At 42.6% G+C, this 60,948-nt stretch overlaps 2 protein-coding genes and 1 pseudogene across 3 annotated transcripts; 2 read left to right on the top strand and 1 right to left on the bottom strand.

Annotated features, from left to right (window-relative positions):
* The first annotated feature begins 4,124 nt into the window (after nt 1–4,124).
* On the top strand, nt 4,125–30,194 carry LOC306926798 (intestinal-type alkaline phosphatase-like). The gene is made up of 13 exons (XM_079506233.1): nt 4,125–4,261; nt 4,410–4,533; nt 9,400–9,534; nt 11,339–11,455; nt 14,950–15,065; nt 15,623–15,797; nt 19,092–19,264; nt 19,572–19,694; nt 20,869–20,938; nt 21,454–21,588; nt 22,157–22,348; nt 29,265–29,372; nt 29,821–30,194. Exons 3-13 carry the CDS (start codon nt 9,453–9,455, stop codon nt 30,105–30,107), a joined length of 1,578 nt encoding a protein of 525 aa, XP_079362359.1. The 5' UTR covers nt 4,125–4,261; nt 4,410–4,533; nt 9,400–9,452; the 3' UTR covers nt 30,108–30,194.
* A 2,357-nt stretch (nt 30,195–32,551) lies between these two features.
* LOC306926590 (uncharacterized protein) lies at nt 32,552–35,666 on the bottom strand. Its single transcript, XM_079505940.1, has 3 exons — nt 35,121–35,666; nt 34,379–34,750; nt 32,552–33,871 (listed from the first exon to the last, which is right to left on the bottom strand). The coding sequence occupies exons 1-3, from the start codon at nt 35,376–35,378 to the stop codon at nt 32,657–32,659; spliced, it is 1,845 nt and encodes a 614-aa protein (XP_079362066.1). The 5' UTR covers nt 35,379–35,666; the 3' UTR covers nt 32,552–32,656.
* A 6,139-nt stretch (nt 35,667–41,805) lies between these two features.
* LOC306926277 (dynein light chain Tctex-type protein 2B-like) lies at nt 41,806–44,161 on the top strand (annotated as a pseudogene). Its single transcript, XR_013792524.1, has 5 exons — nt 41,806–41,864; nt 42,374–42,523; nt 42,689–42,758; nt 43,364–43,427; nt 44,058–44,161. The product of XR_013792524.1 is annotated as a dynein light chain Tctex-type protein 2B-like (transcript).
* Nucleotides 44,162–60,948: the final 16,787 nt, after the last annotated feature.

Genomic DNA, 60,948 nt, shown 5'->3' with positions numbered 1-60,948 from the left:
GGCATGGCTCCAGCTCACAGCTTGGCACACCTGTTACCAGTTCCCTCATCTACCTCACCTGCCCGGCATCAGCTCATCACCTCCAAGTCTATAAAGCCCTGGTCCTCTTCTCACCATGCAGTGTATTCTCACCATACAGTTTCTCCACCTCTTGTACTGTGTGTGAATAAACACCCTTGGACTTGGACTTTGTTGTTTCTGCATTTGGGTCTGCCAGTTGTACTAATTGTGACAACAATGACCTGACATCTGCCTACATAATGCTATCTAAATTACATTTGACCCTTTGCATATCCCTGGACGGTTGTAAGGCTAGGGCAAGTGTTATGGCAAGTGCTACTGGGTAAGGTGGAGTCTGAAGAGGTTAGTATTCAGATTACTGCAGAAGATTGTGAGTGACTGCAGTTCTATATTGCAATGGGGAGTGTATTCCACGGTTTGGGAGCCAAGAAGGAAGAAGAGTCTGAGATGTGTGGAGCATTGTCCCGGATGTGTTAGCTGATCTGAGTGAGTGAGCAGGAGGGGTTGTAGGGTTGGATCATACTTTGAAGACATGGGGGTGCCATTCCTTTGGTTGCTTTGTAGGCCAACGTCAGTGTTTCGTGCTCTGTGCGGGCAGCAACTGTAAGCCAATGGAGGAAGCTGACTCAGCTGAGACTGTTTGAAGACCCAAGTGTGCTGCGGCATTCTGGATCGTTTGCAGAGGCTTAAGTGCACATGCCAGGAGGCCAGTAACGAGAGAGGATACTGGGCTGACTCCTGGGTGAGGAAGGGCATGATCCTTCGAATGTTATCGAGGGTAAAGGCCTAGAATACTCCAGGTTTAGGTGATAAGCGAGTGGCCACCGAAAACTACCAACATGCATGTCACGCTGCAGTGATAAGCGAATCGTCTTCTGTAAAGTTATGCTTCCACCAACCCACAACGATGACCCTATATGAGATAAGATAAGTTACCTAGTTAGGTAATTTTATCTATTCTTGTGATAATATTGTCACCCACCCACTTTAACTGAGAAGCACTCGGCCTTGCTTGACGATGTGTGAAGTGTTGATGAAAATGTTCACTGAAAGTGTTTAACCACTTACCGGAATACTAAAGCAGCTAACACTCCCCTCTCATGCAAGTGATTGACAATATATAAATTCACTATACCAACTTTTATGAGGCAGTATTGCATTGTTTTAAAAAAATATATGGTTTTCTTCATTTCCTGGAAAATGTGTATTTTTCATTTCCTGAGTTAGGTGGTTTCTTCCCGACAGCAGAGATATATAAAAAACTTTAATCTCTACATTGAAACTATACACACTATAGGGTGCTACGGGTTAAGGTGGAGTCTGAAGAGATGAGATTGCAATGGGGAGTTAAATCCACAGTTTGGGAGCCAGAAGGGAGAAGAGTCTGGGATGTGTGGAGCCGCTGGAGCGTTGTCTTGTCCCGGTTGTTTTAACGAAGGTAAAGGTTCTGCCAGCTCCCCTGTGTTAGCTGATCTGAGTGAGCGGGAGGGGTTTGTGGGGTTGGATCAGGCTTTGAAGACGTGGGGGTGCGATGCCTTTGGTTGCTTTGTAGGCCTGCCAACATCAGTGTTTTGTGCTCTGTGCGTGCAGTAATAATTGGGAGCCAATGGAGGGAGTGGAGAAGGGACGATAACATTTTGAATGGTTGAAGACCAAGTGTGCTGCGGCATTCGGGATCATTTGGAGTCTTAAGTGCAGGCCAGTAAGGAGAGAGTTACAGTAGTCTTGTAGTTTTGATATGACTGATATGTCTGTCTGGATAAGGAGCTGGGCTGAGGGTGCATGTGTTTGGTCTGACAGGCATTAGTCCGACACCCTAACCCGTCCCTAACCTCACAGGGAGGCCACGGGTGAGTTTTCCGGCAACGCATGTCGGGAGCCACACTTGTGTCTTAACCGGCCACGCATGTCGGGAGCCACGGGTGATAGTTACAACTATCAACTGACAACTACAACTGACAGACTGTACTCCAGTTTTAGGTGATAAGGTGACCATCAAAAATCTACAACATGACATCACGCCACAGTGATAAGCGAAACGACTCACCACTCATCTGAACACATCTTTGTTTTTCCTACTCACCTAAAACTGGAGTATGCGTGGGCCTTAAACCTACAGGATCGAGTGATGTCGACCGCTGCAATGTGTGTTCCTTGAATAAGAGCTGACTGTCCAGGACACACCGATGTTCTTGGCTGTGGGAACCAACGTCACCAGGGCGTTGCTGTTTGGCCACATCACGCAGGGGCAGGGCACACACAACAGTATCATCTTCTGTAAACCACCCCTCAATGATGAGCCTGGTATATGACATAAGATAAGATAAGGGGACAAAATTGCTGTTGTGGACGTCAAGTGCTACTGTATCATAAAAATGCAAGAGTGAAAAAAAATTCAATTTTCAGCTTGACACCACCCTAGGATCTCTGAGTCTGTTTGATTCAAACTGTTCCTGAATATGATTGCCTGGGGGTCCCCGCTGGCCATGATTCACATTGGCCTTGATTCTTCCCGAGTACACTTCATTGAACTGTATTCAATGCTTTCACATTGCATCGATCCGTATCCGAGTACACTTCAATCGGTCCCGAGACTACCTCCATGCGATCCCGGGAACGGTTGAGTGATCCGCTCCGGGGAACGGTACGCAGCATTCACACTACCACAACATCTGCCAAGTGGTCCCGAGCGCGCACCCGCCACCATAGTGTGAATCTGCCCTCAATTCACCTTAATTTAACATAATTGATTCAGAGCGTGTAAGCATTCACATCATGTTCTTTTATTAATTTGATTTGATCATATAGGTCAGGGTTAAACAGAATATTCCCTTTGGCGAGATTGTTGCAGCAAGCAAGTGTCTATGTGAATTGTTGTTGTTTATGTATATTGTCTCTGTCGGGTGAAAACCTAATTATGTCCAAAACATACTTATTCAGGATTCAAATGGAAAAAATGCCGCTGCCTGGTACAACTGCTGGTCTAAATCTTCTGTAAATCCTCTCTACTTTGAGTGCTACTAACTAATGTCGGCGATAGTGGGGCGTCGATAGTGGGGCGTCGATAGTGGGGCGTTGATAGTGGGACGTCGCCCAATCGCCCACTATCGCCGGGCGACGTCGCCCAAAAGATTAATTATTTGTATCTTTTCGGCCGACGTTCCTCCGCCCACTTTTCAACCATCGCCTGTTCGCCTGCTATCGCCTCTATCGCCAGTAGTTGTTGGGTGAGGGTCCCATTGACAAATAATGCACTTCCGGAAAATTCGTCTGGCTGTCGCCCACTGTTAAAACGTACTGTGAGGATCTGTCCTCGTCTCCCCAAAATGAGGGCAACTGGCTGCGCAACCCTGACCGCCAGGGGCGCTGTTGCCGTAGTTGCAATGGAGGAAAGATCCAAGATGGAGGAAAGATTCTGAGACAAGAGTGGATTAAAACACTTTTTTATTGAAAACTACGGACCTACGGGTTTCAAATGCTTGCCGAGAACAATCGGACAGGTGGGGCAGCAGGATAATCACCTTAGATTTAATTTTATCTATTCTTGTGATAATATTGTCACCCACTTTAACTGAGAAGCCTTCGGCCGTGCTTGACGTTGTGTGAAGTGTTGATGAAAATGTTGACTGAAAGTGTTTAACCATTACCGGAATGCTACAGCAGTGTAAAGTGAGCTAGGGGCGCTCTTATCACCATACATAATCATATATCATCTCATTCTGGCCAATCACAATTTGCGTCCTCACTTTTCTGCCCTCCGTTTTTATCCTCAATACATACTTTGCTCAGCCAATCAAATCATCGCAATTCCGTGCTCAGCCAATCAAATCATCGCTATTATCACACAAACACACACAGCTGGGAATAGGAGGCACAAACTATAACCTGTACATTGAAACTATGTACACTATAGGATGCCAGGTCAACAATGAGCTGGCATCTGTCTACATAATGCTCTAAATTACATTTGACCCTTTGCATACGCCTGCAAGGTGGTCAAGGCTATAGGTTAAGTGATGTTACGGCAAGTGCTACGGGATAAGGTGGAGTCTGAAGAGATGTGTCTTCAGATTACGGCGGCAAGTGCTACGGGTTAAGGTGGAGTCTGAAGAGATGAGTCTTCAGATTACGGCAGAGGATTGGGCGTGAGTCTGCCGTTCTAATTGGGGAGTTCATTCCACGGTTTGGGAGCCAGAAGGGAGAAGAGTCTGGGACGTGTGGAGCGTATGTTTTAACGAAGGTAAAGGTTGCCAGCTTCCCTGTGTTAGCTGATCTGAGTGAGCGGGAGGGGTTGTGGGGTTGGATCAGGCTTATTTGAAGACATGGGGGTGCGATGCCTTTGGTTGCTTTGTAGGCCAACATCAGTGTTTTGTGCTCTGTGCGTGCAGTAATTGGGAGCCAATGGAGGGAGTGGAGAAGGGACGATAACATTTTGACTGGTGGTTGAAGACCAATCGTGCTGCGGCATTCTGGATCATTTGGAGAGGCTTAAGTGCACATGCCGGGAGGCCAGTAAGGAGAGAGTTACAGTAATACATTTTTGATATGACAGCTATGTCTGGATAAGGAGCTGGGCTGAGGGTGCATGTGTTTGGACATTCCTTAGTACTAAACCGTCCGACAGGCATTAGTCCGACACCCTAACCCTAACCTCACAGGGAAGCTACGGGTGAGTTTTAACCGGGAACGAATGTGTCTTAACCGGCAACGGATGTCGGGAGCCACGGGTGAGTCTTAAACAGCCACACATGTGTCGGACTATGTTCATACTCCAGTTTTAGGTGATGAGGTGACATGGAAAAGCAACAACATGATCGCCTAAAACTGGAGTATGCGTGGGCCTTAAACCTACAGGATCGAGTGACGGTGACCGCTGCAATGTGTGTGCCTTGAATAAGAGCTGACAGGACACACCAAGGTTCTTGGCTGTGGGAACCAAAGTCACCAGGGCGTTGCTGTTGTCTACATCAGGCAGGGGCAGGGCACACACAACAGTATCATCTTCTGTAAACCATGACCCCATCCCACCCCTCAACGATGAGCCTATATGAGATAAGATAACAGGACAAAATTGCTGTTGTAGACATATAAGTGCTACTGTATCATAAAAATGCAAGAGACACAGATACCTCACAAGTCACCAAACATCTGAATCATTTTTCCATTTTCAGCTTGACAGTGACGCCACCCTAGGATCTCAATTCACCCTAATTTAAGATAATTGATTCAGAGCGTGTAAGCATTCACATCATGTTATTTTATTAATTTGATCATGGTTAAGCGGAATATTCGCTTTGGCGAGATTGTTGCAGCAAGCAAGTGTGTATGTGAATTGTTGTTTATGTATATTGTCTCTGTCGGCTGAAAACCTAATATTTCCCAAACTGTTACTCAAATAAAACAGGCAGCAAAAGTAGCAGATAGCAACTTGTTTTCCAACTTGTGGATCTGCTACTATGATCAAGTAGGGCGTTCATTTACAACAACAATCATCAATCATAAAACATATTTCTCATCAAAATATATTGAAGTACAGCAATACATGGCAACTTGAGGTACTCTTCTTTAATATTTAATCAAGAGTTTTCACCAAAAAAAAGAAAAGGAAAAAAAAAGAAAAATAGATGGGGGGGCTATGATAGGGGGGCAAAATCGGTGCAAAACGTGGGTATTCTTTCAAAAATATTCCTAAAAAATACATAATGGAGTTGGGAACTTCTCCTTTGGTCCACCCATTCCTGGGACATGCGAGAATGGCACAGAAAAAAAAAACATTCTGGCGTGTATGGGATTTTTCTCTATCACACCATCACTAAACACGGGTGAAATTCACCCGGACACCTGGTGAAAACAGGGATGTGGACAGAGAAACAAACCCTTCTATGATGTCACTGAGCATCATGAAGGTACTGAAAGACCCATCCACCTCAGACATCAGCAACATTATGAAAATTACATAAAACATAATTGTCCGGGTGAAAATCACCCGTGTTTAGTGTTCTAGGGTTAAGATATGGAGATGTGAGGTTTCGGTTCGACAGCAACACTGTCTTGTCTGTGTGCCTCTCTCTCTCTCTCTGGGTGAATGTGTGCCTCTCTCTCTCTCTGGGTGAATGTGTGCCTCTCTCTCTCTGGGTGAACGTGTGCCTCTCTCTCTCTCTGGGTGAACGTGTGCCTCTCTCTCTCTCTGGGTGAACGTGTGCCTCTCTCTCTCTCTGGGTGAATGTGTGCCTCTCTCTCTCTCTGTGTGAACGTGTGCCTCTCTCTCTCTCTGGGTGAACGTGTGCCTCTCTCTCTCTCTGGGTGAACGTGTGCCTCTCTCTCTCTCTCTGGGTGAATGTGTGACTGGTAAATTATCTCAGGGGATTTTATTGTGTAGTGCAACTGAAGGCAAGCATGTTATCGTGGCTATCAGGACACTAATGTTTAAACCACATCATTCTCTTATCATGTTTGTCCTTACCTAACTACTTCCAATGAAACACATTATGGACTCATTAGAACGCTTTGAAATTTAGATTAAAGATTAACGAACGTCGGTTAAACATATACTTTCCTTCCTCTTTTGCTTTTACTTTTACCCTTCACGTAGTTCTTCATAAAAGCCATTCATATCCAGATTTTCTTTATATCGGTCCTATTTATATAACATACAATTATGGATTGTGTTGCACACAGCATTAACAAGAAATGTACTGTGCATGTTAAATACAAATGTGTATAAATATGAAAATCATTATAATTGAAAATGTTTAACCACTATATGGTTTACAGGAAACCCCCAGAGCTATTCTGTTTTATAGTCGATGGCTATATTCTGCCAAGGTCTTTCCCCGAACACGGATACTGGGGTTAAATTGGTTAAAGGTATATTCAGTGATTTGACTTAATTCAAATATCACTTATTTTTTCTTTTTTTCTGGATAATCCTCCCTACTATAGAGTGTGCTGACCATATAAGGAGTTCCTCCCTGTCCCCAGTGAGCCCCTGGGGTCAAAAAACCCTAGTTTCAGTTTTGGTGGCGGGTGGCAAAGCCTTCATCCAATCAGGATGAGAGGGGCCTTCCTCCAATCATGATCGAGTGGGGCGGGCATTGGTGCACGTGCTGTTGGTCTGTTGTACTTCCCCCACTGTAGAGCGTGTGCATGTGCACATCTTGTTACCGGGTGGACCGGGTTTTTTTTCCAAATCACCCAAATCACTGAATGCTCCTTTAAAGGAGAAATTGGTTAAAGAAGAAATATGACTATGAATATTTTTAAGATTTGTTTTTGGGGCTTTTTATGCCTTTATTGATAGGGAACAGTATACATAAGACGTACAGTAAACAGATAAAGACAATATACAAATACAGCTTGCTCAGCCTCTCCCACCCACCCCACCAACCACCACATCATCAGCTGTTAAGCAACAGAGGAATGAAAGTGCAAATTATATCGGTGAATGTGCAGACAGGAAAGGGGGAGAGAGATGGGGAGTGACACGCGGCAAAGGCCGTCGGGCTCGGGAGTCGAACCCACGGCACGCCTTCCGGCTGGCTTGGCAGCTTAGGTGCCCAGACGGTTGAGATAACCGTCCGGGCTAAATATGACTATTTTCTATATCAATTAGTTTTTCTGTTTTGTCGCATTCCTGTGCCAATAATTTGATAACCGGCGGAATGACTCAAAGAGTCTCCTACTGAGTCTCCTATTGACCGATGACCCGGTCATCAAAGTCTTTGCTCGGGAATGCGACAAACATATCCATGAATGCAAGGCTTCATGGGGGTCAGGGGGTGTGTTGATAGAAAATAAGTCCTTTTTTGGGTGAACTATACTCCTTTAACACCTGTGTTGCAGTCACAGTGTGGTATGGTGAAATGATCGGTAGTGTAGGGTTTTCAACTGATTATCAACCAGGGACCACCACCCTGACTAAGAATCAACCTGGGGACCACCACCCTGACTAAGAATCAACCTGGGGTCCACTGTTGTGTTGGGAGGTCAATATAGAGCGTCGCAGTCCCGCCTCCTACCCTGGACCAGGAAATGAAACCCAATGCATTATTCTCATAGACATTTCTTAAAGTATTTATTTAAAGACGGTTACGCCGCGGACAAAGCCAACTCGAGTCGTGACAACTCATGACAACACAAACAATATTTTGGACCAAACAAATAATTAGAAAGAAGAAAAAAACGGCAGGTTACAACACTTTTTTTGTTGTTTTTCTTCTTTGTAATTATTTGTTTGGTCCAAAATATTGTTTGTGTTGTCATGAGTTGTCACGACTCGAGTTGGCTTTGTCCGCGGCGTAACCGTCTTTAAATAAATACTTTAAGAAATGTCTATGAGAATAATGCATTGGGTTTCATTTCCTGGTCCAAGGTAGGAGGCGGGACTGCGACGCTCTATAGATGGCTTCATTTAATTTGTTAATTTGAGAATAATTAAATCAAGCCATTAACAGCCATTATTTAACTGACATATGCTAGTGGTCCAGAGCTGAAAAGAAGATTCAGAACCACTGATCTATTCCATTCCAATAGTTGTCCTTATTCTGTTCTCTTAACCTTCCATATTAAACTCATGGTAACTGATTAACCAGTCAATCCAGTACACTTTCCCTTGTAATTCTAACGCCCTTTTCTATGGAAGTTCTTGACATCCAACTTCCCAACAACACTGACGTGTCATCATACATCACCAGGTCATTTCTCAAATCTCAACTAGTGGTCTATAAAAACAAATCTTCAATTTCCTATGTTACTAAATGCATGGTCAGGGACCACATGCAATACCTTCACGGACCACCAGTGGTCCACGGACCACCAGTTGAAAAACGTTGGTGTAGAACACAAGTTAACGTTCGGTTAACCATGAACCAGTACATTCATGCAGTGGGCTGTGCTACTGGGATGTGGATGAGGAATCATAATCTAAAATCATAAGAGGAAAAGAAAAAAAATCTTCAGTTTGCCAGGACAAAACGTCCTATTTATGATGTAAGATGGTGAGTAAGATGGTCTTCCTACTCAACTTAGTCCGAATTCTCCTATAGATATCAAGGTGCAGTGTGTGTGTGTGTGTGTGTGTGTGTGTGTGTGTGTGTGTGTGTGTGCGCGTGCGCGCACACATGTGCACGTGTGTGTGCTCGCCGTGCTTGAGTGCACATAAGAGGGAGAGTATAAACTGGTGTGTGTGTGTGTGTGTGTGTGTGTGTGTGTGTGTGTGTGTGTGTGTGTGTGTGTGTGTGTGTGTGTGTGTGTGTGTGTGTGTGTGTGTGTGTGTGTGTGTGTGTGTGTGTGTGTGCGCACGTGCATGTATGATATCATATATCCATGCACTATATAACCAGTCTCTTGTCCATGTGCCCTTTGCTCCATGGCTAACAGCTCAACTCTGGCTCTCTAACTTTCCTCACATATTCATTCATATCATTGACACCATGGCTCGGCCACATCACCACATCACAACAGGAATACTGCTCCTCCTCTCACTCCAATTGACTCTTTCCTACGTTCAAAATGGTAAGTGTTTGTTGGATATTCATTCATTTCATAATTCATCATTATGTGTTTGGAAAACCCCCTCTGTACTGTACTGTATTTGTTTTGTTAATGTTTTATAAGCCACATGTGATCTGTCAGTTTATCCATGGAGCGGCTCTTGTTGAAGCCCCATTATGGTATTTTAAAGAATTAGGCCATCAGTGCATAAATATGATGTTTTGTCCTCACAAACAAACTTTTTAAGTAAAAAGGCTGACAGCAGTGACATAGTACTGTAAATAGTTCTCTTCCGTGTGTGCCTTGCATGCATGTCTACTGAAGATGTTGTTAAATACCTTGCATAAATGTCATGTTTTATAAAATATAAATGCATTTATATATTATACTAGATGTACAGACAAGCCAAAGTATTAAGTAATATAAAAAATAGCAAAATCCTGCCCTCTGAGAAACAAAATAGCTGCATGGGGCTATTGTGTTGATCGACTGCATGCAAACCTTTGCATTGAATGTTTTGGTCACGTTAAAACTGTTAAAAATGTTAATGTTTCACCTTCATGTTCAAACTCAACTATTTTTGTTACTGAATGATTTTTTTTTATACCAATAACACTATTAAAAAGAAACCCAGAGGGCATGGCTAAAGAGACCCGCAACCTGACAGGTGAGCTAGGCGAGGTTAATGCATCTAAGCATGATTGGAATGCAGGCAGTGCAGTGTAACTGTGCTGTCACACATTCCAAAATGACTCTGATTGACTCAAAAGAATGTTGAGCACGTCATGACTTCAAAAACACTGTTTTATCATCTGGTAATGACGTTTTATGCTCTTGCCATTTACAAAACTAGAGGTACCCGTGGGGCCTCTACGGTGGTGCCCGTTGGGCACTGGCTTACCTGGAATGATGCAAGTTGGAAATGCATGCCCCACACGCACCCAGATATGTCTGTGTCCCTTTTATGGAGTTCTGTGTCAGCCATGCCCAAATATGGAGTGTTGGGATGTCAGAACAGGCCAGCTTGTGGGGTTCTGTGTCAGGCATGCCCAAATATGAAGTGTTGTGAGGTCAGAACAGGCCAGCAAAAATAAATAAATAGTTTATCTATTATAAGATGCCGCCTCACGAGACATTATATTGTGAGCTTGTTAACTATATAATAATAATAATAATCACACCCGTGTGAACTGAGTGGTGCAGTGACGTCACACACTAACCATAGCAACCGTGCTCATCTGTACGTGGCCCCACGTACAGGTACACACATACACAGATACAGACAAAGCTGGTTGTTGGAGTGGTTTGCACCACTCAAAAAAACAATGAGGAATATTGGAAAATGTTTGTAAGGATTATTGTTCCTAACCAAATATCAAATAAAGTATTCTCGATGAAAGTCTCCATGCAGCAAATAGTTTTAGTCATAGTCTTTTGAACAAAATTCCATTTAGTCATATTTTAGTCATCTGAAATGTTTCGACTAACTCTACAGTTTATTTAGTTGACGTGTGCCGAAAATAGCTGCTCTAAAGGTTCACGTGTCACAGCGCTGTTTCGCAGAACCATGCAAGCCTGTCTTTTAGTTCTGCTGGATCTCTTCTCCACTAGTCCCTCCATAACATTTAATCTAGTATTCATTTGTTGACAAATTTGAATATATTTAGTTTTAGTCATCATAGCTTATCTTTTATGTTGTTTTTATTACGTTTGCTGGTCACAGGTCAGTGAAAAAAGGGTAGTCGACAAACATCTTTAGTGAAGTCATAGTTTCAGCCAATGAAATCAACACTGCACCAAACTGATGGCTAACTCTTCCCCACAGATGAAGAGCTCAAAGCGAGCTACTGGAACAACAACGCCCGTGAGGCCGTAAGGAACGCCGTGAACAGGAAGCTGAACGTCAACAAAGCCAAGAACCTCATCATGTTCCTGGGCGACGGTGAGTCTGACCTGAAGGAGCGAGGCCTTTCTTTCTTTCTTTCGTCCGAAATCACGTCATAGGCCAGCCAAGTCTATGGACTGTTTTTATTGAAACCCAGAGCGCCAGGAACGTGTTTTACGTGTTTTTATTAATCCAGAATGGTCCCGCTAATATCTACAGTAAAGCAGCGTTCCCGTCGCTAGGCAACGCTCGGCTCGTGACCTTTTTTTCTGAATTGAGGCACAGATTGAGGTGATTGAACAGAACGCGGATGTTTTGGTGTTTTCAACGTTGAAAACGTTCCAGAACCGCTGCTCCAAATCAATGTTAGACTATCAAGTTTAATTGGCCTGCCGTAGTTATTTTGGGCTAATTGTTTGTTTCTCTTTCAACATCCGACTATAGTCGTGAGAACCACTGATTTACAGATCTGTATGTTTAATAGTCGTTCTTATATGAACGACTATTAAACATAAAGATCTGTAAATCAGTGGTTCTCAAATTGTTTTATGTCAAGGACCTCCAAATTGATCTGCATTTGGCCGTGCATGGACCCCATTTGAAAAGCCTTTTTTCTCCCCAGGGACCCCAGGGGAGAAGATAATGTCAAGATTTTTCAAAATCTTAGATTGCCTAGTTTGGAATCGGCGAAAGATTACATTTGCTGATTTGCTTGGGGACCCCACGCACCCCCTCAAGGACCCCATGGAGTCCCCCGACCACACTTTGACAAGTACAACCAGTGAATGACACACTGACAGACAGGGAATATACCATATAGTGGAGATAGTGGGGGAAACTCCATGACCTATGGACGGCTGTTAGACAACACACAGGGAAGCGCCAAGGAAAAATATAATGTATTTTACAACACTCATAAGAGCTGATAACATTAGTTGATAACGTACTGTATTAACCCCATTTACAGTATATATTTTGCCCCAGTGTATTCTGCCCTCGTGACGTCTATGTCTTTGGGGCATCGAGGTTGTCCTGATGAAAGGCCACGAGCAAGTGATGGAAAAAGTACTCACATTGTTTACTTAACCCATTCGGGACGGGAACCCCTTTTAGTGTTTAAGCATTATGTTATACTTCAGCTGTTGAAAAATAGCAGATCTACAAGCTCGTAGCACAGCACAGAGTGCCGCGCTACGAGCTTGTAGATCTGCTATTTTTGAAAAATCTTGATGTGGCACAATGTAACTCTGAGAGTGTACAAATACATTTGTACACTCACCGAGTTAAATTAACAGTGATTTTACAATATAAATTGGGGTCCCAGAGATAGAAATTACATTAAATGGGGGTCCGTAATTGCCTAATGCATGTCAAACTGAGGGTCCTGAGGTGCCCTTCTTATGGGGGTCGCTGGCATATATTTTCTAATGGGGGTCCGCGGACTAATTAAGTGTGAATTTGGGGGTCCTTGACGTGAAAAAGTTTGGGAACCACTGCTTTACACCACTACCACGAGTGGAAAATGCATCCGTTTTTAGAATATATAATAAGCTGCACATGCAGCTGATTGTCTTTTCCACCAGTTCTTCCATGAACCTTGCACTGGGTCAAGTTACTCCAGAACCCCCTACAGCAGTGGTTCTCAACCAGTGGTCCGGGGACCACCAGTGGTCTATGAGAGGGTTCCAGGTGGTCCCCAATTTTCATAAACACACATGGCCACCTGTGCGTTATCAATATCAATTGCTGCCTGCTGTAGGAGGACGTTGGCTTGTGCTCACATGTGTACAGAGGTCACACAACACAAACACAATGATCCTCTGTCTTTATGCTGATCTTAACGCACCCGCTCTCAATGTCTGGTTACTACCACAGGGTCCAAATGGAGTGTGTACTGTACGCGGGTCCATTTGGTTCTATTTAAAGGATTTCAGAGTGTACGTCTGGAAGAAGTATATAGGCCTATTCACATGTATTGTATTGTAAATTGGAAAGACTCCAGTAAAGTGAAATATCCTGTGTATTTAAGTACAGTATTTGCAACTGGGGTGAATTAAACTATACTAGACGAACCTCAATCTACACTGTAAAACAAGTCAGTGTCACTCTGAGGGCAGTATTATGCGTGTCTTAAGTACCAGGTCTTATTACTTAACTTAAGACCTGGAGGCGTGGTCAATGCCATTTGGCTACTCAGAATAGCCAAATGGTATTGATCACGCCTCCAGGTCTTAAGTTAAGTAATAAGACATGGTACTTAAGACACGCATAATACTGCCCTTTTGAGAGTGTATAAATGGAACCAAAAGTTCTCCAATGTTTGACTTAAAGGGGCATTCCACTCATTTTCAACATTTTACTATGTCATTAATATACCTTAGAGCTGTTGTGTGGAAATAATCAAAAAGTCCCCCCATTCTGTGTTTCCTAGAACTAGAGGTCTGAAAAAAACCATTAACATGGTGAAATACATCTTGATGATGTCATCAAGATGTGTTTCACCATGTTAATGATTTTTTTCATAATTACAGTTCTAGGAAACACAGAATGGGGGGACTTTTTTATTATTTCCACACAACACTCTAAGGTATATTAATGACATAGTAAAATGTTGAAAATGGGTGGTTTTCCCCTTTAAGTAAAAGTGCCAATACTGCAATGTACAACTAGTACTTTACAAGTAAAAGTCCAGATTTGAAAATGTACTTGAGAAAAAGTACAAAGGTATTGGCATCAAAATGTACTTAAATGCCAAAAGTAGAAAGTACTCACTTGTCAGAGTGAAAATAATCTTTTAAAAATAGCAGATCTACAAGCAGGCCCGGTTCTTCCTACAGGCCGACGAAGCAACGGCTTCGAGCGCCATGGGGGAGGGGCGCAAAAAACATTTTTTTTTTTTTTTTTTACTCTGTCCCAACTCTGTCTGCCCAGTGTCCCCCCAGTGCCCCCCCAGTGCCTCCCCAGTGCCTCCCCAGTACCTCCCCAGTGTCTCCCCAGTGCCAGTGTCCCGCCAGTCCCCAGTGCCAGTGTCCCGCCAGTGCCTCCACAGAGCCTCCCCAGTGTCCCCACAGTGCCTCCCCAATGGACCCCCAGTGTCCCCACTGTCCCCACTGTCCCCCCAGTGCCTCCACAGTGTCCCCCCAGTGCCTCCACAGTGTCTCCTCAATTTTTGGGGGGGCGCGAAAAATCCTGCTTGGGGCGCCAGATTGCTCAGGACCGGCCCTGTCTACAAGCTCACAATGCGTCGCATCACGACGCATTGTGAGTTTGTAGATCAGCTATTTTCAAATGGCCAAATGTATATAGGGTGTTTAATGCATGTTTTGTAATAATAATAATCCAAGTAACTAGTAACTAAAGTTTTCAAATAAATGTAGTGGAGTAAAAGTACAATATTTGCCTCTGAGATTTAGTATTGGAAATTGGAAATACTTCAGTAAAGTACAAATACCTCAAAATTGTACTTAAGTAGAGTACTTGAATAAATGTACCTAGTTACTTTCCACCACTGCTAACAGCCAGGGGGGCGTGTCCTTTCACCTGTTTTCCAGGCATGGGCGTAACCACGGTGACGGCTATGCGGATCCTCAAAGGTCAAATGGAAGGAATGAGCGGCGAGGAGTGCAATCTGACCATGGACACCTTCCCGTACCTGGCGCTGTCCAAGGTCCGCCCCCTAGCTCTCTGACCTCACCACACGCCCCACATGACTCCTGCCGGTTAATGACAAACTTGTTAGTGAGTCGAACCATGAGATTAGAACGAGTTATTATTAATAGTCTAGACTCCTTGACTGTTGAGATCAGCATCTACTGACTCACTTTGCTGGTCGAATAAGAAATAGTGTAAAATTGTCATCATTAGTCAAATAGTCAATAACGTTATCGATTTATATTTAGACATTTCACTGACCATCTATTGTGACTTTTATTGAGTGTGCATCAAAGTAGCTAAAATACATTTCTGTTGTGTCACAGTGTATCATGGTTGTGTCATTTTGTGTCATCCGCCCAAAATTCGTGTCAAACTCTATATGCTGCGACCATAATTCAGAATGAACTATATATAAAACCCATTAAAGATCTCGACTACCTACCCAAACTCAAAATTAACCCAAAATGCTGTGAGCATAGTTTACCACCTTGAACACCATGGTATCTGTGCACAGTCCCCCACCCCCTACTGTACACCCCTGCTAATAAGGGGTTATTGTTGTTCTTACAGACATACAACGTAGACCAACAGATGCCAGACAGCGCCGGCACAGCCACGGCGTACTTATGCGGTGTGAAGGCCAACTACGGTACTTTGGGAGTGACTGCCGCCACACCGCGCGGCAACTGCAGTGCCACCTTTGGAAACGAGGTCGAATCCATTCTGCATCGTGCCAAAAAGTCAGGTAATTATCCTACTGTAGCAACCACAACACTCAACAAGTTCTGGTCTACTTATTACAATGCTGTAATTTCCTGTTCACATAGATTTAGCTGCTAATTACAGCAATTTTCCCATGGATTGATGCAACTGAATTTGATCTACGTATACTGTATATCTCAGTCCGTTTTATTTTTCCTTGAATGTATTTTCCTTGTACATTCAAATGTACAAGGAAAATAAACACAGCATACTGCTGTTCAGAAATGAGTAGAGAAGAGTAGAGATCCAAAATGCCGCAGCTCGCTTGGTCTTCAACCAGCCAAAGTTCTCACACGTCTCCCCCCTTCTCCGCTCCCTCCACTGGCTCCCAGTCGCCGCCCGCACAGAATACAAAACTCTGATGCTAGCATTCAAAGCAACCGGCATGGCTCCCCCATATCTCACAAGTATGATCGTACCATACAAACCCTCCCGCGCACTCAGATCAGCCAACGCAGGGAAGCTGGAGGTACCTTCACTAAAAACGCCGGGACAACCCAAACTTTTCTCCCTTCTGGCTCCAAAACTATGGAATGCACTTCCCATCACAGTCAGAACTGCAGCCTCACTCCCAATCTTCCGCCGTAGTCTGAAAACCCACCTCTTCAGACTCCACCATGGCCCGTAGCACTTGCCCTAGCCTAGCCCCCTTAGATAGCACTTTATGTTGACTTAGATAGTATTTTAAACAGACTTATAGCTTGTTACGTAGACAGCACTAGAATTGCATTTTTATGTAGTCATAGCACTTTATAGAACACATGTATAATATATAATATAGTATAGTATGTATAGTTTACATAGATACTCCACTGTTACGTTCTTAGTTTACGCTTGATAACTACTTTTTATATATGTGATGTATGCCATGCTTTTGTATTTGTTTTTTTATTGCTTAATGTAAGTGGCTCTGGATTAAGAGCGTCTGCTAAATACCTAAATTGTAAATTGTAAATTGTAAGCTTTGCCGACCAAACTTGTGGGTGGGCTTCATAAGCTTTTATCATAAATATAATAGATTAGAGGAAATTAAAAGCATGTGGTGCTGCTTTGACTTTGCAACGGTTCCAACTCCTATGCATGCACCAGTTCTTCTAGTCATATTGGGGCTGTTTGTTGGGGCAACTTGGGGGACCAATCTCTTGGAACATTCCGAGAACAAAACATGTTGGCATGATAATAGGACAGTTAGTGAGCATTTCCTCATATGCATAATTATGTGAACATAACATTACCAAATTATATTCACAATATCCAATCCAAATTAATTCTGGAAATGCTATAAAACATGGCTGTATTTAGTAAGGTCAAGTCAAAGTCAAGTGTTCAAACACAAAGATTTATGTAGGCTAATACATTTGTGCACAGTATGAGCACAGGGTGATATATGTCTATACAAGTATATGAAAACAAATATTCCAAGGGCCACTAGGGGGCGCTCCCGCGGGCCGCCAGTTGAATAGCCCTGAAGTAGGGCATTGATTTAGATAAGAGCAACGGTATACATTTCTTCAATTCTAATTCTAATTTGTTTTGTGTAGTTAGTGTATTTGTTGTTCATGTACATAGTGTATACACAGTATATATATTTGCTGTCGGACAGAAACCACCTAACTCCAAAGGTGCCGTGTCATTTTTCCGACGGCTCATTATTCCAACGGCGTGATGGTCCGACTCGCCAAATCACTAACCCTAACCACACGTGAAGCCACGTAGTTGTAATACATAGAAACCTTGCTTGTATCTCCATAGTTGAACTTGTGTTGCCCGTAAATTAATGCCTACTTCATCGTACAAGAGTGTTGTGCAAAAGTAGCGAAAATAACCATTTGCATATCTATGCATTGTGAGATTATATGCCTTTTACAGTATTTATAAACATATTTTTAAGATGATAAGTCGTGGATAAAAGTGTCTTTTTTTTTGCAATCCATTGGAATGCATATCGTCTTTTCCGTTTTCTGTAAAGTAAGGGTTTTGGACATACATACATAAACTGTATAGTAGTTGTCTCCACCAGGCCGAAGGCATGGGGAGAGAGTATGTTTTGCACTCCGTCCGTCCGTCCGTGTGTCCGTCCGTGTGTCCGTCCGTCCGTGTGTCCGTCTGTGAACAGCTAATCTCTGGCACCGTTGGCTTGATCGCAGCCATACTCTGCACACACACTCCCTGAATGCCAGAGCTGAACCTCTGCCCCAAAGTTTTCACATTGGCCTGTTATAGTGCCACCAGGAGGCCGCTTTGTGCAAAACAAATGTTTTGAGAGTACACCTACAGATTTTGTCCAAACATTACGCAAATGGGTACACAGTCTTTCTAGAGCCATTCAACGAAACGGGTCTTTCAGATTTTTCAGACTCCATCCTGATTGGCTAAGATTGGCTTCCAAAGTTCGCAGGAGTGCTCCGTTTCAAACAAAATGCTGCAAATCATGAACACATGGTGTGATTTCCGTGAAATTTTGCACGCACATTCCCACTAGGTCGAGGAAGAAATGCCACTTGAATATTTTCAACTCAGCCTCATGGTGGCGCTATAACTGGCCGATTTGTGTTTTTACCTATAACTGCACCGATCTGTGTAAAACCATGTATGCACACTCCCTAGAGGCCAAGGAAAAACATTTGCCTGGAATTTTTCACATCTGCTCTTTATAGCGCCACCAGGAGGCCGACATATGTAAAACACATTTTCTAATATTACTCCTTCAGATTTTATCCAAATTTCACGCAAATCGGTACACATGCTCTCCATAGTCATGTGATCATGTGATTTGTTTGATTTCTCATAATTATCCATCCTGATTGACTACGATTGGCTTCTAAAGTTTTCAGGAGTAGCCCGTTTTGTACCCGTTTTGTACAAATTGCCACAACTCCGCAACGCAGCGTCCGATTGCGGTGAAACTGTGCATGCCTATTCCCACTACTAGGCTGAGGAAGAAATGCCACTTGACAGTTTTCAAATCAGCCTCATGGTGGCGCTACAACAGGCCAAGTCGCGACACACACTCACACACACACACACACACACACACACACACACACACACACACACACACACACACACACACACACACACACACACACACACACACACACACACGTTTATATTACTCCTAAACATTTTGCCAAACATCACACACAATCCTATCCTCCTGGTGGAGACCTGTGCCCAGAAGGGCACTTTTTCTAGTTTTAGTATGTATTTTGGCTCGTCCACTGCCTGCATGTAAACAGGACTTAGACCTGCTGTTCCTCCTCTCTGCGTGTTTCAGGGAAATCCGTGGGCATCGTGTCCACTGCTCGCGTGCAGCACGCGTCGCCCGCAGGCGCCTACGCCCACAGCGCCGACCGCGGCTGGTACTGTGACTCTGACCTCACCCCCGAGGCTGTCCAACATGGCTGCCGAGACATCGCCTACCAAATGGTCCACAACACAGAGATTAACGTAAGGCCATATCAAATGGTCCACAAGTAAGAAAGAAAGAAAGAAAGATCCAGAAACATACTCCCTATATACAATTTACTTGTACTTGTACTTATTTATTTAAAGACGCTAAGCAAGGACAACACGAGGTCGGAGGTAATACATGAAATGCATCGAAATAATAGGATCATCGGTAAACAAAGAACCTATGATCAGTCTCTAAACAATGAATAGAAAATCAATAATCTGTACTAAAGTAAACCAAACTAAACCTATGTGAAATGTTCTCTGTAGAACAGTTAAGAGCCATGTATTTCTCTATGTTCAGGTCATCCTTGGTGGAGGTCGTAGGTACATGTTCAACAGCACCCTTCTAGACCCAGAGGACTCCAGCAAGGGATTACGCCAAGATGGACTCAACCTCGTCGCACAGTGGCTGGAAAACAAAAAGGTATTTCATTTAATTTTGTTGAGGGGCGTTAGCCCCTCCTATAAACAGCTATAGTGTAGAATTCTGTCTGAACACAAACATTAAATGCCATTGACAATGAATGGAGAATTTACGTCATAAGTGTCTGAGCAAATCGTCTGGGTATGTCGGTGGGAAGCCTTGGCCAATAGAGGGTATGCGCATACTTAAAGTGAATGGCACATCGAGTGGCAAATCGAGTGGCAAAGCAACATGCAAAGTGAGTTTAACATTGTTTAACGTTGTTTAATGCAATCAGACAGGACTTTTCTGTTTGGATGTATGGGCTGTCAAGGCCAGAAAGTAGTTTTTGCCACTCAGTAGGCGTTCTTGCATGACTTCCGGGTTCGATGATGATGTCACGTGCATACCCTCTATAAGGGACCACCATTCTTGATGATGATGTACGATGATTAGAGCGCCCCTCACTTCACACAGGTGTGATTTTTTTTGGTACTAACTCTTGATATCTTAAGTGTACAACAAGCCTCTAGTCTTCTACTTAAGGCCGCTCAGCATCTCCTCTGCGTTAAGCAGGGGGCTTGCCAAAAATGAAAAACGGCATGGCGTGGGAGGGGAGAGTATTCACTTTTTTTCCCCCTGCACAGACTTCTCAGTTGGTCCAAAGATTCATTCACTTTCCATCATAAAGCCTTATTTTTAAGGGGTGCTAGCCCCTCCAACTAATGGCTTACAGAATTACATCATATTATATATTCATTTTCATATTAATTATTACGTCATATTATTATATTATGTATATTATACATGGCAGCCATGTCTATGGACTTTTAATGTTTGTTTAGAGCACTTTAAACAAGCACAGAGTAGCATCCAAGTTGATGGACTTTTGTTTGCTTAGTTAGAGCACTTTAAACAAATTACCAGGCGCCCCTCACTTCACACAGGTGTGATTTGTATCTCTCTTGTATCTCTCTTTTATCTCTCTTATCTTATTAAGCTAACAGTGCTCCATTTTGTAAGCGCAGAAATGCTAATAACATGAACCCACACAATAGCATCAACGTATCATCAAAGTTCAACTTCAAAGTGAATGTGGGTTGACACAAATGTCTATTTTGTCTAATACATAATAACAAATAGCACACATTGCTATAGGATGAGCTGAACCATAATTTCATTGTCTGGTTTACAGAACGCCAAATATGTGTGGAACAAGTCTCAGTTTGATGCCGTCAATCCCGAGAACACTGACTTCCTCATGGGTAAGAAACGTATAGGGATGTTCATCAGAATCTGTTTTTATTTGCCAAGTCAAATAAATGTGCAGCAAATTATCTTGGTGATATTAGCATAAATAAAACATCGACAACTTGTAAATGTAAACTGTAATAGATAGATAATATCATCCACTAATGCACGGACAGGAACTCGCATGCGGTGTGCACAGAGACAGTGATAGACAAATTAAAGACATAACACAAACAAAGCCCGAATTAGGGACGCCAGGTTGAAAGTGGTTAACTATAGCCATGGTGGTGTTGTTGGGGCCATACTCTACCCATTAGTCTACAAAGGAAATGGAACTCCCAACCCTGTACCAACTCCCATGCTGTACCAATTACGTTGCACAGAGACCACAAGAAGAATGCCCATTAATCCCCTGTCTATCCTCTCTCCCACTGCAGCTTTTTGGCTGTATTGTATCCACCATGAAACGGTAAATTAAGCGTTCCTCATGTAAATTGCTTCCTCTCTCTCTCTGCCTCTGTGTGTCCAGGTCTCTTCGACGCAGGAGACCTCGACTATGAGCTGGTCCGTAACACTAGCATGGACCCCTCTCTCACTGAGATGACGGAGAAAGCCATCCGGATCCTCAGCAAGAACCCCAACGGATACTTCCTGTTTGTGGAAGATGAGTGTTTTTTTTTCTTCTGTGTCAACGCATCCAACATTTTGGACTAGTCCAAAAATATCTTTAACAATTTAGGAGATTTTATTCACAATTTGATATTCGTTGAAAAAACACAATTGAGTGCATTTTCCAAAAGCATGGCTCGCCCCAAAACGGACCACTCTCCATCAGTGGTTCTTGCATTCTTAATTTCTTGTATTCGTTTTACTGAGATTAGGAATACGATTAGGGATAGGCATAGTTTTACTGAGGTTACGTTTAGGAATACGATTAGGGATAGGCATAGTTTTACTGAGGTTACGTTTAGGAATACGATTAGGGATAGGCATAGTTTTACTGAGGTTACGTTTAGGAATGCCTGGTGACTGAGAGGTGACCGTTTCGAGGTCGCCTGATTTGAGCGTGTTATGGGGCGAGTGTTCTTGTATTCCTTTTAAGAAGGGGGACTAGTCAGGATACATAAAGAGTAAACCCACCATTATTGTCCATTTAGGTGATGAATCAAAGCAGGTTTTTTATTATTTTGGGGGAAAGCCAGTTACTGATTTTGTTTCCTTTTGAATTTCAAGGGGGAGAATTGACCATGGCCACCATGGCGGGAGAGCGAAGAGGGCGCTGACTGAGGGGGTACAGTTTGACCGGGCAATTGGACGGGCAGGCGAGCTGACCAATGAGATGGACACCCTGACTGTGGTCACTGCTGACCACTCCCACGTGTTTGCCTTCGGGGGATATGCTAACAGAGGAAACCCAGTTTTAGGTGAAATACACATTCTGTGGTTCCTAACCTTTTTTTGTATCAGGGCCCACGTGAACATCTTGAAAGCATTCCCGTCCCACACATCCTACCACGAACATGGCAGCCGATAGGCTGTTAAGTGGTCAGATGGGTGGCCTGTGTGCGTTTTCATAGCATGTGTACTTTTGACTATGAATCAATCGTGTGTTCTGGCTTGGATCCATGGAACCACAAGTTCAAACTTGTGGATGTGCTATTTTTTTTCTTCACATTTTTTATCCCACGATTTTGCAACGCATTTTTTTCACCCAGTGTCAATTATCTAATGTAATACTGGGCGCTACACTTCCGAGTCCAAGCTGCTTCTTTTCACCTAACAGGGGGAGGTAGTTTAGAGACCAGGATTACTGCATGTTTTTTGTGAGGGTACCTATACCCTAGGGGACACGGGGAGAACATGCAAACTCAACAGAGAGGCCCTTTCGCCTCTCTGTTGAGCCTCAGGTATGGGCGCTGATGATGCAGAGGAGGGAGCACGCCCCCCAGCACCCACAGCGTCCCCAGCGGGAATCGAACCCAGGATATTCTAGCTGTGAGGCAACAGCACTACCGACTGTGCCACCGTGCCCCTATGGATATGCTATTTTTGATGCTTTTGTTTGACACTGTAGTATGATCAAGTAGGGCTTTAATTTATGAGAAAAACAAAACAAAACAAAAAAATTAAAACACAAAAAGTTAAAATATGGAAGTTGTTGGCCTGCCAGCAGGTGCGTGTCAGTGCACTACCCACACGTTTAGCAGTGTTGCTCATTCCACGATTGCACGATCCTTACAAGTTATACCTCGTTGTAAAGGTGACTACTAATGAACGATACAAAATGATATAAAAAGTAAAAGTATAAACCTCGCCCACGCACTTCTTACTATATATTCAAGATTGCATCCGTACAGTAGGTACTGAATGTGGCTGACTGTTAAAAGTGGGATAATAGAGATACTATTTGCTGTCAGTTATAAAACTGAGGATTTTTGTCTCCACCATCCGAAGGCATGGGGAGAGTTGTTTTGCACTCCGTCCGTCCGTCTGTGTACAGCTAGCCTGAGCTAGCTTGCTCCTCTACTTCCGCTCTCACCATGGCAAGACGTGTTTTTTCTCTCGCTCCTGCGCGTCTGACTCAGTCACGTTTTTTTCCCACATTTTCTCTTTCTCCTCCTATGGTGTACGGATTCCTATCTTAATATACCAAGGGGATTACATCGAGGTGAAATGGAGAAAAACAAAACCGTAAAAGAGGATTTTCAACCGGATTCTCACAGCGACTTTTACCTGGTCAGTGACGAAATTAACGCGAACAATGGAAAGCGGCCTGGATACGGCTTAGGAGCTATTCAATCCCTACTAGCCCGAAGAAGCAAGCTCCAGATTAGCAAAGGGAAGAGATCTTTCTTTCTCATTATTTTGTTACTGTCTGGCGACATAGAAAGTAACCCTGGTCCCGTGAACACACGACAAATGGCAAGACTGCTCCGGAGTGGACAAGCAACGGGGGAGAACAAAGGAATCACCATCGACACAACAACACCAATGTCGACCAGCCAGGCGACGACCAACAACAACAACACCGCTGGCATCCTTCCTCACCACCAGCCAACCTGCACACCCATGCTGAATATACACACTGACGTCCCGATTGTGGATACTATATTCGCAAGAGCCGAGCGCGTCCCAGACAACAGCAGGATGCGGAGGAGTGATCTATCACCGGCGGCAGTCGAGGCACAAGACACGGACAACACCACCATCTACAGGCGTGAAGAGTCTCCACATCCAACCACGGGGGACAAAGCGGCTGGAGACGGACCAAATCGGCCACACCGTGATACTTTACCTGCTATTTCTCCAGTCGACACCATGGCTCAATCAACAACACCAGAGCCCTCAACAAACCTGGACGAGGGACCCCATCCCCCACTCCCGCCACCCCACGACGACCCCCACGCACCCCCCACCCTCCCCCCACGGCAACCCGCGGCTTCTACAGACATCAACAATGGCCCTCCGCTCCCCTACTTCACCACGGAGGAAATAAGCACCATAGTCAGAGCCAACGGACTTCATATCTTTCACCTGAACGTCAACAGCCTTGGACCCAAAATGGCTGAAATCAGGCATATGTTTCAATGCGGTAAGGCGAACATCATTAGCTTCTCTGAAACTAAACTCGATGAGTCAACCAAAGACCCAGAAGTTGAAATAGAGAACTATTCTTTGATCAGAAACGACAGAAACAGGCATGGTGGTGGCGTGTGTATGTATATTCACAAAGACACTGAATATGTTACTCGTACTGACTTACAGCATGATGAAATTGAAACTGTGTGGGTTGAATTAATTTTCAAAAAGGCTAAATCAGTATTAGTGGGCACCGTCTACAGACCGCCTGACCAACATGGGTTCTATGATATACTTGAGGGGTGCTTAGCTGAGGAGGAATGTGTAGAGAAAATCCTGATTGGCGACTACAATACAGACATGCAACGTAAGGAAGCACCTGTGTTTAAGTCATTCAGTAAGTTCTGTGATCTACATAGCGTCAGTCAGCTAATTACCCAACCCACTAGAGTGTGTGATTCTACTAAAACTGTCATTGATCTCATTCTGTCCTCGGACAAATCCAGAATCTCCAAGAAAGGGGTTATTGTATGTGGGCTTAGTGATCATTTTATGATATTCTGTACCCGCAAAATACAAAAACTTAAGACCGGCTGCCACAAAACAGTCATATCAAGGGACCTCAAAACCTACTCTAGTGAGGTTTTTAACCAAGTATTGGAGAGTCTGGATTGGTCCGATGAGCTTAAAAGCACACTTGTCGAAGAAGCTTGGCTTGGCTTCAAAACCAAATTTACATCAGTACTGAACAACATGGCTCCTTTGAGAACCACCAGGGGCAAAACCCGCTCGGAACCATGGATGAATTCGGACATACTGGCTGCAATGAAAGCCAGAGACAAAAAATGCTCTGAATTTCTAAAATGCAAGTCAAAGCTAGCCAAGCGCTTCGACAGTGTTCGCCAAGCTCGTTTGAACAACCTAAATACACAACGAATCAAGCTACGAAACAGTGTAACTGCCATGACCAAATCAGCTAAAAGTAACTTCATTAATGATAAAGCTCAGGAAAACAAAAACAATCCTCATGAGCTCTGGAAGCTACTAAACAATCAACTAAGCTATGGTCAGAAACTAAAAACCAGATTTTCGAACATAAACATCAAATCGGACAACACTCTCATCACTGACAACCTTGATGTGGCCAACTACTTGAATATCTTCTTTACAAACATAGCAACAACTCTGGTTAACAAACTGCCCTCCCACTCTGGGCTCTTTGGTGTAGAGCACATTACAACCTTCTACAGAAACCTAGGTGTTTGTAAAGACGATTTTAAACTAGTTATGGTAACAACTGATGAGGTAATTAAGAAACTGAGTGCCCTCCAACCCCACAAGGCCACAGGCCATGACAACATTCCCTCCAAATTTCTCAGAGACTCAGCCATCTCTATAGCGCCAATCATCACCCACATAGTAAACCTCTCCATCAAACAGGGACAGGTCCCCCAAGATTTCAAACTGGCCAAAGTAACCCCCTTGCACAAGAAAGGGAGTAAATTAGACCCCGGCAACTACCGCCCTATTTCTATTCTTAGTTCCATCTCGAAAGTGATGGAAAAAATAGTCTATGAACAGGTTGAAAAGTATCTTGCCACTAATAAATTATTGTACGAGTTCCAATCTGGCTTCAGAACATCCCACTCCACTGACACATGCCTTCTCTATTTGAGCGACCACATCAAACAAGAGGTGGACGCTGGCAAATACTGCGGCATGGTCATGCTGGACCTCCAAAAGGCTTTTGACACCGTGAACCACTCCATACTGGTTAACAAGCTAAAAGCAATTGGTTTCGATAGCACATCAGTGAGCTGGATGCAATCCTACCTGGAGGGGAGAGAACAGATGGTGGAAGTGAACGGAACACTGTCCCCCCCCCTCCCAGTGAGCTGTGGCGTTCCACAAGGAAGCATACTAGGGCCTCTACTGTTCCTAATATATGTAAACGACATGACTTCAGCTTGTGACTGCAACTTGTTCCTGTTCGCAGATGACTCAGCACTGCTGGTCTCGGACAGGGACAAACTGCAGGTTGAAAATGCCCTCAGCTCTGAACTCGGTAGAATCTGCACCTGGCTCGCTGATAACAAACTATCTTTACACCTGGGAAAAACTGAATCCATTCTCTTTGGCTCTATTAGTAATCTCAGCAAGGCAAATGGCTTCTTGGTTAGAGTGGGTGACAATGTTATCACACGTAAAGATGAAATTACCTACCTAGGTTCCATCCTGGAGGCTAATCTTTCCGGTGATAAAATGGCCACCAACGTAATCAAAAAAGTCAACCATAGAACAAGATTCCTCTACAGGATCTCCTCACTGGTCAACAAAAACACCTTGAAGACCTTAACAGGAGCCCTTGTACAGGGTTTCTTTGACTATGCATGCACCTCCTGGTACCACAGCACCTCAAAGGCCCTTAAAACCAGGCTCCAGACTTCCCAAAACAAACTGGTCAGGCTCCTACTTGATCTAGCCCCCCGAACCCACCTCACCCCTGCCCACTTCGACAGGCTGGAATGGCTTAGGGTCGACGACAGAGTACAGCATCTTGCAATGGGTCTGGTCCACAAGATTCGATACACCACCAAGATACCCATGTACCTGTCTAGATACTTCCTTAATGTTAACGAAGTCCACACCCACAACACCAGAGGGAGTGCAACGAACCATGTACAACCCAGATTCGGCACAAACAAGGGACTAAATTCTTTTCGCTCCTATGCCACCAAAATGTGGAACGCCCTACCAACTGTCATTAAGACATGCGAATCCCTTGACTCCTTCAAAACCGCTCTCAAAGGGCACCTACGGATGGCTGCAATTCGAAACTGGCCCCCGTAAAATCTGAATCCCCCCCCCCCGCCCCCCCCTCTTTTTCCCCTCACTGTATATATTTATTTTCCCTTTTTACCTCCTTTATGATGAATTCCTGTTCTGTCTATAGAAGTGTCTATTTGTACGTCTCTAAATGTTTTGATGATTTGAACATGGTGGACCCTATTGGAAACAAGTGTAATGCTTAATTGGGTCGTCCACTCACAGTTAACAGCCTTTGTATTGAGTTTGTGCTTGAAATGTACTGTAATTCTGCAAACTGTTAATAAATTCTTCAATCAATCAATCAATCAACGCTAGACATTTCTGGCCTAGATGGGAGGGCCGCGGCTCAGATTTGCGCACACCCTGGATTGGTTCACCGATCTGTCCGTCAGCCCCGGTCTCTCCTCCCCCCCCAGTGCAGCACTGTTATTGTGTCGACCAGAAGCAGAAACCACTGGTTGCTGGAGTATACCATTCTAACGGACTGTCAAAGTTATTTCCACAGAGTCGGCACACGTTGGTTTTTTTCTTAGACGGTGTGGTGGGTTCTTCAGCCATTCTCCTCATTTTCCTCGCATAGCCTCGTTTGAAGTTCCACTGGTAATGATTTCCTCACGGTATTTTGAGGGGTGCACACCATAGAGTATATAAAAGGATAGAGACTGAACTGGCGCGAAGCTCCGCCCCCCCAGCTATTCATGTCAGTGGAAGTTGCTCAGTGGCGTTTTGAAGCACCCGGAAGACTGCCGGAAGTACCGTCTCAGAACGTCTACTTCCGCATTTGACCACCAAATTTTGGTGGTCAAATGCGGAAGTGCAACCGAGTGCTCAATGTTAAAGCCCAGCTGCACAGGGTTTCCCGGTCATGAATCCACGGGTCCGCCTGTAGTCCCTCCTCCTACCACTAGGGCCCAGAGCTTCAACATTGAATAGCCTCACTGGTCCCTTGGTGCACACCGCTTAGAGCCCTGACGTCACATCATTTGAAGCGACGCCTACGCGGAAGGGTTGACTCCCACGTTTAGGCCAGTGCAGCCCATGCGTAAATCCAGGCTTTCATTTTTCGCGCAGAGGAAATGAAAGCCTGGGTATCGAGGCTAGTGTACAGCTAATCTCCGGCACCTTTAACCTGGTCGATGCCATACTTTACGCACGCACGCACGCATGCACGCACGCACGCACAGGATGCCAACGATGAACCTCTGCCCCAAATTTTCCAGAACGGCCTGTTATAGCAGGCAGCTTTTCACCTTTTTTACCTATAACTGCACCGATCTGTGTGAAATGTTGCATGCACACTCCCTAGAAGCTAGAGGCCAAGGACAAGCCTTTGACCTGCATTTTTTACATCTGCCTTTTATAGCGCCACCAGGAGGTCGACTTTTGTAAAACGCATTTTGTGATATTACTCCTTCAGATTCTGTCCAAAAATCCCGCAATTCGTTACACAGTATCTCTATAGTTATGTGCTCAAGACTGATCTGTCCAATATTTCATATTCCATCCTAATTGGCTTACATTGGCTTTCAAAGTTTGCAGGATTGGCCCGTTTTGAACAAAAAGCGTCAAATCATGAACGCAGCGTGCAATTTACGTGAAATCTTTTGTGCACTTCCCTACTAGGCTGAGGAATATATCCCACCCTTTTCACATTGGCCTGTTATAGCGTCACCAACAAGTGGATTTTTGCAAAACACATTTTTGGAACAAAATGCCTCAAATCATCCAATTACCATCAAAGGCGTAAGAAGAAATGGCACCCTTTTCACATTGGCCTATTATAGCACCACCAGGAGGCCACAACCTGGCCTGGCCTGGCCTGGTGGAGACCTGTGACCCGAGAGGCACTTTTTCAATTTTGTTTTAGTTTATTTATTTTTTGTCTGATCCTCGTTGAACCAATCACTGATCTTAAGGTCTCCTGTTTTCAAGGTGTGTCTCGAAGTTCGGCCGAAGATGGCAAGTCTTTCACCAACGCCCTCTATGGAAATGGACCAGGGTACAAGGTGCCTCGACCAGATGTGAATGAAAGCATTTCATGTAAGTGTCCTTCAGTTTCATATGGTACTCGTTCTGGATTAAGAGCATCTGCTAAATACCTAAATTGTAAATTGTACATACTATATGGTAGAGCCGTAGAGCGTCATAATGGTTGAATATGAAATTGGTAAAAATAAATTGAAGTAGTAAAATACCACCATCTTCTGGTGAAACTGGATGGAGACAAAATTATGACATACAGTATTATTTAAACAATACAATCTCTTTTTGTTGTCATATAATGCCCTACAACTGTATCATACAATCACATGTACGTGCACCACGTCCCTGCTATTTGGGGCTTTTGGAACCGTCCGATTCCGTAGATCTTGCTACATTCATATAGGCTACAGTAGCTAGACTATATGACTCAATGGATGGCATACTTCAAACAACGAATAAGCACCATTTAGACAACTTACCCCCCTCCCCTCTTTTCCTCCACCAGCCGATAATGACTACCACCAGCCGTCAGCCGTCCCGCTGGGCTCAGAGACCCATGGTTCGGAGGACGTCGCCATCTTCGCCAAGGGCCCCATGGCCCACCTCTTCACCGGTGTCCAGGAACAGAACTACATTGCCCACGCCATGGCCTACGCAGCCTGCCTGGAGCCCTACGAGAACTGCGCCGTGGACCCCGACACTAGTACCGACCAAGCTGCCTCTGTCCCCTCCAGTCACCTGCTGCTCCTGGTGGCCCTTCTGTCCACTCTCCTGTCCCTGCTCTCCCTGTGAGGAGGCTGAGATGAGATGCTCTCAAAGTGGATGACAGGGACTCTCAGGGCTCCATTTTCGTCACCGCTAAACCCCTTATCCCTAAACTTCTTTGCCTTTTTTTTTTACAAAACATTTTTGAATAGTTCAACTAGCCAATCTACATTGACACGTTGTGAGCTTGTAGACTGGCCATTTTAACTATTCAAAAATGTTTTGCAAAAAGGTAAAAAAAAAAAAAAAGGCAAAGAAGTTTAGGGATAAGGGGTTTAGCGGTGACGGAAATGGAGCCCTCAGTGTTCCTTTAGGGGGGGGCCCTTACAAGTCTGTAACTCTGACAGTATAGAAATGGAATCAAATGGACTTGGATTTGTATGCTGTCAGAGTTATGGGGAGACCTTGAAATGTCAACGTTTCAGAGACTCTGGCTCTCTGATTTATTGTGAATTCTGTGAACTTCTGCAATGAGTTAACGGTGCTCCAATTTTTTTCCGATTAACAGTTCAATATATTTTATTTGAAAGGTGTAACTTCAGCCACACGTGTAAAAGCCTGTCTTACACATGGCTGAAGTTTGACCTTGAGTTTTGTAAAGATTTACCGTAACTTATGTCAGTGCATTATCTTGTGTCTACAGCTTTCACAAATTAGTTGAGCCACGATATGATTGCAATATGAGTCTGTCTGTCTGTGTCACAATGACTCGATACACTATTTTTGTAAAATTACAACAAAAGTCATATGGCATATATTAGGCTAGATCCATAACAATTTTGTGCATGTTGCCCTTGCCAAATCAGAACCATGTGCCAGCCATTGTGTCAAGCAAGGATTCCCTTGAGTCTTCTATCTCCTCTCTTAGCTAATGTCATTAGTCATGTTTTGTGTTCATGCTTTTATCTACCACTGTATTGTTGCACATTTTTACACTGCCAGAGAACCATGTCTATGTCCAATATGTATGTATGTACCAGTGGTGGAAAGTACTACTTAAGTAGTACGTGCAATTTTAGGGTACCTTTACTAAGTACTCCACTACAACTCAGAGGCAAATACTTTTAGTAGTAGTGGAGCTACAATTATTTGAAAACGTCAGCCCCATTTAAACTTCGGCTATTTGAAAATAAACAGCCAATCTAGCCTACATCTTATTATACATTTTATACATATGCAACGGGACATTCTGCATACTTAGTACTTATATTTTGAATTTGATGACATTACTTTTGTACTTTTACTCAAGTTAATTTTGATGCACTCTTTTGCTTATTTATATGAACATCTCCAATTAAAATAAATGTTTTAAATTATTTTAAATAATTAATAGTGTTATGGTTGTATTATTTTGTTTGTTGATGAATTGAATACATATGATTGAATACATCTGTCTTCAGATATGTCTGTCTGTAGACAGACACACACATACATACAGTGGAAGAGAAGGGTGGACTAAAAGCCCATCTTGATATGTTGTTAAATAGCGACACCTACTGGGCAGCTAGGGAAAAGTCTTGTTTGTCTTACCCTTCTATTCCAATAGGAGGCTGTGTGTGGAAGTTGGAACATACAGTCCACAACATGTTTATGGTTATTTTCCTAGCAGAAAACTCTTGTCGTAACAACACACTGTATTGGTTGCGTTGCCACCGGTCAGCATGCCTTTATCTTTACAGATATATACAGTATAGTATTTTATTATATTATTAATATCAGCTGAGGCTAAGCATACTGTAAATCTTAAGCATAAACGGTGGTTATCAAAGTGCGTTCCACAGACCTTCCACATGTGCTGTGGATTTTTTTTGGTAGCAGGGCTATCTAGATATCCATTTTTTAATCATGACATATAGCTGGCCACTCAGCTCAGTGCTAGTTGAAATACTGTATTCAACATAAATATGATGGGAAACCAGTTATGCAATTATATTTCTTATTTAGTTGCATTGTTAATTTGTTGATTATTTTGTATTAAATTATTTTCCTTTTAGTTTGATATAAAAGCCCTTTACATTATAGACTAACCCACACAAAGTAGTAGGCTCAGGGCAGAGTAATATAGTAAGAGAGTGGCGACACTAGCGTTGACTCCCATTGTAACAATGGAATGCGGTCTATCTCAATGGGATAGTTCCAATGTTTGGAACTATAGCACATAGGCACCCGCTTTGCGGCGAGTTCAAAGCGTGTCGCCACGGCACTCTCTTACTAGATTACTCTGGCTCAGGGGTAGAGTGGCTGCTAGTTCGCTCCCCCAGAGTTAGTGTCGAAGTGTCCTTGAGCTCTTGCTCAAGGACACTTCGACACCAACTCTGAACTGCTATTTGCTCGGATGAGCAGGTTGGTGCCTTGCATGGTTTCATCTGCCATGTGTGTGTGAATGGGTGAATGTAATGGCATGCATCTATATAAAGCGCCTTCGATAAAGGCACTATATAAATACACCATTTACTTAAAAATAAGACAACTTGTCTTTAATTGAATGCCTTTTTTCTTTTTTTAAAGGTACAAGATTACAACATCACATACATTGCTTTCAAAACAGTGGTCTTAAAACGATCCCATGAACACAGTCATAAGAACTTCCAACAACGGTCAGGGATAACTTTGTGAGTCTCTGGTACAGCTCGCGTTCTTGCATCCTCTGCTAAGCGATGGCATCTATTCCAAGAGATTACATAATCTGTAGGGTCCCAGTCCTCTACAGGTGGCCCATGTAGCTTGATGAACATCAAGGCAGATAACTGTTTAACCAGTAACTTTGTTCGGATTGGGGTGGTGATTAACTTGTACACGTAATGCAACTTATGTATAAATGCCTGGAAATGGTTGACAGTGACACCACTTACGTCTTTCACCGTGTCACCCACGGCCATGTTGACCGGCCAATGCCAGGTCAATATATCAGGATACAGATCAGACATCTGTTTGGCTACTCCAGATTTGCGCCCCAACGTGACACTGGCACCGTCACTTGCGAATGCAACTAAGTGCTTCTTCAAATATGCATGATTAAAACCATGTCCAGTGAGGCATTTCAACAGGTGATTTGTAATTGTTTCTTCTCTTTGGTCGGGAACCTCAATCAAATCTAGAAACACAGTGTGTGGTTCTACGCTCTTTTCTGTTTCACCATTGAGGCACATAATCAGTGTAGTTTCTCCCAGGGCAGTTGATTTCTCTATCATAATTGATATTTTACCTTCTATTGCTTGGATAGTTTTGCAGATTTTTTTGCGCATTTCTGAACCTAGATGGTTGGTTATTCTTGCTGCGCTGAATCTCGAGTGCAAGCTGTTGCCAATGTCAACCCCATTTTTTCCCTGTAACTTCAGTAAGTCATAATGACCTGATAATGGCCTGTTGTTTTGTGCCAAGAAGTATGCAGAGTTGAAAACGGCACACGTAGCTCCTACTTTTGCAGTTGCTTGCATCTCTTCTGCCGCCTTGTGAAAATGTGACTGTCTGTGTGTTGATATTTTCGTCCTAAGAGATTTCAGCATTTGTACTTTCTCCTTTCCATTTGGTGCAATGTTGTAGCTGGTCCAATAGTCTGACAAATGTGCGCAGATGGCTTTGGGGACAGATAAACCTGACACAGATGAACAAAGGCTGCACCCCAATTTCCCATCTTTACAGTCAAGCCAGGGGTATATCTCCTTTTTGTTAGCCCACACCTCGTCTGTCCATATAGCGGGAAATGGTGAAGATGAAGAAGAATCAGCAATCACAGTGGTGGATGAGGAGGTTGAAATACTCTCGTCTGGAGTCCAGCTATCATCTCCCAGCTGGAAACAGTAACAAAGTAAAAAGGACACACTATTAAAAATTGCACGCAAGTTCACATTCAATTGCATGGCTTTCTCAATCATTGGAAACTGGGGAAAGTGGTATAAAGTACATTTATTCAAGTACTCTACTTAAGTACAATTTTTAGGTATTTGTACTTTACTTGAGTTAAGTTGAGTATAGTTCCAAATACATTTACTCCACTACATGATCTCAGAGAGAGACATTGTAGATTATGATTATTATTACAAAACATACATTAACCACTTCAGCCCTATATATATTTCGGCCATTTGAAAATAGACGTTCTACAAGCTCACACGTTTTTTTAATACATTTTGAAAACTTGAAATGGGACATTCTGCACAGGGAGTACTTTTACTTTTGGTACTTTAAGTACATTTAGATGCCAATACTTTTGCACTTTTACTCAAGTAAATTTGGAATTTCGGCCGTTTACTTGTAACAGTCCCAGATCTATTTCTTCATTGAGAGTACTTTTTTACCTCTTCTTTTGCAGTTACTTGCATCTCTTCTGCTGCCTTGTGAAAATGTGTTTGTCTGTGTGTTGATATTTTCGTCCTAAGAGATTTCAGCATTTGTACTTTCTCCTTTCCATTTGGTGCAATGTTGTAGCTGGTCCAATGGTCTGACAAATGTGCCCCGATGGCTTTGGGGACCGATAAACCTGACACAGATGAGCAAAAGCTGCACCCCAATTTCCCATATTTACAGTCAAGCCAGGGGTATATCTCCTTTTTGTTAGCCCACACGTCGTCTGTCCATATAGCGGGAAATGGTGAAGAAGAATCAGCAATCACAGTGGTGGATGAGGAGGTTGAAATACTGTTGTCAGCAATGCAGCCATCATCTCCCAGCTGGAAAAATTAACAAAGTAAAAATAACACAAACATTAACATTAAACATTAAATCACTGATCACTGTCTCACATTCAATTTCATGGGAGGAGCTCCGATCAGGTTTTTTTGGGACTGATCCCGATCATCGATTGTTGATTTTGAAAATTTCCAAAATTATTATACCTCCAAAAGGTTGTTTCCATTGGGGTACGTAGGGTATTGATATTTTTTGGCCCCCATATCTGATAATAAAATAATCTCTCAAGAACAGATTCCAAGCTACAGCAGAGGCCGCTGTTTTTTGTTTTTACAGATGGGTTTCCAATATTTGATATTGATAATACTTAACATTATGATTTAACACTAACAGCACACGTTAGTTACTTGCCTCAGTGATGGCTTCCTCGGACGGTTGAAGAACTGGTAACCTTCGTACAGCTTTGGACTTTTTCCTTCCCTCCAGCGTCGGTGCTGGCGTTTTCGGCTCTTCTACAGCTGCTTTCTGTCCCAACAACAGCGGGGAGTCCACAACATAAACATGCTCCACAGCCTGGGGTTTGTGCAGGAGTGGAGCGGCAAAACTAAGTTTCCCCTGGACGCAATTCTTCTTTTTCTTCGACGGAGGCACGGTGTAGATGATCGACATTTGTAGATCAATTCGCTGGCAGTAACTAAGCACTATAGCAGACTGCAGAATAGAGAATGCAGCTCGAGTAATGTTATGCAAAGCAGTCAGGTTCAAAGCAGAGGGCTATTGTTCTAGGAAAGCCTATTGTTCTAGCCTAGGTGTAGGCCCCGCCTCAGGGTTCGGTTCCAAATGTACCCTTCTTGACAGCTAGCCTTGAAAGGTTGAAACTAGTGCAAAGAGATTTTAGAACAAGAGACGAAACTAGTCCCAACATAGGCTAATTATTAAGTCCACAACCTCAACCAGTCCAGTACACACAGTGCCTCCGCCATGTAATGACGTCACTTCCGGTTTCTTAAAAATATTTTAAAAAGTAATGCTGTACAAACACATTTTTTATCCTATTCTACTTCTGCTATCATATGATGTAGAGCAGCGTTTGTTATTTGTAAATTAAAAAAACATATCGGCCCTAAAAAGGTTTAACGTTTACGTTTAGTTAAATTATGTTTAGACCCCAAAAAAAATCACTGACATTTTATTTTGAAAAAGAGAAATGACGACACAGATTGATTGATTGATTGATTGAAGAATTTATTAACAGTTTGCAGAATTACAGTACATTTCAAGCACAAACTCAATACAAAGGCTGTTAACTGTGAGTGGACGACCCAATTAAGCATTACACTTGTTTCCAACAGGGTCCACCATGTTCAAATCATCAAAACATTTAGAGACGTACAAATAGACACTTCTATAGACAGAACAGGAATTCATCAAAAAAGAATTCATCAAAAAGGAGGTAAAAAGGGAAAAGAAATATATACAGTGAGGGGAAAAAAGGGGGGGGGGGGCGGGGGGGGGGATTCAGATTTTACGGGGGCCAGTTTCGAATTGCAGCCATCCGTAGGTGCCCTTTGAGAGCGGTTTTGAAGGAGTCAAGGGATTCGCATGTCTTAATGACAGTTGGTAGGGCGTTCCACATTTTGGTGGCATAGGAGCGAAAAGAATTTAGTCCCTTGTTTGTGCCGAATCTGGGTTGTACATGGTTCGTTGCACTCCCTCTGGTGTTGTGGGTGTGGACTTTGTAACTGTCCCAGAACGAGAGACAGTGGTTTCAGGTATAAACTTAAATGATATTAAATATGGTTTGGTTGTGCAGCATTTATGATCATACTTGGATAAAAAGGTTGATTTCATTATAATAAATAGAATTGAAAATGGCAATAAATATGTTAAAAGAATATATCACAAGGTAAAAATGCACCCTATGCAAAGGGAGTCACATGATTAGAGTGTCGCGTCACTCACATGACGTCACCTGTCAGTAAGGGTCAGAGGTTGAACTGAGTTCCTGGAGAGAAGTTGTATTTTTGGGGAACGTCAGAGAGAGACAAATATTCAGTAATCTGCACATGGTTCAAAGGCGCACACGGTACATATTCTTTATTGTGTTCCTTTGAGTGTATTGTGTTTGTTGTGTATTGCCTAATGTTGCTGTAATGTAGAAATATGGACTTTGTTTGATTATTTGAATGCACATGTGTGGACTCTAATCACTGTTTACAATGTGCATGGACTCAAAACTGAACAAAATGTAATTGTTTCCTTATTATAGTTTTCACGGTGTCTTGGTGACTGGAGGAGTTGAAAGTCGCATGACAAAATAAAACCAATATCAGACATCTGTATGATGCGTGGACTTACTTGAACCTGTACAGCTACAGTGAAAACGTAACGCCCAGCGTGGTTCACCAGAGAAAACGGCATGCCAGCGTGGTCCCAGAGGGATGGAGAGAATGTAACACGGCACGCCAACATTGTGGTAAAAGAGACTGACAGAAGTGGAACATTACCAACGTGTCGCTGTCTCGCGGACGCAGAGAGAACGTCCGACGAAAGAAAAGACAGTACGCTTTGAAGAACTGAAGCTGCAGTGGCGCGGTGTCACCAAGAGAGGGTAGCGTTGATCAGTGTACACTACAGTTCTACAAGAGACTTGTGTGCGCATCATCGCTACATTATACAAGCGGAGGGAGGCAAGCTTGCGTCATCATCCCAGACGTCAAGGTTTTTACAGTGCAACATAACAAACAAACAAAAGGGTCATAAAATAAATGTATACATGAAGACAAAAGAAAGAAAAAAGAATAGCAAGTTATGTGTGCTGTATTGATGTATCTATTTTTGTATCCGTTTTGAGTTGACAGTTCATTAGCATTGCTAATTGAAGGTTGTTGTAAACGGTTGCACTTGAGAGTTTCTGTGTACCCTTACTATAAGTTGATGGTATATCCAGCAGGTTATACAACATAATTATGCCTGCCCCTGGTGGAAAACCTCAAGAAGATGAGAAAGAAATTGAGTCTCTTCAGAAAGAATATGGCAAACTAAAAGAACAACTTGAAACAGAATGTGATGACAAAGAAAGGGAAAGCCTGGAAACACTAATAGGTGAAATTCATGCTAAACTACAAATACTCCAAGTCTCAGAAGAGACCCTTACATCAAAACAAGCCGAAACACGGAAATCAACTAGAGTGAAAACTTTAACTCCAAAAATGCAGGAGCTGAAACAACAAGAGATTTCCAAAATGGAGGATAAATTCGACTTTATGTATGAACGTTGGAAAGGAAATGTGAGAACTGCACGTGCAGGTCTGAAATTTGAGTGCTCTGATAGTGACTTGACTGAATTGATTGACTGTGTTGAAGCATCAGGAAAACAATTGGAAGATGCGTATAACAATACACGAGCACAGTCAGCACCTTCTACTGAGATTAGGAGAAAAATAGACGGCTGCGTGTACCTAACAGGAGACCTGATGGAGCTATTGAAATTACGTCAGAAAGAAGTTGGATTGGAATTTAATGCGGAGGCAGAAATGAAAAGACTCAATGCAGTGTTTGACAAAGAATATGCCCAGTCCTTAATAGAGACTACATCAACTAAATCTACTGTTGGGAGGCAACACTCAAAATATGGATATGGATCAGAACACCCAAGTGTTTCAGCAAGAATTGCAGATTGTGCAGCAGAATTGGCTGCAAAACAAGCAGAAATGCAGATGGAGGATGTTATTGCTGCACAAAAACAAGCTATGGCAGCACAGCAGCGAGCTATGGCAGCACAGCAGCAAGCAATGGAAGCAGATATGGAAGCACAACAACAAGCTATGGCAGCAGAGCTTAAAAAGCTAGAAAATCAGAGGGATATTCAAGTACTAACTGCCAAGATTAAGGCATACTCGGAAGCAGACTCAAGCGAGGGCAGTGAGGAGAGATCAGTTCGTAGCAAAATGGTCATTCTTCAGCCAGTACTAAAAAATGAAAGAACAGAAATAAAAAGCGAAAACAAGACAGACATACAAAGTGCAAGCAAGAAAGAAATAAAAAATGAAAGAACATGTAAGGACTATATACAGTCAAATAATACCAACAACGAAGTGTCATTAGTTCAAGCCCTTCATGACACAATGGTGCTTACCAGACTGCCTGCACCTGAGCCCTCTATCTTCACAGGTGACCCACTGAACTTCTTAGAGTGGAGCGTGAGCTTCAAGGCATTAATTGAACGCCGCTGCTCAAACACAGCAGACAGGCTCTTTTATTTGCAAAAGTATGTCGGTGGAGAGGCACGTTCTGTGTTGGAGGGAAGCTTCTTCAGGAAGGATGAAGAAGCCTACGATCAGTCATGGGAGGCACTGAATGAACGCTATGGCCACCCCTTTATAATCCAGCGTGCCTTTAGAGATAAACTGAAGAACTGGCCAAGGATTGGTTCACGAGAGTCAATTAAACTAAGACAGTTTGGTGATTTTCTTAAAGCTTGCAGCAATGCCATACCACATGTGAAGGGGCTTCAATCGTTGAACGACTGGGAAAAGAATCAAGAGATGCTCCACAAACTCCCTGACTGGGTGACCTCTCGGTGGAATCGCATAGTCTCAAGATGCCTGAAAGAAAAGGAGGATTACCCTAGTTTCAAAGAATTTGCAGAGTTTATTGCACAAGAAGCATATATTGCATGCAATCCAGTGAGCTCCTTACATGCGCTGAAACATATGGAAGAGAGGCACCCAAAGGCAAATGTGTTGGTCACAAACTTAAGTACCAGAGATGAGCCAAAAACAGTGGCAAAGACACACAGTGCAGGAGGGAGTAGTTCGGAGGATACTTCTGAAGATGAGGAAGTAAAATCTCCCTCAGCATCCTCAAACACAGTCAAATGTGTATGCTGTGGAGAGAGCCACTTCATCTACAAATGCAAGACGTTCTGTGACAAGTCTGTTGAAGATAAGAAAAAGTTCATATTCGAAAATAACCTATGTTTTGGATGTCTTCGAAGAGGACATGTATCGAAAGACTGCAAGCAAAAGGCCACTTGCAACATATGTAAGAAATACCATCCGACACCCCTTCATGAAAGGTTCCCTCAGTCTGGAAGAGGAGATGGAAGTCTCGAAGGAAGAGAGCCAGTATACGTACAAGACGGTACCGGAGCGTAAAGTGGACAATAAACATGAAGTGCCGATACATGCAGATAAAGACATGAAGGAGACACCTGATGGAAGGAGATTACATGTTCTCAAGTTCATATCCAACAACAGAGAAGTGTTGGAGTCAAGTCCTGACAGTAAGCAAGCCAGTGGAGTTTCAGAGGTGGATCATGACAAGCTCCTAACCAAGCCAGTGGTGGGAGTAAATTGGAATGTGAACAGTGACACATTCTCCATCTTAGAGAGGAGCCAAAAATGTGGTTTAATACTTGAACTAGTGTACCTGCAAATACTTAACCTGTGTGGAGGGAAGAAAAGTGTTTCATTTCTTACCTATGAGGGTTAAAAGTCTTGACCTAAGAGTTAAGAGGTCGGTTCAGGAAATTACTGAATTTATTACAAATATGTAAACCCTAAATTGCAGTAATTGGTGGGAGTGTAACTGTCCCAGAACGAGAGACAGTGGTTTCAGGTATAAACTTAAATGATATTAAATATGGTTTGGTTGTGCAGCATTTATGATCATACTTGGATAAAAAGGTTGATTTCATTATAATAAATAGAATTGAAAATGGCAATAAATATGTTAAAAGAATATATCACAAGGTAAAAATGCACCCTATGCAAAGGGAGTCACATGATTAGAGTGTCGCGTCACTCACATGACGTCACCTGTCAGTAAGGGTCAGAGGTTGAACTGAGTTCCTGGAGAGAAGTTGTATTTTTGGGGAACGTCAGAGAGAGACAAATATTCAGTAATCTGCACATGGTTCAAAGGCGCACACGGTACATATTCTTTATTGTGTTCCTTTGAGTGTATTGTGTTTGTTGTGTATTGCCTAATGTTGCTGTAATGTAGAAATATGGACTTTGTTTGATTATTTGAATGCACATGTGTGGACTCTAATCACTGTTTACAATGTGCATGGACTCAAAACTGAACAAAATGTAATTGTTTCCTTATTATAGTTTTCACGGTGTCTTGGTGACTGGAGGAGTTGAAAGTCGCATGACAAAATAAAACCAATATCAGACATCTGTATGATGCGTGGACTTACTTGAACCTGTACAGCTACAGACTTCGTTAACATTAAGGAAGTATCTAGACAGGTACATGGGTATCTTGGTGGTGTATCGAATCTTGTGGACCAGACCCATTGCAAGATGCTGTACTCTGTCGTCGACCCTAAGCCATTCCAGCCTGTCGAAGTGGGCAGGGGTGAGGTGGGTTCGGGGGGCTAGATCAAGTAGGAGCCTGACCAGTTTGTTTTGGGAAGTCTGGAGCCTGGTTTTAAGGGCCTTTGAGGTGCTGTGGTACCAGGAGGTGCATGCATAGTCAAAGAAACCCTGTACAAGGGCTCCTGTTAAGGTCTTCAAGGTGTTTTTGTTGACCAGTGAGGAGATCCTGTAGAGGAATCTTGTTCTATGGTTGACTTTTTTGATTACGTTGGTGGCCATTTTATCACCGGAAAGATTAGCCTCCAGGATGGAACCTAGGTAGGTAATTTCATCTTTACGTGTGATAACATTGTCACCCACTCTAACCAAGAAGCCATTTGCCTTGCTGAGATTACTAATAGAGCCAAAGAGAATGGATTCAGTTTTTCCCAGGTGTAAAGATAGTTTGTTATCAGCGAGCCAGGTGCAGATTCTACCGAGTTCAGAGCTGAGGGCATTTTCAACCTGCAGTTTGTCCCTGTCCGAGACCAGCAGTGCTGAGTCATCTGCGAACAGGAACAAGTTGCAGTCACAGGCTGAAGTCATGTCGTTTACATATATTAGGAACAGTAGAGGCCCTAGTATGCTTCCGGCGTCGCCATAGTAGCAAATAATACAAGTCTGCATCTGCAGAGGCGATGAGATAACTCGGATAACGCGTTAGTAGTTCAGGCCGACTTCTTCTGGTACGTTTTGTCTCGATTCGAATGTTTCTTTACTAGCAAGCTATGGAGGGCGGAGACACCGGGGGAAACACATACCTTATACGACCTAATTACCACAACAAGTAAGCTGTTCAAAGTACTCAGAGCCAACCTGTTTAATACAAGTGTTATTAGCAGTGCTTGCAATGCTAATGCTGAAGTAACTGTTCAATTCACACTATCCATGGTTCACATAACGCTCGAACTTGAATGTATTTCACAGTCATGCAGAATGGGTACATTTCAAACTAAAACAAAAGTCAATAGAAAAACTGTTGCTGCATCAGCATCATTACATGCATCTTGTTTACAACAGGGTCCACCATTTTCAATTCATCAGAGCTTTCAAAACTTCAGTCATGTTCCAGGGCTACAAATAACACCAGACACCACACAGTTTATATATAATTTGCCCTGTTCAAGGATAATTTGACAGATCGGCTATGCCGTGTGTGTGTGTGTGTGTGTGTGTGTGTGTGTGTGTGTGTGTGTGTGTGTGTGTGTGTGTGTGTGTGTGTGTGTGTGTGTGTGTGTGTGTGTGTGTGTGTGTGTGTGTGTGTGTGTGTGTGTGTGTGTCAACATCACCCTGCAGGTTTAAAGCTGCCATTGTGAAGGAGTGTATTGGTGAAGGAGTGTATTGGTGACATCCTGCGTGAGCAGCTCACTGGGCTGCAGTATGACCCAGAAGAGGTTCCAGGGCTGTCCAGAACCCTGGCAGACAGCATCAAGAACAAACTGAAGAGTGAGATGCCCTCTCCCCCACCCCCATCTCTCAGCCCCTCTTTCTCTCTCTCTCTCTCTGCGCACCTGTCTTCTGCAATAGAGCGTCGCAGTCTTCCGGCCCTTTCATGGTCCGCAAGAGAATGTACCATTCATTTGTCTTTCATCTGTTCTCTTCTCACCACAGGTGTGGGTCTTGACAGATACAAGCTTGTGGTACAAGTGGCCATCGGAGAGCAACGAGGTCAGGGAGTCAAGTAAGTGACTGTTTCAAACAAGTGTTATTTAACTGTCAGAGCAGAGCAGAGGAACCGCATGGGGTGTCTGTCTGTCTGTCCCCATGTATGCATGTCCAAATGAGTAGGGCAATAGCGTTGCTTGACCACCAAGTGTCACTGTTAAGCAGCCTAAAGCGTTATTCTTAGTCTGGATTATCGGTGGTGAGGTGACCACCGAACTACAACATGTCGTCACGAGCCGCGGTGAGGAGAAAGCCACCGCCCCAGCCCTTCTCTCGGTTTTTACTCACCACCGCTCAACGTTGTTTCAGCTCCGGTGGTCACCTCACCACCGGAGCGGTGGTCACCTCACCACCAAAAATCCAGACTATGAATGAGCCTTAACACACACACACGCATGCATGCACAAGCAATTAGGGGTTCAGTGTCTTGCTCAAGGACACTTCGACACTAACTCTGGGGGAGCCTGGGTTCGAACTGGCAACTTTGCGGTTCCCATCCAGCCACTCTACCCCTGAGCCACCGCCGCCCCTCCCCTATGTCTAATATGTCTTGTCGCAATTTTTATGTCATTTGACAGAATGTTAGAATCAAAACATAATATGCTTCCTTTATTTCACCAGGATGTCTTCAAGGTGTTTCTGGGATGCAGATACCGACAGCTATGCGGAAGACATTTTCATGAACGTAAGGATTCAAGATTTCTATTTGTTATATCTCATATACGGCTACGCAAGAGTAAAATCTTTTGGATTCAGGTCCCCAGGTCCTGTAGCAACAGTAACAATTACAAAATAAATAAGTAAGAATTAGTGTGCGTGCGTGCGTGCGTGTTGTGATGACCCATCCTGTTTGTGCATTTACTGCATGTTTGTATGTGTACAGTCTCGGGTGCCTGCTGTGTGGTGTAAAAACAATATAGTAGATGTGTGGGTAACATGGCATTGGCCCGACCTCCCGTTAGTCAGACCATGTCTAACACTATCCCTAACCCTAACCTCACAGGAAGCCACGGGTGATTTTTAACCCGCAGCACGGGTGAGTCTCACCTGGCCACGTCGGTCTGACTAACGGGATGTCTGACTTATGGGCAGTCCTGGTGCTATGCAGTAGTAGGCAGACAGGTGACAAGTCTATGGCAATTGTTCATCAATCTGGTTGTCTCTGAGAAGTATTTGTTGGTCTTGAAGATGCAGAAAAGTAGCATCTCTAGCAGAAACAGTTAACGAGTGTCTGTGCCCAAGGCACCTTTCAAGTTGTTTTCTGTTCACCTGGCTTTTGAATGACTCGTTGATCAAATTCTCTTTGCCTCCACAGGACAGTTTGTTCTGCATGGTGGCTGCTTTCGGATGCTACTATTACTGAGGAACAAAAGATGGTGAGATGAGTTGTCTTTCTCATGAAGATTAGACAGAATATAAGGGATATTTCACATTCAAACAATATGTGTAATGATATTGCCTACTCAGGCTTTTGGGAGCCCCCTCCCCTCCCCCCAGTTTTGTTTCAGTATGTAGTTATTTTACTCTGAGAGTATACGTGTCCATTGGGTTCCATTTCTTCACTCAGAGTTACAGACCTGTTATGGTCTTTCAGGGCTAGCTCTTAATTTCTGGAATCCACTAGATGTCACCCTACACCTCACCTCTCCATGATAGTGCTGCACAATTATTAATACAAAAAAAGATTGAGATCTAGATTCAGACACCTATGAGATCTCATTTCTAAATGTGAGCAAGAATGGTGCAGCACTAGTTAGTTGGCTGTCTAATTCATTTTAGTTACACTTGTGTTTTTGTGTTTAAAGCCACAGTAGTTTGAGTAGTAGTCACATTTTGAATGTAGTAATGTTCAGCAACTACAGACTAAAGAGAGAGACCCCGGGCAATGAAATATATACTGTAGTGTGTGTATAGAGGTTAAAGAACTCTCACATACTCTTTGTACTCTCCGTGATGGCGTTCAATATGTGAGGTGACTGCCCTGAGATTTGTTAACCACAGTGTTGAAGACAAGAGCTATCATTCTGTCCTTGTTTAAAACCATTATCCTCTCAATACACTTTTTGAGAAGCGATTTGGTATATTAATGACATAGTAAAATGTTGAAAATGAGTGGTATTCCCCTTTAAGTGATTATTTGTTAGCATATTTGGTGAATTTAAAATGTTTGATTGAGGGAGTTCTGCGTTGGAATTTACCCAGGATTTTAATCACGTCTGCCTCGTTCAGAGGCAGACGTGGCCTTTATTTAGCCTGCCTAAATAACCATGTCGCTCACCAAAAAGAACTGACACGATGCGTCGCAAAATATTAAGATAAGCCAAGCTAAACTTTTATTGATCAGCATGGGGAGATTCGGGGGTTATAGCAGCAACGGGCGGTACTCTTTGCCTGCAGAACACGACATAGCAAGAGCCAAACAAAATGAGTCTAACCCTATTACACTGAAGAAGTGCCAGTCATTACACATCTAGAGTGGGTCACACAGGTGTAAATACAATATAACATATTATACAATCTTAGTGAATCAATATGTACCTTTGAACAGCAAAATTCAGTGAGAATGCAGTTAACGCTTGAGCACTATCATTTCATGTAAATTATTCTTTATGTAAGTGAGAAGAACCCATAATGTGTTCTCATGCCTAATTGATTGATCGATCTTTTTATTTCACAGTATGTAGAATGGGTACATTTCAAACGAAAGCACAAAAAAGCCAAACAGATGTCTGATCTGTATCCTGATATATTGACCTGGCATTGGCCGGTCAACATGGCCGTGGGTGACACAGTGAAAGACGTAAGTGGTGTCACTGTCAACCATTTCCAGGCATTTATACATAAGTTGCATTACGTGTACAAGTTAATCACCACCCCAATCCGAACAAAGTTACTGGTTAAACAGTTATCTGCCTTGATGTTCATCAAGCTACATGGGCCACCTGTAGAGGACTGGGACCCTACAGATTATGTAATCTCTTGGAATAGATGCCATCGCTTAGCAGAGGATGCAAGAACGCGAGCTGTACCAGAGACTCACAAAGTTATCCCTGACCGTTGTTGGAAGTTCTTATGACTGTTCATGGGATCGTTTTAAGACCACTGTTTTGAAAGCAATGTAAGTGATGTTGTAATCTCGTACCTTTTTTAAAAAAAAGAAAAAAGGCATTCAATTAAAGACAAGTTGTCTTATTTTTAAGTAAATGGTTTATTTATATAGTGCCTTTATCAAAAAAAGATTGAGATCTAGATTCAGACACCTATGAGATCTCATTTCTAAATGTGAGCAAGAATGGTGCAGCACTAGTTAGTTGGCTGTCTAATTCATTTTAGTTACACTTGTATTTTTGTGTTTAAAGCCACAGTAGTTTGAGTAGTAGTCACATTTTGAATGTAGTAATGTTCAGCAACTACAGACTAAAGTGAGAGACCCCGGGCAATGAAATATATACTGTAGTGTGTGTATAGAGGTTAAAGAACTCTCACATACTCTTTTTTTTTTTACCTTTTTTCTTTATTTCTTTCCATACAAATTGATGGCACATTTCTTTCATGGATTGTTGCCTGCAAATGATGGATTATCTGTCACAATCACTAGAGAGATCATTTCTGCTGCCAAGCAAACAATGATCTTTGTACTCTCCGTGATGGCGTTCAATATGTGAGGTGACTGCCCTGAGACTTGTTAACCACAGTGTTGAAGACAAGAGCTATCATTCTGTCCTTGTTTAAAACCATTATCCTCTCAATACACTTTTTGAGAAGCGATTTGGTATATTAATGACATAGTAAAATGTTGAAAATGAGTGGTATTCCCCTTTAAGTGATTATTTGTTAGCATATTTGGTGAATTTAAAATGTTTGATTGAGGGAGTTCTGCGTTGGAATTTACCCAGGATTTTAATCACGTCTGCCTCGTTCAGAGGCAGGCGTGGCCTTTATTTAGCCTGCCTAAATAACCATGTCGCTCACCAAAAAGAACTGACACGATGCGTCGCAAAATATTAAGATAAGCCAAGCTAAACTTTTATTGATCAGCATGGGGAGATTCGGGGGTTATAGCAGCAACGGGCGGTACTCTTTGCCTGCAGAACACTACATAGCAAGAGCCAAACAAAATGAGTCTAACCCTATTACACTGAAGAAGTGCCAGTCATTACACATCTAGAGTGGGTCACACAGGTGTAAATACAATATAAAATATTATACAATCTTAGTGAATCAATATGTACCTTTGAACAGCAAAATTCAGTGAGAATGCAGTTAACGCTTGAGCACTATCATTTCATGTAAATTATTCTTTATGTAAGTGAGAAGAACCCATAATGTGTTCTCATGCCTAATTGATTGATCGATCTTTTTATTTCACAGTATGTAGAATGGGTACATTTCAAACGAAAGCACAAAAACTGCTACTTTTGAGGACAAGACCGAAAACTTGTTTACATCAGGGTCATTCATTTTCAATTCCTCAGAACATTTAAAGATGTACACATACACTTCTATGACAAAACAAAACAAAAACATAAGCAAAAAAGAGGAAAAACCTGTACAGTATGGAAGAAGGGGGGGGGGGGGGTCACTGAGTTTTTTTTCTTTCTTTTTTTTGAGGGCCAGTTTAGAATTGCAGCCGTCCGTAGGTGCTCTTTGAGAGTGGATGTGGATCAGCAGCACACAATCAATACATGTCAAATAGTTGTATTTGTTCCGTGCACTCCGTGGAGAGGTAAATACAACTATATGAAAAGGACATGTGTTGTGCTGGCTGTTTTCTCAGTTGCCACCTTGAGACCTTTGCTTTGCAGCGCTTTCTCTTGGTAATGGGATATGGATGCCTAGCCCTTTCTGCTTTCACACCTTTGACAAGAGCACCATGCCAGTCACACAGGCTATTCTCTGCAGTAATGGACTAATAATGGACTAATGGAATTTCTCACAGGCACACTGTAATTAGTACCAATGGCTTGCACAATGATTGCACAATTTTTGTGGTCATTTGTATGCACTCAATACATTTCAGAGGCCTTATTAGAACAGAAAAGCATGGTGGTGACTTGTGTTGGAGTCTGTTAGAGCCTGTTGTTTTCTTTGCCATTTAGATTTGCATTAATCTACCTACATTATTACTTCATTGCATCTGACTCAAACAAACATTAAAGGGATTGTGACATTAAGTATTATTTTTTCTTATTTCTAAATGTCATCATGCTTTATGTAGCATGTGACATGTCAAACTAGGTTTTCATGATGCTGAATCCATTCCAAGCATTAGTTTTGCACAAAATGTAATGATGTCAGCACATTTGGGCAAGTAGCTATGGCCGTTTAGAGTGTTTTTTGAAAATTATGAAAATTGCTCAACATATGCAAATTAGCATCCGGCAGTTTATACATGCTGGGGATCCATACTCAACACTTCTAACATAAAACTTTGGTGTACTAAACATGTCCGGGTTCACAATGGGGCTCTATGGGCTGGCAACTAGACTAATAGGCAGATTTCATTGTAAACCAAGTTAAGAAATCAAATAAAAACAATAGAGCAACAATGTGGCTACGAGACTTTGAGGATTTGGAAATAGACTACTGTGTTTTTGGGCCTTAAAAATCATTTATAGTAAAAATGCAGGTGAAAACACTTTCAAAAAATAATTGGAGAATTTAGATAATTAAATCTCATAAAATCTCATCCCAACACTGCTGAACAGGAGGAACCCAAAGACCTTGGTATGTTACTCAACTTAAATATTAAGTAGCCACTTAATTCCTGTATTTTAGTCATGCAATGTAGTAAGGTCGTTTAGGCCATTGTTAGTTAGCACTTTGTGGACTAGTTGTTGTGCAACAATCCCTGTCATGTAGCTGTCGTTCTACCTATCAACAATCTTTCCTTTGTATTTGTTTCCAATTCAGTGTTGCATCATCAGCCTGACTGCCCTGACTTACCAGGGGTGAATGAACAAGGACGTTTGGCAAAGCAAAAACACCACTGCTGTGATCCGTGTGGAAAACACTTTCCTTCTATCTCCACACTTAAATCACACCAGAGAATTCATACTGGAGAGAAACCCTATGGTTGTGATCAATGTGGACAACACTTCTCTCAAATGGGACACCTCAAAAGCCACCAGAGAATTCACACCGGAGAGAAGCCCTATGGTTGTGATCAATGTGGACAACACTTCTCTCAAATGGGACGCCTCAAAAGCCACCAGAGAATTCATACTGGAGAGAAACCCTATGGTTGTGATCAATGTGGACAACACTTCTCTCAAATGTCAACCCTTAAAAGCCACCAGATAATTCACACTGGAGAGAAACCCTATGGATGTGACCAGTGTGGACAATACAAACCTTGATCCACTAGAGAACAGAATATTTATGCCCAAAACAAGTTCTGGCGAAATTTGGAATGTGTGTGAGGAGTATCAAACCAAATGTGAGTTCTGGTCTGTGTTTTAATCCCTGGTGATGGTGGGCTATTTGAGAATGTAATATGATTGCTGAAATTACCATAAACACAGTAGGCCTACATGGATAGTTCACCTCAAACTGCCCTAAACTACTGTCCATTGTCCATGTCCTGCTGACATTTACATGCATATGGTAACTATTCATGTCCTTGAGTGTGAATGGGACTGTCTCTACTGTCTCTTGTTATTCATTGTGGATCCATTGAGCATATCTGGGGGGAGTAGGGAGGGTGGAGGACAGTATGTTAAACTGTGATTGGTGTGAGATGGTCCCATTGTTCTATTTGCTGTTGACCTGTTCTTTATTTAGTGGTCATTTGTATGCACTCAAGAAATTTCAGATGCCTTATTAGAACAGAAAAGCATGGTGGTGACTTGTGTTGGAGTCTGTTAGAGCCTGTTGTTTTCTTTGCCATTTAGATTTGCATTAATCTACCTACATTGTCACTTCATTTCATCTGACCCAAACAAACATTAAAGGGATTGTGACATTATTATTTTTTCTTATTTCTTGTAGGTTTTCTGAGCTCAATTGCACCCCAATGACTAAACTTTTAACATTCCGTTTTCTGGCTCAAACAAGTGCTCTGATTTGCCTGTGGATTGTGAGGTAAGACTCCACAAATCCCATATGACATGGGTTTTGTGACACTGTTTTGTCTGTTTTCACTGCATCTTAAAAGGCAACACAATGTTCAAAGTTCTGGTTGGGTGGGTGAAAATGTATGTCATGAAGTCCATAGACTTGGCTGGCAAAAGAAAGAAAGACAGAAAGAAAGAAAGAAAGAGCCTACATATAAAAAATAAAAAAGGAAAAATCATGATTTCACCTACCATGTCTCGCCTTAAATAATAACATACTACTCTGACTGTGATCATTTCACAATGCATTTAGTCAAATACATAAAGTACATTGTATTTGTATTGTATAAATAACATTGTAGTATAATGTACATATAACAGTGCAGGGGTCCAATGCCCCCCACCCCCTGTTAGGTTGTGATTGGTGGAGATGATTCTATTGTTCTCCACTTTGGCCAATCCACCTCAGGCTCTCTAGTATAAGAAGAGTGTGTAGTTGTTCATTCTTGATCAGATCTGACTGTGGACTCCAGACTTCAGGTGAAGATGAACTCGCTCAACCCCAGGAACAATTCTGCTCAACAGGATGATCACCAAGACCTCTGTAAGTTACTTAATTACTGTGTCTTTATGGATATACAGCATGTAATATGTCGTAATATGTCATAATATTAGCATAGACTAAGACAACCTGTTCTATGTCTCTTTCTAAAATGCACAACAATTTGCAATTAATAAAAATCATCACCATCTAGAATCAACATGCTCATTTACATGTAATGTGTTCATAACGGTTTAGCCTTTACAATTTACAATTTACAATTTAGGCATTTAGCAGACGCTCTTAATCCAGAGTGACTTACATTAGGCAGGAACAAAACTATGGGAATACATCACATATATAAAATGCATTTATCAAGAAACATGCGTAAGCTAAGAACGTAACTAGAACATATCTATATAATGACACTATACATATTAACTATACATATATCTTAACGATACAAATAACAATAACTGTCTGTTGTAGGCCTATACATATAATTTGTGCCATGAGGGAGTGCCAGGAGGCACCATAGAATCAAATGATTCGTAAAATTGTCAACTGTGTACATTAACGTCAAATTAGTTTATGCAAGTCCTTGAAGTAACGAAACAATATGTCCATTGTCTTTGTTTCCAATTCAGTGTTGCATCATCAGTCTGGCTTCCCTGTTCTACCAGAGGTGAATGAACAACGAAGCTTGGCTAAACAAAAATGCCACTGCTGTGATCAGTGTGGTAAACGCTTCCCTACAATGTCCAAACTTAAAATCCACCAGAGAATTCACACTGGAGAGAAACCCTATGGATGTGATCAGTGTGGACAATACTTCTCTAAAATGTCCAACCTGAAAAAACACCAGAGAATTCACACCGGAGAGAAACCCTATGGATGTGATCAGTGTGGACAACACTTCTCTCAAATGGCACACCTCAAAAGCCACCAGAGAATTCACACTGGAGAGAAACCCTATGGATGTGATCAGTGTGGACAACACTTCTCCATTATGTCAACCCTTAAAAGCCACCAGAGAATTCACACTGGAGAGAAGCCCTATGGGTGTGATCAGTGTGGACAACACTACTCTGAAATTAACAGCCTTAAAAAACACCAGAGAATTCACACTGGAGAGAAGCCCTATGGATGTGATCAGTGTGGGCAACACTTCTCCATTATGTCAAGCCTTAAAAGGCACCAGAGAATTCACACTGGAGAGAAGCCCTATGGATGTGATCAGTGTGGGCAACACTTCTCCATTATGTCAAGCCTTAAAAGGCACCAGAGAATTCACACTGCAGAGAAACCCTATGGATGTGATCAGTGTGGAAAACACTTCTCTTCTATCTCCACACTTAAATCACACCAGCGAATTCATACTGGAGAGAAACCCTATGGTTGTGTTCAATGTGGACAACACTTCTCTCAAATGTCAACCCTTAAAAGCCACCAGAGAATTCACACGGCAGAGAAACCCTATGGATGTGATCAGTGTGGACAACACTTCTCCATGATGTCAAGCCTTAAAAGCCACCAGAGAATTCATACTGGAGAGAAACCCTATGGTTGTGATCAATGTGGACAACACTTCTCTCAAATGGGACACCTCAAAAGCCACCAGAGAATTCACACTGGAGAGAAACCCTATGGATGTGATCAGTGTGGACAACACTTCTCCATTATGTCAACCCTTAAAAGCCACCAGATAATTCACACTGGAGAGAAACCCTATGGATGTGATCAGTGTGAACAACACTTCTCTGAAATGTCCAACCTGAAAAAACACCAGAGAATTCACACCGGAGAGAAACCCTATGGATGTGATCAGTGTGGACAACACTTCTCTCAAATGGCACACCTCAAAAGCCACCAGAGAATTCACACTGGAGAGAAACCCTATGGATGTGATCAGTGTGGACAACACTTCTCCATTATGTCAACCCTTAAAAGCCACCAGAGAATTCACACTGGAGAGAAACCCTATGGATGTGATCAGTGTGGAAAGAGTTTCACTACTTCAAGTGCCCGGAAATGCCATGAGCGCACACATATGAAAGATACATCTGTTTAGTGTGAACAGAATGACAAGAGCCTCATTATAGAAACACCAAGTTGATTAATTGCAAACTTAATGTACTGTTGACCTGTTCTTTTTAGTGGTATTTCTTATTCACTGTGTCAATATGAGACAATATTAGAATAGAAAAGTATGGTGGTGACTTGTGTTAGAGCCTGTTTCTTCTGCCATTTTACCCCCCCTCCTGCATCAGTCTATCTACATAATTGCTTCATTGCATCTGATTTGTATTATTATTATGATACTGATTAAAACTGTTATATTATTTGCTGAATTTTACTTGATACTGTATTGTCTCTGTGGAACATGCCCCTCCAACATTATGCAGCAGATAGAAATAAACACGTCTTGATCATATTATTTGTGTCACTAAAATTTGACCTGCAGATTTGCTGTATTTAGATGAGCTTCATCTCATTGGCTGTTCACATGTTATACATTATTTGTAGACCACTTGGAAGATAATAATAAACCTTGGACCACTGACTAGAGAGCAGAACATTTGTGCCCAAAACAAGTTCTGGAGGAATTTGGAGCAATCATCAGTAAATTCAGTTAATGAGTTGTGATCTTAGTTGAGATGTCTGTGAGTAGTATCAAACCAACTTTGAGTTTTGGTCTGTGTTTTAATCCATGGTGATGGTGGGCTATTTGAGAATGTAATATGATGGCTGAAGTTACCATAAACACAGTAGGCCTACACCTCAAAGTGCCCAAGTGTAATGCTTTGTGCTTTATGGTGTCATCCACTCACAGTTAACAGTTTTTTTGTATTGAGTTGTACATGAAATGTACTGTATTTCTGTTAATAAACCAATCAATCAAAAGCCCTAAACTGCTGTCCATTGTCCATGTCCTGCTGTCATGTGCTGAGTGTGAATTGGACTCTCTCCTCCCTCTTGTTATTTCATTTGGATCCATTGGGCATATCTGGGAGAGGAGGGAGGGTGGAGAACAGTATCTTTGACTGTGATTGGTGGAGAGAGAGGGGGTCCTATTGTTCTATTTGGCCAATCATATCAAAGCAGTTAGTGGTTATACCTCAGACTCTCTGGTATAAGACGACTTGGTCTGTGTAATTTCTCCACAACTCCTCCAGGATATCAATCATTTCTGATCACATCTGACTGTGGACGCATAGTTATTGTTATGATTCATGCCATGTACGTCTGTGTACTGAACTTGAGATACAGTGTACTTCATAGGTGACAGTGCAACTTGCATTGCGATATGTTTCTCTGTCTGCTTTGTACTTTCTAGATATGTGAGGCATCCTGTTAGGTGGCACCCATAAGGTCCGCCGGGAAGATGGACAGTGTCAAACAACAACTCTGCAACAGCATGATGTGAGAATGTGAAGGTCAAATATTTCTTATATGTGTCTTTTATGGGAAATGTGGACAATAAGGTAGTAAATACACTTACCCGGGGCGGGGGGATATATATATATATATATATATATATATATATATATATATATATATACAGAAAGGGAGAAAAATTAACAAACACATGCACGCAGAGCCAAGTAACTGAGCAGGGTTTGTTATCAGTCTTGTCCTTGACATAGTGGCGGCGTGGGGCGTGCGTGAGCGACGTGCATGTACGTGCGCGCGGTTCTATGTAGATCTGCTATTTTTTCACTGCGCCACCATATTAAGGGCCTAATTAAAGAATTGATCAGGGAAATCATTATATACACAATTTAGGAAGAAATGAGATGCAAAAGAGATTTATTTTCTCAAACAGTAGGCCTAGGCATTTGGTGTACATCAATGAACCACAAACATGTTTTTTGGTCATACAATTGGGTGACACTGCAGGGACTCCAACGTTTAGTTTGTCAATAGCAGCAATTACATCTTGTTTTTAATTGCCCGTCTGTGGACGTCTTTGGTATTACCGCACGGGCAGAGCCCAAGACGTCTGTGGACGTCTTTGAAAAATAAATAAATAATAATAATATTTTTATTTTTATTTATGTTTAATCAAAAAAATCAAAACAATGATTTCTTTTTTAATACGTGTTGCCAAAGTTTGTGTTTTCGCCATTTCTAGGTGAAAGTGATTTTTGGGCAGTTTTGCGTGGGCTCTCAAAGTGTTAAGCAAGGGTATTAACATAATTATCATCATTATAATACGGTAATATTGCAGGTTGAACACGATAACATTTAGTAGAACTAAACTTATATTCTCATAATTCAAGTCATGATAGTTTGTTGTCCTGCCATTTGTTTATAAAAGACTGCTTTGTGTTTCTTAGATTGAGCCTGTGTATTTTTCCACATACAAGGCAAGCAGCATATAGAGGAGGCACCCTCTGTATAAGCCGGTGGATGTTTTCCACAGCAGGAAAGGTGTTTACCGGTTGACTTTTATCTGCATTTGACCACCAAATTTTGGTGGCTCAATGTTAAAGCCCAGCTGCACGGGGTTTCCCGGTCATGAATCCACGGGTCCGCCTGTAGTCCCTCCTCTTACCACTAGCGCCCAGTGCTTCAACGTTGAAGAGCCTCACTGGGGCCTTGATTAAATGGCAGGCAATGCGTGGTACGTGGGCGACAGCCCACACCTAGCAGAGGGCCGTAAGAGACGACCTCTGTGAATAGGCAAGGCTGGTGAAAACGGTCGTGCTCGGAGTTTGGTATGTGGGTCTGGGCTGTGTGTCTGTGTTGGTGCGCCCCGTTGCACATTCCCTTCCTGCAGATCCGTCAGCGCAGCCATTGGTGGGGAGCATTCCCGACGCTCCACTGTTGGTCACCCACTCCGCACCTCGCTCCTCCAACCGGCTCCTACACCTGCGTTCACCTGACGGCATAAAGGTGTTCCGAGGACTTCATTCCCGGCCGCTGTCCAACAGCCAATCTCCAGAGTGGAGCAGGCTAGTGACAGCGTGCCCTCCGTGCCGAGAGAGCATGCACGGAGTAGTAAAATCATCAGTTGGCAAGAGTTGCTATGTTTAATCCATCTATTGAGTGAAACCCCGCTTGTTGCTACATAACCTTAAAGTGCATAATATCGTGTCATGACCAAGAGCAGGTAGTATAGGAACCTGATCACGTCCACGTTTCTTCTTTTTTTTTACCCTCTTTTTTTTTACCCTCTTTTTTTACCCCCCTACTCATAAGCTTATGACTCATCGCATCTGATTTTCCAGTTGGTTGCACAGAGGTTGCCTGCAAATCACTGGAAAGTGTGTCTGATGAGAAATTGTCACAGACTTTATCTGCCTTTGCCACACTGCTGGTTCATCAGCTGCGCTGGACTGGGCCAGGATGCCAAAAGCAGTCCTTTACAGTGAGCTGTGTCAGGGGAAGCGGGACAGAAGTGGACCTCGTAAACGTTTCAAAGACCAGCTCAAATACCAACTTACAGCCGCATCAGGACAGGAGCTCAAGTGCACCAGTTGCCCGAAAATCTGTGAATCAAGGATCGGATTATACCAACATGAACGTGCCTGCCGCAAAGCAAAGCTAAAGGACCCCTAACTCTAAACTCCTCCTATGATCGTGTGCGAGTCTTTTCTCTCTCTCCATGCACCTTCATTTAACTTTCAATCAATGCCCCCTTTATCCCCATGGCAACATGTGTGCATGCATCCAAAGAAAGCACCTGTCAGTCACTAACCTGCTCCAACCTAAGCACAAACGAACGAACATGCATGCACCTACAAGGCGAAGGTCAAGTTTAGAATGGGATTTAAATGGGATTTCTCCCTCTCCAAGTTGCAAATGAGCAAAGGCAGGCTATGTTACACGAAGCTGCGGTCAGGGAACACAGAAGAGGCCTAATTGCAGTAAGGAAAAGGAAAAGGAAATACAAATAGCCGAGAATCACAGCTTATAACGTAGTCGTAGTAAATACTACAAGCTGTCATGCAATAATTACTCAAATGATTCCAAAACAACCTTGCACCTCCTACACATAATACAGTGCACATGTTGTTGTGCACTGCTGTCCTAAGTAAGGCCGGGGCTCCACTGCAGCCATCGGGTATACGTCAGCGTCGCATCACCGTCAAGGAATGTGCCCCCTTTAAATCAATCAAGGGTGCTCCACTCCACTGCCGACGTTGCGTTGCATTTAGTCCATGAGCCAGACCCCCCTAATTTGCGCGTTAATTACAACATTTGGGTGGGCAAATTCTTTTTTTTACTAGCTGTACATCTCTACTTCACATTTTTGTATGATAATCATAACCATTGCAGTGTAGCATAGCAGCTTAGTGGTAGTTATCATGCATTGAATATGTGGACCCCTATATTGATATAAACAGATATATGATCAACTTTTGAACCTTACTTTGTGCAGAGACCAATGAAACTACTTTCCTGCACAATTAAAATATGGGGAATGGTTATTTTACTTCCACAAAACTTCCATATATGCTTAAATGCATGGCCTTTTAATGCAGTATTTTGCACACACACTTTACAGTCTGGCATGATAACCATTGCAGATACATAGCTTAGTGGTCGTTATCATGCATTGAATATGTGGACCCCTATATTACCACACACATTGTTACAATAAATATATGATCAAATCTTGAGCCATTATTGTGTAGAGACCTATAAGCACACCTTTCTGCATAATTCAAGTATGGGTAATTGATTAGAATCAAGTACTTTCATATGCTTAAATGCCTTTTTAATGCAACATTCTGCACAAAAATTGAATAATTTGAAAATAAGTCTTTCCAATTGGAAAGTATGTGCTGAGAACCAACATTTCTTTAAGCTGCAAGCCTTCACATGCAAATTGTACTCGGCATCCACAACAACAGAGAATATCAACACATTACGCCACCAGCTTTTCTGTGCATAATGTGGGGCACCTGAGTCAAGCCAGCGGCCACCATGTGAGGACTGTCTTTTCATGCATGCCATGCGTGCCAATTACCAGGCTGGCATTTGGAGAGGGAGTCTTCAACAACACCAGAACAGTTCAGCATGGCTGGGCCAGAAATGATGATGGTCGGCTCACTGTCGAATGGATGCAGGGATCTCCAGCTCCTGATGTATAGTGTTGCAGCTGCTGTCCTGCAACTGCATGCAGTCGCAAATTCAAGCTCATGCTTGACCAATGGCTTGAAATGCACATCAATGTGCAAATTACAAACATGCAATAACCAACCCCAAGACCTGATTATCACAGAGGCAGACTTGACTGACTCGGAAATAGAGGACTGAATTTGCTATGCATTACCCCTGTTGTGTCCCAGAACCCCCTGAACCCTCTCCCTGCCACACACTCCATGGCCTTGTCATTCATTCCTCTTTTGTATTTGTCTCTCAATTTTTTTTTTGGAAAGTAAAAATGAAATGTTCACCAATACAGCAGCCTCAGTCTGTCTTCTGGGTCCCCACTTTCCGTGTACATTTCCACATAACTAACTCATCTTACTTGATAAACTGATCATTTGGTCCTTCAAACTCTTAATTCTTTTTAAATAATAATATAATTTGGCCACCAAAAAGTGTTTATTTTATGCCTGCTCACAGTATATTCTTATGCAATGATACATAGGCTACTGTGTGGACATTGAATATTCCCTTGTTGAAAACCTTTGACTTTGAAATGTTAACAAAATGAAATAAGAATGTTGACTCTGGCTTTATCCAATATTCTGAGTTTGATTCTGGAACTAAATCATTGTCTTCATGAAATTAACCAACTAGGGAAGTTTCATGGTGATCACTTTCTTATTTTTTTCATTCTATTCACCCGTCATGTATACCGGTATAGGTGAAAAGATATGTGTGATAAATATGAAAAAGCTGCTCCTGTGGAAGGGTTATCAGCAATAATGTACTATTTTAATATAGGTATGGTTTTTCCCACTCATTTCGTAATGAAAACTTGTCCGGCTCATGGACTAATTGTGCTGCGTTCGATGACGGTGTCCAAACAAAACATTTGCTCTCAATATATATTTTTTTTAAACATTTGAAGCGAGAAATAGACGATGCAGTAATCGAAAATGGATTTGATCAACACTTCCTTGTGTTTCAATGTGACCGTGTTGCGCTGGGCAGACGGCCAAAGCAAAGCGCTGATGGAATACTTTCATTGCCGTGAAGAAATACCTCGTTCTGTTGTTACTTTCAATTGGGTCAATGTATTAATTTATTTATTAAGCAGCCTTGTAATAAGTGGGAAAATATACAGGTCGGCGGTCATTATCGAGAAATAAAATCCCTTCACTTCAGGACGATTAAACACCTCGGGTTCGTCTCAGTGTTTTAATCATCCTCTGGGTTTTATTTCTCGATAATGACCGCCGACCAGTTTCTTGTATAGGCACACGTGCTTTTCTGATGTTGGCTAGATGTCCCAACGATCCTACCATATTTATGCCCAGCTTTGAGTGTTTGTGTAAACACAAACATTGAAGACAAAAGTGTGTAAACACAAACCTTGAAGACAAAAGTGAGGACACAAATTGTGATTGGCCGGAATGTGTGATTTTATTTTATTTTATGTAGTAACCTGTATTGTTTGAATTTATATCTAGCGGTGCCTTTCCCACATAGCAGAAAATGTAAATACAACTGTAGTGTCATACAAACATAAATGTACTTTTATTAAAACCACATACATGGTCTATAGTAGACCTACAAGATAGCCTAGGTCTACTTTTATTCATAAAAAATCCATGAATGTTGCTGACGCACCGGTTTCCAGAAGCCTGTGCATGCACTGGTGGTGGTGGAGCAGGTCGGACTTCAACTTGACGTCGTCATGTTGACGATGTCAGAATGCAACGCGGCGTAATATTGCTCCACACTGGGGCTGCCAAATCTTTGTGTGGTAGGATTTTTATCATTATTATTTTTTTTTTTACCGTAATCACTAGAACCCATGTTCTGAGGAGAACTTTAGCCAAAAGGCATCGTGCTGCGAGGCATTGTGAGCTGCAATTTTCTGCAAAGATTTGCTCACAACCTCAGCCTGACGATGACCTAAAAGTCTCCCTTGGATTAAAGGGATATCCCTTCAGTGTAGTGGTTAAGACGTTGGCTTTCCACAAATCCAAGGCGTTACATGAGTGCAAAGTGAAAGGCCAAGTTCACTATTGACGGTTTAAGTCGTTAAATGTCGGAAAATACATGTTAACATAAATCCAACACGATATAGTGCTGTCAAACAAGTCTATGAAAAAGTTAAATCTGCAACACAATTTTAGATTTGTGGGGGTCCCTGCTTCATCTCTCTCTGTCTAAACGAAGGGGTCCTTGGCCTGAAAAACCTTTAAGACACCTGACATAGGACTCCACGGACGGAGCTGCTGCTGCCTGCTTGACACAGACAGACCAGCGACTTTGGATGCTGTCAATGCACTGACTGACTGGTGACATTATCACGTTTAGTAGGTGAGATACTGACCTGCTGACGAGCTCAGTAGGTGTTTTGTCCTTAATCTGTAGGTTGATGATGGCTTAGCATCGCCTAAAATATAATTTACTATTCTGTGCCTATCGTTTCGCAACTCGGGCAGCGCTGAGTCGGCTAAAGCGAACTTCACAACGTTCGGCACGGCAACTCGCTCGCTTTGGCTCGCTCAGTGTTGCCTCTCATGGCTCAAGGCTACTGAGCACCTACTGAGCTTGTCGGTAAATGGTGCATTTATATAGCACTTTTATCCAAAGCGCTTTACATAGATTGGGCATTACATTCACCCATTCACACACACATTCATGGCAGAGGAAGCAATGCAAGGCACCAACCTGCACATCGGGAGCAATTAGGGGTTCAGAGTCTTGCTCAAGGACACTTCGACACTAACGCTGGGGGAGCCCGGGATCGAACTAGGAACCTCACGGTTCTCATCGGGCTGTTCTGGCAACTCTACCCGTGACCCACTGCTGCCCCGGTAGGTCAGTATCTCACCTACTTATAGACCAATCAATAGTCTGCTTAAACGTGATAATGTCTCATTCAGTGCATTGACAGCACCTGGAATGGGTGCAATACTAGTCCCTCTCCACTAGTCCCTCCCTAACATGTTGACATGTTTATTTGTCGATAAAATTGTCAATATATTTAGTCTTAGTTTTAGTCATCATTTTTTTGTAGTTTTCATCAGTGAAAAAAGGTAGTCATCGCCATAGTCTTACGCCAGGGCTCCACCGGACGCGTTGCGTCTCCGTCGCGTGCGTCAAAAAACGCACCGGTTCAATTTTAATGCACGCGTCACGCAACGCAACGCAACGCGGGCAGTGGAGCCACCCTTCATTGATTAAAAAAGGAACATTCCCTGACGGTGACGGAGACGCGACGCGCCCGGTGGAGCCCTGGTGTTAGTCAACGAAATCCAATCCACTGTATTTATATGGCACAATTTTCAACTCAAGGTTTACAAAGTGCTGTACAGGAAAATAGAAACTAAATACACTGTAGCTAAAACAGCAAGAATAAAAACGGAGACACATTACTGAAAGTAACACTGCACTGCTGCTGTCACATGCTGCTAGATTCAATAAGCTAAACTGTTTTTGCGTTTGCACACATTTTCAGACACAGAAAATCA

Source organism: Electrona antarctica (assembly GCF_951216825.1).
Source record: "Electrona antarctica genome assembly, chromosome: 7".
Classification (NCBI taxonomy): Eukaryota; Metazoa; Chordata; class Actinopteri; order Myctophiformes; family Myctophidae; genus Electrona; species Electrona antarctica.
The sequence above is the reverse complement of the archived record's forward strand: the minus strand, read 5'-3'. Positions and strand labels throughout refer to the sequence as shown.

What these genes read in the sequence shown, in the direction of transcription:
- LOC306926798 (XM_079506233.1), top strand. Translation starts at nt 9,453, where the DNA reads ATGGCTCGGCCACATCACCACATCACAACAGGAATACTGCTCCTCCTC. An exon ending in GCATCGTGCCAAAAAGTCAG is followed by an intron (nt 15,798 to 19,091) that starts GTAATTATCCTA and finishes TGCGTGTTTCAG; the next exon opens with GGAAATCCGTGGGCATCGTG. An exon ending in TGTGAATGAAAGCATTTCAT is followed by an intron (nt 29,373 to 29,820) that starts GTAAGTGTCCTT and finishes TTCCTCCACCAG; the next exon opens with CCGATAATGACTACCACCAG.
- LOC306926590 (XM_079505940.1), bottom strand. Translation starts at nt 35,378, where the DNA reads ATGTCGATCATCTACACCGTGCCTCCGTCGAAGAAAAAGAAGAATTGC. An exon ending in CCGAGGAAGCCATCACTGAG is followed by an intron (nt 34,751 to 35,120) that starts GCAAGTAACTAA and finishes TAATTTTTCCAG; the next exon opens with CTGGGAGATGATGGCTGCAT. An exon ending in AAGTAACTGCAAAAGAAGAG is followed by an intron (nt 33,872 to 34,378) that starts GTAAAAAAGTAC and finishes TACTGTTTCCAG; the next exon opens with CTGGGAGATGATAGCTGGAC.